Raw genomic sequence first — 68,251 nt, 5'->3', positions numbered from 1 at the left:
GGGCTCTGGTGGGGGTTGAGGGGGAGGGTGGGAGCGCCAGGCTCCGAGTCCCCCGGGAGATGGTGCCCCAGCTAGCGCTCTGCACTTCAGACCTGCCCAGGGTGAGGGGAGCAGGGGCGGGGACTGAGGGGAGTCAGTGTACCTGAGGGGACAGGTGTTCAGTATTCCTGGGTGGAGGGAGGGATGGGTGTGGGGTGGTTCTCATTGGAGAGGGATGGCTTATGGGGGGCTGGGTCTGATTCCAGTTCCTCTCCGGTGAGGGGTGAGTTAAATTTGGGGGGCTGCTACCCCTCCACCACTCCACCCACCATTAACATCACAATGACGTGTCTCCAGCTGGGGGAGTGAGGCCTTCCCGTTGCCTGGACAACAGGAGGGATCCGGCAAGAGATGGTCCTTTCCCACGATGGATTGGACCAATGGAGTGGGGCTCAGGGGGAGGTGGGATGGGTGTGTGCGGAGGGGGCGGTGGCCCCAGGGTCCCGGGACTGGTAGAGATTTGCCTTCCCTCCTCCCTCCCAGCGCCAGCATTGGCATCGGTTTCTATGGCAACAGTGAGACCAGCGATGGAGTGTCTCAACTCAGCTCTGCACTGCTGCACGCCAACCACACGCTCAGCGCCATTGACTACCTGGTGAGGGCGCCTAGAGCTGGCCAGATTGCCCCCCACCCCAACCCCGTGCCCCCCAGACCCTCATCCAGACTGGTTCCCTACACCAGGACTTGGGAACCTGGGACTGAATCCTAGACCCCGCAAGCCCGTATCCCATTCCATCCCTGGACTTCAACCAGAGGCTTGTCTCCAAACCCCAGTCAGGGCCCTTGGTCTTGGTCAACCAGTCTGGGTGTGGTTCTGGGTTGTGAGACAAGACCAAGGACCCTAGACTCAGGGTCAGAGGGACCCTAACCAATGTAACAGGATTGCAAAGCAGAGCAAAGACTGCAGTGTGAGCCGTAGGACCTGAGACCTACATAGATGTTTAAATTCACACTTGCATTTGGGGTTCTATGTTCAACCTCAGATCCAACCCACACATTGAGGGCCTCTGATGTGGGGTCCACAGAACCTCCACTGAGATCTGGAAATTGGGACACAAACCCAACCCCCCAAACTCCTACCCACTTCCAGCCCTGGACTTCAACCTGGGACTCACACCCACACTCAGACTGGATCCCCATATTAAGAGCCAAGGGCCCTACGAAGACCCTGACACAGACGTACCTTTCCTAGAGAGACAGGATTCAAACGAGAAAAGATGTGAGGCTTAGGGCCCCAGACCCAGAAGTTCAAGTTCAGACTTGGTCTGGTGTCCGATCTCTGATCCAACCCACCAGGGCTTCCCATGTGGGGACCCCCCAGAACCTTAACCTACTTCTGCAACTCAAGATACACACCCTAAACTCCTACCCACTTCCAACCCCAAATAGCAATCTGAGACATCCCCTGCCCACCCCACCAAACTTAAGAAGGACTGAAGATCTCAGACCATCTCCTAAGAGCAGGGGTTAGGACCACAGAGCTGGCTGTACCCTGAAAATATAAGCATATGGCCAGCCTTCAGCACCAAGGCCCATGACCTAGATACTAGGGCTCTCGGCTCCAGTCTGCAGACTCAGGACCCTGGGGCCTGATGGGGCGTCCAGGCACCACCTCAAGCCCTAGCTTTCCGATCTATCTCCAGAACCAGTCTTGTGAGCCCAGACTCAAGAGGACAGATGGCTGACTTCAGACCTAGGGGCACCCCAGATTGCCCCCCGCAACCCCCACACTCCTTATGAAAGCCATAAAACCCCATGAGCGTGACCTCAGAACCCTCTCCGCCCTCAATCCTCAGATACCCCACCCCAGACCTCATTCCTCAGGTACCCACTGCAGCTCTCCAGTGCCCCACCCTGGGGTCTCCATAGACAGGCCTCAGGCCCACTGTCCCTCCAGGTGTTTGAGACGGTGGAGAGGCTGGACGAGGCGGTGAGGACAGAACTGACTACCCTGGAGGAAGTGTTCTCACAGCGCACGGAGCTGGTGGCTGCGGCCAGGGGCACCCGACGTCAAGCTGAGACGGTGGCCCAGCAGCTCCAGGGACTGGCCTTCTGGCAGGGGGTACCCCTGAGCCCACTGCAGGTGGCCGAAGATGTGTCCTTTGTGGAGGAATACAGGTGAGTTGAGGAGCCCCGGTGGATGGCCGAGTGGTTTCACGTTGGGCTGCTCATCCCAAGGTCAGCAGTTCAAAACCCCCAGCCACTCCTCCGGCGAACGATGAGGGCCTCTCCTCCCATAATGAGTTACAGGCTCGGAACCCCGCAGGGGTGAGTTCTACCCGGTCCTATCTAGTTGCTATGAGTCGGAATCGAGTGGGTTTTGGTTGGTTGGTTTGGTCGTTGTCCCTGAGTTGGCTAACGGAAAGGTCGGCAGTTCAAACCCACCAGTGGCCTCTTGGGAGAAAAGACTCAGTGACCTGTTCCTTCCTTATTGACACCCATGCAGCCATGGCTCGAACATAAGCAAACAGAATTGTGGAGGAGCCAACACTCTTCCTCTGCCCGGAGTGGACGGAGGGGATCTGGACCCAGAAAACCCCACAGAATCACGCCAATCAAGACGGCCGAAGAATCTCCGGATCCATTTCAAGAACACCCGTGACAACTGCCCAGGCCCTCCAGGCGCTGCGTATCTAGAAAGCCACCAGATATTTGAAAGACGTGCCCCTGCTGAAGCAGTGTGTGTCCTTCCGACATTACAGTGGTGGAGTTCAGAGCTGTGCCCAGGCCAAATGGTGGGGTTGGACTCACAGTTGGTGCCCCATAAAGAGGGTGGACTTTTGCTGCACATGTTTAACAATGCAGAGTGTGATGCTGAACTGGAGGGTTTCGATGTGGCTTCTCTGGTCACTGAGCACACGCGGGGGAACCAAGCCCCCCAAGATGCACCACGTGACTTCTAGAGCTCATGGTGGGCTCGATTCATCCCTGAGCTCCCCCTGCCACACCGAGATGACCCCTACTGAAAACAAACACATCGTTCCTAAACCAGAAGAGGAGGCTGCACAGAAGAAGAAGATCTCCCAGAAGAGACCAAAGAAGCAAAAACCACGTGGCTCGGGAGTAAATTCAGCTTAAAATAAAAAGTGAACAAAGAGAGGCTTGGGTTCAGCACTTGTGCGAGTCTCAGACTGACATTGTCTTCTCTTCTGGTGACTTGGAAACAACCTAATATTAAGATGTGGAGAGAAAATCCACTTAGCTCACATTCTATTTTAATAAAAAGAATATCATTACTTTTTATAAAAAAAGCGAACAAAACTGAATAAGAACCAAAAAATAAATTTTAAAAAAACTAAAAGTTAACTGATAAAAAGAGTTGCGCAATCATCGCCACAATCATTTTTATTTTCTTTTTCTTAATCGTTTTATCGGGAGCTCTTACAGAGAGGTGAACAATCCATCCTTCAGTGGGTTCACGTGTCCTTGTGCGAATGCTGCCGCCTTCGGTTCAACTGTCTTAAATTAAACCAATGACAAGCAAGCCCACTGCCATCAAGTCGATTCCAACTCATTAAAAAAAATCACAGCCATCTAGTGCAGTCCAACTCATAGTGACCCTGCTGGACGGGACAGAACCGCTCCTGTGGGCTTCCGAGACTGTCCGTCTTTACGGAGCAGAAAACCTCATCTTGCCTCATTGTAGCCCTGCCCTAAGGTCGATTCCAACTCAGAATGACCCTATGGGACACAGAAGACTCGCTCCTTGGGGTTTCTGAAGCCATGACGCTTTACGAAGGGCCCCTAGCGGCTGCCCCAGGGCAATGTTGGCTGCACACTGAGAATGCTGGACAGTCTGGTTTGGGGTTTGGGGTAACAACATTTCCAAAGGTATCTACTCTACCCAGTAATGGGGCCCAGAGCGCAGGGGAACAGTGCAAGGAATGATTACAGGGCCAGGGAGCATCAGGCATGAGCAGAGTATGAACACGGGGCTGACCACCCTCTCCAAGGCGGGTCAGGGGCTGGGGAACAGACTTGGGCCCCAAGGGTAGGCAGACCTGAGGCGTGGACTTGGGGGTTTGCCTGCCCCACCTGAGGCTATCGGGAGCATGAACTTGGATTCTGAAGCTGGGTGGAGCTGGGGTGTGATCTGGGGTACTGCCCACTCATTCTCTCTGAGGCTAGGCAGAGCTAGGACGTGGGCATAGGTCCGGGGCTGGGCAGAGCTGGGGGTGGACTCGGGTTCTATGCTGGGTGAGGTTGGGAGTAGACTTGGGTCCTGAGCTGGGCGGGTCTGGAACACAGGCCTGGAGGCTACCCACCCAGTCTTGGAACCGGGGACCCAGACCTCCAGGCTTGCTGCCTCAACCCGCTATGTGTCCGCTCCCAGGTGGCTGGCCTACGTCCTCCTGCTGCTTCTAGAGCTCCTGGTCTGCCTGTTCACCCTCCTGGGCCTGGCGAAGCAGAGCAAGTGGCTGGTGATCGTGTGAGTGCCGCCTGTGTCCCCATCCCTGCTAGCCTCCTTCCTCAGCCATGTATCTTCGCTGGAAGGTGTGGAGGGGGGGGAGAGGGGGGTTCCTGCAGCCCCACAGCTCTCATGGAGGCGAATCATGTCTCTTCTGGACCACAGGGAACCCACCTGCTTGTGGTCCAGAAGGCCCTGGGGGCGCAGACAGGGGGAGGATGCGGTTTGGTGAATGTGCTCAGCTGCCCACCGAAGGGTTGGAGAGGGTAGCTCATCTCCGGAAGAGAGGCATGGAGATCTCATTCCAGAAGACCAGCCATTGAAAACCCCGAGACACACACAGGGAGAGCCCGGCGTCAGCTGCGGCTGCTGTTTCCAGAGAGATCACCACGGCATACACAGCCTGCTCAGGCATTGAGGCCTGATGGCCTAGTGGTTACGCCTCGGGCCGCTCACCAGAGGGTCAGCGCTTTGAAACCACCCGCCACTCTGCGGGCGATAGACTGAGCTTTCTACTCCTACCGAGTAAAGAGTTTTACCTTAAAGAGCTACCATCTCGGCAAACTCGTAGGGGGCAGTTCCACCCTGTCCTGTAGGGGCATCATGAGTCGGCCTGGACTCAATGACTTGGTTTGGTGGGTGGTGGTGTCTTGTGTGCTAGGGGTGGAGTTCAAAGAGAGAACTCAGAGCCCAGGCCAGGTCCTGGGGAGCGGGGACAGGCCAAGAAAAGGCAACAAGGAGCAGACCATGGGGGTTGTAGAAAAATAGTCACCCTGCTTGTGATAATGAGGAGGAGGACCTTGGACATCTATTGAACGATATCCAGGTTCGCTCCTGCAGGTCAGCACATCCACCCCTCCATCGCCCCCCCCCCCAAAGGAGGCTGCTCTCGGGTGCTGCTACACCAGCAGCAGTCCGGCACCTTCCCCACGCATCCAGCACCACATCCATCACCTGTCTTTGAGTTCATCTCCACCTGGAGACTCATCTTCCACCACTGAACCGAGCCAAAGCCACACTCACGGCCCACGAGTCGATTTCCACGTATAGAGATCCTATAGGACAGGCCCTATGGAGTAGTGAGTAGACTGGAGAATTGCCCTGGTGGGTTTCCATAGCAAGGACTCTTTATGGGAGTAGAAAGCCTCCTCCTTCTCCCTCGGGATGGCTGGTGGTTTCGAACTGCCAACCTTGCAGTTAGCAGTCCAGTGTACAGCCACAACGCCACCCAGGCTCCTTCCTCCAGCACTAGAAGGGTCTTAGTATTGGGCTGCGATCCGTAAGGTTTTCACCGACTGGGTTTGGGAAGTCGCTACCCGGGTCTGTCTTCCTGGTTGGTCTTCACCTAGAACCTCTGCTGACATCTGTCCACCATAGACAGCCCTGTTGGTGTGAATACGTCTCCAGCCCCATGGCAACATGCAAGCCACCCCAGTAGGACATGTTGATACATGGGGTGACTTCTAAGAGCACAGACTTAAGTGTTCACAGGCCAAGAGGCTAGTGGGTTTAAATCTAGGATGTTAACAGAGCTCTCTCTCTCTCTCTGAAAAGTCCCGGGAACGCCGGCCCTGGCTTCTTGTACGTATCTCCTCGCTCAGTGTGGGCATCTTCATGGGGCTGGGAATGCTTCGTGATTGGAGACAGGAAAAAAGCAAGACACATGACAGTGGGATTTGAACTTCAATTTGGGGGTGCCCTGAATCCTGTTCTTCCTCCTCGACGACTCCCCTAAAAGACCTAACCAAACCTGCGTGGGGGGCGGGGGTGGTGACGTGGATGCTGCCTGGCGGCACCACTAGGAATATCGGGGTACAACGGTCTCCAAGGGGTTGTCTCAAGAAACCACACTCCCTGCTTTCCAGTTGGAGCACCTCTCAACCCCGAGCCCCCTCTTCCGGCCCTCCAACCCAACCCAAACCCGACTCTCTGCCCCCGAGTCGATTCTGACTCAGAGCGACCCTAACGGGCAGAGTAGAATGGGCTCTGTTGGTATTGTCAGTCTTCAAGGGAACAGAAAGCCTCCTCCTCCCACAGAGCAGCTGGTGGGATTGAACTGCTGACCTTGTAGAGAGCAGTCCACCTTCAACAGCATGTTGCCTGGTCTTTCTCTTGGGTGGACATTGTCCAGGAGAACCTTCCGTGAGCGCCCTCAGGGTCTCTCAGAGATAAAGCCATCTTCCCTTGAGAAAGACGAGACGCCTGAGGAATGTCAACAGGGGAAACTGAGGTCCAGAAATGGGCAGTCACCCTGGCAGAGCCCCATAGCGAGGCAGGGCCAGAGCTGGGCTGTGGTCCAGGCTGCCTTCTTGCCAGCTTGGGGCCCTTCTGGCAGGCTCCTGCTGGCCTCCATCCGGCCGGCCTCTCTGGGCAGGGACCAGATGTTCCTCTGACATCAACATCCCCCCTCCCCTCCACCCATGGGCCTGACCCTCATTCTGATCCTCCAGGCTCCAGAGGTTAGCGGGGAGCTGTGATGGGATTTAGATGGAATTAAGAACCCAGATCCCCCTGTCCCCCTGTCCCCACTGCAGGATGACTGTCATGAGCCTTGTGGTTCTTGTCCTGAGCTGGGGCTCCCTGGGCCTGGAGGCAGCCACTGCTGTGGTGAGTGCTGGGGGCAGCCTCCCCAGTCTGAGGGAGGAAGGGGCTAGGGTCAGGACTCCAGGTCCAAGGGAGGAGCCTGATCTCTGGGTCCCCAGAGACTGGAAGGGGAGCTGGGCCTGACTGCCCATGTCTAGATTCAGATCTGTTTCAGGTTTGAAATCCTTTTTCTCCACCCCAACCCCCAACCCCCACTCCCAATTCCTCAGGGCCTCAGTGACTTCTGCTCCGACCCGGACACCTACATCCTCAACCTGACCCAAGAGGAAACAGGGCTCAGTTCAGGTGATCTGACCCACAGGGTTCCCGAAGGTGTCCTGGTGCCCAGCCTACTCCCAAATGCCACCTCTTCTGGGCATGGGGGGTGGGGTCAGAGGAGGCGCTGGAGCTGGACGTCCAGGACAAGGAGAACTTGGCCAGCAGGACATGCAGGGGGCGTTCAGGCAGGGGAGAGGCAAGGCTGGCTACTGATTTCAAGGAGAGTAGTGACCAGCCTGTGGCTGAGATGTTGTGGGGCAGAGGGGCTGGGACAAGGGGCCATTGGGAAGTGGGGCACGAGGGATTGGAGGCTCAGACAGGAGGGCTGGGGGACATAGGGGACTTGGACAGGAGGAATTAGGACCTGGATCAGAAAGGATGGGGGCTGGGGTTAGGGTGATTGGGGCTGGGGGCACTGGTGCACTTCTGTTGCTAGGCCACCGGGATCACAGAAGGGTTCTAGAGGTGAGGAGTGGCCGAGGCACCGACTGAAGTGGAGTGACAGGACCCCACCCCCTCCAGTCTTCCCCCAAGGGGTCTCAAGGGGTACAGCACCCCATAACCCTCTCTCTCCCCCTTCCCCTCTTCCTGCTGCTGCAGACATCCTGAACTATTATTTCCTCTGCAATCAGGACTCGTCCAACCCCTTCCAACAGGTAGGGCTGGAGGGGAGGGGAGTGGAAGGGAGGAGGGAAGGGCTGGGGGTCTACACCTCCGGGTCCTGGGGGAGAAGAGAGTGGTCCAGAGGCCAGGGTCCTAGCAAGGCGAGAGGACTGGGGGTGCAGACTGCTGGGTTCTCCCGCCTTTGTCCTTCCCCAGAGGCTGATACTGTCCCAGCGAGCTCTGGCCAACATCCACTCCCAGCTGCAGGGCCTGCAGAGAGAAGCGGTCCCTCAGTTTCCATCTGCACAGGTGGGCAGGGCCTTGTATGTGGGCGTGGCCTTCAGGGTGTGTGCAAAGGGGCACTCTGGTGTGGGCCTGTGGGCAGGGTGATCCTGTGGAGTGGGGCAGTCCACTCGACGGAGATGAAGCTTGAAGGGAAAGTTGAGGACTGGGTGGGGCCTGAAGGCTGGGCAGAGCCTTCTGGGTGTGGTCTGAAGAATTGAGTAGGCTGGCCAGATGTGAGTGGAACCGCCGAATTGTGCTGGTTGGACAATTATGGCGAGGTCTTCTGGTGTGGGCGGCAACTTGGGCTGGGCGGGCCATGGAGTGGGCCAGGTCCACTGAGTGTGGACGACACATTGTGGGTGTAATCAACAGATAGGGCAAGTCAGTCAGGTGTAGGCGGAGTCACCAGAATGGGGCTGTTTGTACCTGGGTGTTTGGGGAGAGGGTCACCTGTCAACCTGAGTGTGGGCGAGATTGATATAATGGGTGGGTCTCCCAGATATGTGGGGAGCGAGAACATTTTACCTGTCGTCTAAGTGTGGGTGGAGTCAGAGGCCTGGGGGGGTCTTCAGACCTAGACAGGACTGGAAGACTGGGGTGGCCTGGTCACCTGTTGGGCGGGCCTTTTGAAATATAGGTACAGCCTCGTATGGATTTGGGAGGCTCTTCTGGTGTGGATGGGGCTGGAAGCATGGGCGGAGCCCAGTGGGTGGGTGGGGGCTCCTGTGTTGGGGGCGGGGCCTACAGAGTTAGGTAGTTTCCCAGTCACAGGTGTAATAGCAGCCTCTATCTCTCCCACCGCAGAAACCTCTACTGTCCTTGGAGGAGACCCTCAATGTGACCGAGGGAAACTTCCACCAGCTGGTGGCCTTGCTGCACTGCCGCGGCCTGCACAAGGTGGGCCGGCCCCCAACCCTGCAACGCACCCTCCCACGGAGCCCCTGCCTGAACCAGCCACAGGGCCCGGGAGTCGTGGGCTCCAGTCTCAGGTTGCCCGTTCCAGACTGTGGGACCCCACACAAGTGGCTTGCCCTCTCTGGGCGCTCTCATTTCTGCGTTGCCAACAGCGGGCCAAGGAGTCTGACCCCTGCATTGCAGGGCTGCCCCAAGGGCGAAATGAAGTTTGTTTTATACTCAAGACACACAATTCCCTACTTCTTTGAACCTCTCTCACCGGGGCCTTCAGACCCAAACAAGCCAGCTGCCTTCTCGGCTTACCCAGTCGTGGCGCCCCGTGTGGGTCAGAGCGGAGTTGCACCCTGCACGGTTTTCAACTACTGATGTTTCAGAAACTGATCACCTGGCCTTTCTTCCCAGCCACCTCTGGGTGGACACGAACTTCCAGTTTCCCAGTTTGCAGTCAAGCTGGAAACTGTCACCCGGGGCTCCTCCCTCCGCCTCATTGGCTCTCGAACAGGCTCCACCACGCCCACCACCTTGTTGCCCAAGTCAGAAACCCAGAAATATCCCTTTTAATCCTTATTTTTTCACTTACTGTCGTGAAAAGACACACACCGGACGTCCGCCAACAAGACGGCCTCCACGTTTGCAGCTCAATGACGCCGACGTTGACTTCCAGGCTCTGCCACCATCCTCATGACATGAAAACCTGTCCCCTTTTGCTTGGTTCTTTGCTGGCTGCAAAGATGCCACCCCAGGACCTCCCCATCCTTAGTTCTTATCCTACTGCCATGAGGAACCCCTTCCTGCCCCTTTCTGAGCAAGTCCTCCTGGGATTTCCCCTGGGCACAGAGGAAAGCTCCGAGGCTCCATATCCTAATCCAATGCTCGGATTGTATCTCCAGCCTTAGTCCCTCCCCCAACCTTTCTCAGACTGGCTGTTGTCTTGTTTACAGTAGAGGCCCAGGGCCCAACATGGTGTGATTCCCAGTAGAACTGTGCTGGGTGGAGTTCTCCATAGCAGCCCTGCCAGAAATAACCATTCTTCCAAGGTTGCTCAGGGGGGACTCGAACCCCCACCCTTTTGGCTACAGATGGGAACATGGCACCACCAGACCCACTGCCATCCAGTCTGGTCAGCCTCATAGGGAGCCTGTAGGAGAGTCAAACTGCAACACACACACACACACACACACACACACACAAATTCCTAACCAGTGGTTGAAGAACAAGATTGTTAGTTTGAGAATTAAGTAACCTTTGTGACTGATCTAACTATGATCTTTTCTCTTTCTTTTTGTTAAAAATCATTTTATTGGGGGCTCTGACAGCTCTTTTAACAATCCATACAGCCGTTATATCGAGCACATTTGTACCTAGGTTGCCATCATCCATTTCAAAACCTTTTCTTTCTATTTGAGCCCTTGGTATCCGCTTCCCTTTTTTTCTTCCTCTTCCCCCCTCCTACACTTGTTAAATGACATATTACTATTATTTTCATATCTTACACAAGCCATGATATTTCCAACCGCCTCATACGCATGTGAAAGTTGAACATGGGATAAGGAGGAGCGAAGGAAATCGATGCGTGTGAATTGCGGTGTGCCGAGGACTACTGAAAGTGCCACGGATGCCGAAAGGCCCAACAAGTTTGCCTTAGAAGTACAGCCAGAATGCCGCTTCCAGACAAGGATGGCGAGGCTTCGTCTCCCGTACCTGGGTCGGGTGGTCAGGAGAGACAAGTCCCTGGAGACGGACGTGTATTCAGGCTTGGTGCAGTGGAGGGACATCGAAAAAGAGGAAGGTCGTCAATTAGATGGACGGACACAGTGGCTACAATGATGGACTTGAACAACTGTGAGGATCGGCAGGATCGGTTCAGAACCGACTGGAAGAACAGTTAACAATGATTTTACCAAGCATGACTGCTGTAGGTCCCTGTGGCCATGGGTCGATCTGACTCAAAGGGGCCTTAGCAAAACAGAAGAGCCCCACGGGGTTTCCAAGGCCCCAATTTTTACAGAAGCACATGCCTGTTTTCCTCACCTGAGGCAGCTGGTGAATTCAAACCCCTGATCTTTCCAGTAGCAGCCTCACAAACAAAACCACAGCGACTCTCCAGCACTGGGTAGAACTGCCCCCGTGGGTCTCCACGGGTGTAACACGTTATGGATTAGATAGCCTCGCCGTTCACCTACAGAGCAGCGAGTGGTTTCGAACTGCTGACCTTGAGGCTAGCCTTACTTAACCGCTGCACCCCCAGGCCCCTTCTGTAAGGACGTGAGCCAGGAGAACCCATGGGCACGTCCTATGTGGGATTGACTTCCTAGAGTATTCACGCCTTAGGCGCGGAGAGGTTGGGTATTTGACTCGCGCACAAGCGTGTGTTGGGGTGGGGTGTTGCCTGCTGGCTGTTGACACCCTCCTGTCCATCCCCCCACCCCCAGGACTATGGCGTGGCCCTCCGAGGCCTCTGCGAAGACGCCATGGAGGGGCTGCTCTTCCTGCTGCTGTTCTCCCTGCTGTCCGCGGGCGCCCTGGCCACCGCGCTCTGCAGCCTGCCCCGCGCTTGGGCGCTCTTCCCGCCCAGGTCAGGAGGGGACACCTGGGAGGGGTGGGACCCATGGGACGCTAGGCGGGTGGGGGGCTAGGGTGGTGCAGCCTCCTGATGACTGCCCCTTCCTGTTTCTCTGCCACCGCCCCCCTCGCACCCCAGTGACGACTATGATGACACAGAGGATGATGATCCTTTCAACCCTCAGGTATTAGGCTTGGGGAGGGGGTGGAAGCCGCGAGGCGGGGGGGGGGGGTGGAGGTGGAAGGCGGAGGGAGGGGACACTGGAACCCCAGGTCGGAGGGAGGAGAGGCTGGGGTTCGAAATCACAGGTGCAAGGGAGGAGGTGGTAAGGGAGGGAGGAATTGGAAGTCTGGAGGGGCTGGAGGTCTGGACTCCAGGGTCCGAGGGAGGAAAGACTGGGGTGGGACCCCCAGGGCTGGGAGACAGCAGCGGGGCCGCGCCCCCACCACATCGCAGGGTCTCCCCGCAGCCCCCTGAGCCCCACCCTTCCGCGCGCAGGAATCCAAGCGCTTCGTGCAGTGGCAGTCGTCTATCTGAGCCCCTCCTGCCGGGCCGACTGGAGCCCGCGCCCGCCCTCCGGTGAGCCAGGCCCCGCCCCCAGCCCTGAGCCCCTCCCACCTGGCCGACCCGGCCCCGCCCCGCCCGCTCCGTCCTGAGACCTCAGTCACAGACGTGCCCCATAGCAGACCGCAGACCACAGACCACAGACCGCTGACTGTCTGCGATTTCAAGACCACCTCGCTTCGGTCGCATCCCCCATTGCATTAGGGGGCGGAGTCAGACATGCTGGGTGCCCACCACATACACACACACCTTTGGGACTCATGTCCTCATCTGCTTTCCCTGCAGTTCCTTCCCTGGCGGCAGGAGAAGACCCCACTAACACCCTTGGCCACGGATACCCCAACTGGACGCCTCCCTGCCCTGCCCCCCCCCCCAATTTCTCCTTAGCCCTGGGAGTAGCTAAGTGGGGCAAGCCCAGGACCAGGGCTGGCTAGTAGAGGGAGGCACAGACAGCCCCACACACCCATCCCTGGCTGGCAGCCCTTTCCTCAAAGGGACTGGGCTGTGGGAGGAGGTATGACATCTCTCCTCTCCCCAGGCCCTGGGCTCAGGCCCCCCCCCCCATCAGAACTGGTGACACTAACTTGACATTGGTTGATTTGAAATAAAAGGACACACTTTATTTTACCAGCCACTGTGTGTTTCTTACCTCTTAGCTTGGAATTTGGGGCATGGGGAGTGGGTGAAGCGAGCTGCCCTTGGACGACCTCACTCCACACCTCCTCTTCTATAGTTCTTTTTAGACTCTCATGGTCTTGTTCTTGAAAATAATCATCCTGCTTTTGCCTCTTTCTAAAATCCATGCCGTGACCTGACACAGAAAGAGACAGACATCCCTGGAACAGATTAGAGTCCAGGAATAGATCTAAATGTGCGTATCCATATGTATGTCTGCCTGTGTGTCTGTATATAGCGATTGGGTTAGACTGGGTGGACTAGAGAAACAAACCCAGAGACACTCATATATGTCTAAGAAAGAGCTTTATATCAAAGAGTAATTGTATACTGAGAAAACATCCCAGCCCGGTCCAGGTCAAGTCCATAAATCCGGTATTAGCTCATAAGTCCGATGCTAGTCCATAAATCCCTCTTTAGACTCATGCAGCACATGCAATGTTGCAAAATGCAGGAAGACCACGGGGCGGTGGGTGCAAAGTCTTGTGGATCAAATGGTGGTGGAAACATCTCAGCTCAGCTCTGGTCTCCACGTGGCTCCTCCTGCTCCCTGAGCATGGACGCTTCACCCACAGGAGGGTGAAGCAGCGAGAGGGGCTTTCTCAGGTCTCAGCAAGTCTCCGTGTGTGGCTTGTCAACAGGAAGACAAAGGCAGAGAGAGAGGCCAGCCTCCAGAGAACCATTCATCTCAGCCTTCCAATCAAGCCGCAACTGATGACAGGCTAAACTCCGCCCCCTTCACTCTTAATACCCTTAAGTTGACGTGAGATTAAATAACTACCACAGTGATGTTAAGTCATCGAAGGAAGAATGACCTTTGTCTCTTTGGTTTGGAAGCCACCCACCTTTACCCCCTCCAATCTGGATGGAAGAAGACAGCCTATTACTCCAACCTCAATCGGATTCAGGATGGTGGCAGCCCTGTGGGTTACAGAGTAGAACTTCTCCATAGGGTGTTCTTGGCGGTCTTCCTTGTGGAAGTAGGTTTCCAGGCCTTTCTTCCACAGTGCTGCTGGTGGGTCCAGACTGGAGACTCTCTGGGTGGTTCTTGTCAAATGCCATGGAGTGACCCTGCGTGACACGGAAGGAAACACTGCCCGGCCCAGCACCATCCTCTCTCTTGTTATGTTTGAGCCCACGGTTGTAGCCGCCGTGTCCACCCCTCTCAGAAAGGGCCTGCCTCTCTTTCACTGCCCCTCCGCTTTACCAAGCACAACGTCCTTCTCCAGGGGCTGGTCACTCCTGATAACATACCCAAAGCACGTGATTTGAAGTCTTTCCATCCTGGCCTCTCAGGAGCACTCTGCCTGTACTTCTTCCAAGACAGACCTGTTTGCTCCTTTGGTCGCCCGTCCATGGTACTTTCAGTATTTTTCGCCAGCACCAGAATTCAAACGCACCTTTCCTGCCTTGGTTCTCCTTATTCGAGACCCAAGTTTCACGAGCATGTGAGGCGCTGGAAGACAAGTACCCCCGGGGTTCTGAGACTAAACTTCACGGGAGGAGAAAGCCTCATCTTTCCCCAACAGGGAACCGCAACACCATCAGAGGATCCTCACATGCAAGAAGTGAAAATAGTCTCACCTGTGTTCAAAGTATTCTTTGTCTTATGAGAGGAGAACGCTCTCAATCCAATGCCTGGTGGTGCTGTGAAGCACACAGTGGGCTGCTAGCCACAAGGTCGTCGGTTCAGAGTCAGCAGTCGCTCTGTGGGAGTAAGATGAGGCGATCTGCTCCCATCAAGATGATCGGTAAATTGCTAGAAGCCTTTTTGGAGAAAATAACCTGGTTTCACTCCTTCACTGCCACCGAGTCAAGGCCAGCTCCTGGCAACCCCATAGGACAGGTTAGAACGTCCCCAGGTGAGTTTCCCAGATGGTAACTCTTTACGGGAGTAGAAAGCCCTGTCTGTTTACTGAGGAGCTGCTGGTGGTTTCAAACTGCTGATCTTGCCTCGTAGGTAACTGTTATGCCCCCAGGGCTCCGTGAGCGACCTGGTCATATCCAGAAAAGCTCACATTCTCTTCCCTTTGACCCGACAACCTGCCCAATGGTAGTCAATGGAGTCGATTCCAACTCAGAGTTGCTTGACATATGGGGCCGCCAAGGCGATCCGTCTTTCTGGGAGCCTGCAGCCTCATCATTCTGCTTCTGAGCAGCTGGTGGGCTGGCACTGCTGAGCGTGTGTGGGACCAGCCTCTACAACCGCATGGCTCCTCAGGGGCGGTTGTGTAAGGGAAGGGTAAATTAAAGAACCATCAGTCAAGGCCTGCAAGGGCTCGCCTCTTCCATGGAGACCAGAACCGGAGAGAGTGTGAATGTATTCTCTTAACAGGCTTATATAATCTCTGGGCTGTGAGCCATGTCATACACATATGTGACAGGAGGCTAGGGCATGCACGTAACAGGCAGGTACCGCTGTAACAAGATGGGTGGGTTCAAGAGTCAAGATGGCAGCTTAACCTTGGTCATCCCTGAGCTGGTTTGACCTTAGGTGTCCCTGAGCTCTTCTCCAGAGGAGCGATCTATGATCCTTATGAGCAGGGAGTGGGTCGTATGTAGGGTGGGGTGGTCTCATCGCTCTTGATGGCAGACAAACTTCAGGCAGATCATCTTCAAGCGTAGTAGCAATCATGTGCTTGTAAGGAGCTTCTTAAAATTGGAATTATTCCAGGGGGGACCTTGTGGGGGATAACTTTTCCTTAGGAGAATATGACTGGGATTTATCCCCAACTCATGAGCGTGAAGACGCCCCTCCGCCAGAGTCTGCCTCGCAGACTCTGAATTATGAGTGTAGAGAATTTGTCCGCATACACTCACTTCCTGGTTCTCAGTTTCCCACACTTGAGGTGAGCAGCCCAACAGCTTAACCCACAGTGCCACCAGGACACTTTATAGGGACTCTACACCCCAAAACCAAACACACTATAGTCAAGCCAATTCCGAGCAGTCCCAGAAGACTGACGTCCCCGTGAGTTTCTGAGCCTGTAACACTCTAGGGAAACAGCCAGCCTTATCTTTCACCCGTGGAGCTGCTGGTGGATTTAAACCACCCAACCTGGGGTTAGCATCCAGTGCTTACCCAACGGCGCCCTCAAGACACCTTTTGGGGAATCTGTGGACCTAAATAATAACCCATTGGGTCAGTGCGGACTCATAATGACCCCTATAGGACAGAGTAGAACTTTCCCTGTGAGTTTCCGAGACTGTCAAGTTGTAGGAAAGTAGAAAGCCCTGTCTGTCTTCCTTGGAGCATCTGGTGGTCTCCAACTTCTGACCTTGCAGTTAGCAGCCCAATGCATAACCACTGTGCCACCAGGACTCCTTGTATACTTAAATACTCCCTGCCATGGAGTTCTTTCTAATTGATAATGGCACTACAGCACAGAGTAGAACTTCCCCTGTGGGTTTCCATGTCTGTAAATCTTTATGGAGCTAGGTAGCCTCATTTTTTCTCACCTGGAGTGGCTGGTGGGTTTGAACCTCTGACCTTGTGGTCCACTTTAGAGATGGCATTACCCTTTTATTGGAGCGCATCATAAACCATCCCCATGGGGTGTATGATAATTCTATTGAGACTGTCATTAAGTTTAAGTTCCTATCTTGACCACGTTGCTTACTCCCTTGACTGACACAGGCAAGTCACTTAACCTGCTGGGCCTCAATGACCCATCTACCCAATGGGTGTCATGAAACATTTCCCCAAGCCCTTCCCCTGCAATTCCAACACCCAAAGAGCCCTGCAATACCAAGTGTTTTTCTCTCTCGTGGAGTAGTAAGATTTGACCCAGCTCAACAGGAAGTTCTGTCAGGTTTCTGGAGTGGGTCAGACCTCGGCTCTTGGCTTCGCATGATGAAAGAATTCACGCCATAGCCCATTTTGTAATCCAAGTGGGTTTTTATGAAGGACAGTAAGTTTCAGGCTTTACAGTCTCAAAGGGGTTCCCAACTGGGCTCGAGCAACCACGTGGAAAAGAGCACCCCCTGGGAGAACCTTGGGGGGTGGGGGGTGGAAATCCCAGGATCCCAGAGGTCCAAGACCCCTTGAGGCTGAGGGCACGTGGGCCAAGAGGCTGTGGGCCCCAAGTAGGCCCATGGAGTGGGCACATTTGTGCCCTCGAGGAAAGGAGACCCTCCCCCTCTACCTGCCGCTGACCAGGAACAGGGTAAGAGAGCATCCAAGCGTGCTCCCTGCCTTGATTCTACCCACCCCCTGGCTGGGAGAAGGTGTGGTTGGTGGTATTGGTTGACTCCATTGGCTGAGTTAGGCCCACTTGGGTGATGCCATGCCTGGGCCTACTTTTCCCGACCCCCACCCCACCCCACCCCACCCCAGGTGTACCTCCCACCTGGTTTGGTGGGGCTTGAGTAGGAGCATGCTTGGCTTGGGGTTTTCATAGGTGTCTAATGGTTGCCTGAGTTCTTTCCAACCTCCTCTATGGGGGCCTTTGCAGGCATGGAATGGACAGCCCCTGTCCCTAAGCTAGCTATCTTACAGCTCCTTGAGTCAGCTCTGGCTCATGCTGGCCTCATGCCCAACAGACACAGCACGGTTTGGTTCTGTGCTGCCACCATCATCGTCTTCATCATCATCCGTACATCTGAGACCATGGCTCTGACCACTGTGCCATCCCATCCTAAGTGGTGATGGCGGTGGTATGTGTGTGGGTGTGTGGGCAGTCCCTTGCCTTGATGGCCCTCTGCTTTCCCCACCACTGTGTCCTTCACCCGTGAAAAGTTCCTCCTGATGAGCTGTCCAAAGTCCGATGTGGAAGCCAACCCACAATCCAACGGGTCCTAAGGAGCAGTTGTGCAATTGAAGGGGGAAATTAATGAGACTGCAGACAAGGCCTGCAAGGGCTCACCTCTTCCATGGAGTCAGGAACCAGAGCGAGAGAGAGCAACCGTATTCTTTCTCAGGTATATAGCGTCCATCGCATGTAACAAGGTGGGCAGTGTCTTAGCCTTGCTATCCCTGAGCTTATTGGGGGAGAAACTTAATCCTAGTACTGGGGGCAGGCAGGAGGGAGTTGATGGTCCCCTGAGTGAGAAGAACAATAGCAGCATGCCTGCTTCTATGGCTAGTAAGAGGTATCGTTAAAGCAGCATGATCATGGGAGGATATTGTGGGGATGATGTTTAATTAGGAGGATGTGACTGGGACTCATCTCCAACTCAAAAGTAAAGGCAGGCCTCCCTCCACTCAGAATCCTGGCCTCCCAGGCCTCTTTAATCACCAGCACAGAGAATGTGTCTGCCTACACGCTCTTCCTGGTCCTCTGTTTCCCAAGTCCAAAAGTCTAGGTCGCAGACCATAATCTGTGATTCATATCTGTGATGGTTAGGGATCGTGTCAAAACGCGACGCTCCTAGGTAAAGGTCTGGCAGAGCTCAACCTATCAATTGTGTCCCAATCTGATGACGCCTCCTTGGTGTCATAAGCCTTTTTGAATGAGAGAGACAGACAAACAGAGACTGAGGAAAGTCACGCTTTTGGGCCCCTCATCTTTTGTTGGAGCTCGATCTTGCGTCTGGTTCCTCAGTTGCATGCTGCATCGCCTGCTAATCCCACGAGACACCAGCAAACTACAGATGGAGGATTCATTTGGCCGGCTTTGAACCTCTGCATCCACCAGCCTGTGCCCCTGCTGTCTCTGCGTTATCATCCTGCTTCCTGTTCATCCCTTGCCTTGAGTCTGGAGAAGCCTAACTTGAATGGTACTGGACTTAGGCATTTCTACAACAGTGTGAGCCATTTCTTGATATCAATCTCTTTTTATAGATACAGAATCTCTTTTTATAGATACAGACAAGTGTCACTAGTTTCATTTCTCTAGAGAACCCAAACTCACAAAATATCCATCTTGGCAGATGTCTGTCTGGAAGCTCCACTGAAACCTGTCCCCCATGGTGGGGGACCACGCCAGTGTAGAAAATACCGGTGCTCCAGCATCGAGCCAGCAACAGCAGCACCACACGCTGACAAAGGCCGGATGGAGGATTATTTATAGAACTTATTTATTTATAGGCTGTATTTACCCAGCAGGGTGTGAACGTTCACGTATGTCTCTGCAGAAATGCTGATAAGTTTGCTTCCCAGTGCTGTGCTAGACAGCTGTGAGGATAGTGCGTGTCGTGTGGAGGATTCACCTTCCTGCCGTTCTGCTTTCTCACAGACGGTCCTTCCAGCTCTGGGGCTCACATCTACGTTCGTTTTTGTACACGGGGTGAAGGTCTGGGGCCTGCTTCACGCTTCCGCAGATGGAGATGCAATTTTGCCAGCGCCATTCCCATCGAATGTTGTATTGGCCCTTTGTCGATGGTCCATTGTCTGAAGATAGATGAATTTATTTCTAACCCACTGAGCTACATGTTGGTGATTCAGCGCGATGCACTGGGAGGCAGGAAGATCCTGGGCTGGTGGGTGCAGAGTCCTGTGGATCCACAGGGCAATGACCTCTCTCAGGGTCAGCAGCAGAGGGAAGGCGGGAATGAAGAAAAAGAGTGGTCCTTCTGTTTGCCTTGCTCTTAAACCAGAGGCTTGACATGAAGGAGGTGTCATCAGGCTGTGACTTGATTGAGAGGTTTGACTCGACCGCTCTAACAACCACACTATGCTTGTGTGGGCACCAGGCTGTTTTGACTACCGTGGTTGTGTGTGTGTAATAGGTTGAGGTGGGGTAAGTGAAATGGCCTGTTTGTTCTTTTCTTTTTTTACATTTTATTAGGGGCTCATACAACTCTTATCACAATCCATACATATACATACATCAATTGTATAAAGCACATCCGCACATTCCCTGCCCCAATCACTCTCAAAGCATTTGCTCTCCACTTAAGCCCTTTGCATCAGGTCCTCTTTTTTCCCCCCTCCCTCCCCGCTCCCCCCTCCCTCATGTGCCCTTGGTAATTTATACATCGTTATTTTGTCATATCTTGCCCTATCCGGAGTCTCCCTTCCCCCTCTTCTCTGCCGTCCATCTCCCAGGGGGGAGGTCACATGTAGATCCTTGTAATCGGTTCTCCCTTTCCAACCCACTCACCCTCCACTCTCCCAGCATCGCCCCTCACACCCCTGGTCCTGAAGGTATCATCCACCCTGGATTCCCTGTGCCTCCAGCCCTCATATGTACCAGTGTACAACCTCTGCCCTATCCAGTCCTGCAAGGTAGAATTCGGATCATGGTAGTTGTGGGGAGGAAGCATCCAGGGTCTGGGGGAAAGCTGTGCTCTTCGTCGGTACTACCTCGCACCCTGACTGACCCGTTTGTTCTTTTCTTTCTTTCTTTTCCATATTGAAACTTTATTACAAAATTACAAAGCAGAGCTCTGTAAAGGAAAAACAAAAAACAAACAAAAAAATCCATAGTTGGGTTTGTCATAACACCCAAGTTTTCAATCAGAGAATCCCAAATAAGCCACTTGAAGTAACGCATTCCCATCTAAAAAACAGCCATAAATTTATACAACACGCTGAGCACCAATTCCAGTAGAGCTTATTCCTATTCTTGTTCTTGAGAAGCTCTTTGCTTATTCTGGGTCTACTTCCCTCTCCACTGAAAGCTTCCTAATTAGCTTTCCCTAATTAGCTTTAAAGAATAGAGTTGGGCTCTTGTGTTAGGCTGGGTTGACTAGAAAAACAAATCCATACACATTCATATGTGTGTAAGAGAAGCTTTCTATTAAAGAGCAATTGAGTATTGAGAAAATATACCCAGTCCAGATCAAGTCCATAAGTTTGATAATAGCCCATCTGCCCAATACTAGTTCATAAATTCCTCTTCAGACATACGCAGCACATGCAATGATGCCGAATGCAGGAAGATCACAGGCTGGTGGGTGGAAAGTCATGTGGATCCAGGGGTGGTAGAAGCATCTCAGCACTGGCGTGGGTCTCCGCATGGCCTCACCAGCTCTCCAAGTGTCCCAACAGCGGGAAAATGAAGCAGAGAACGGGTGGCCCACCTCCGGAGAGAAAGAGAGGAAGTTCCCAGAATCCCCATGAGAAGGCCACGCCTACAAGGAGGCATCATCAGGTTGGAACCTGATTAGCAGGCTAGACTCCACCCCTCGACCTATGTATCAAGTTGGCATGAGATTATGCTCTTACAAACCCTAACTCATCGCTAGTCTCAAGCCTACGTGGCCCCCAAGACTTCACAGGGCCAGACTTCCGGCCAGCATGCAGGATGTCAGCTGGTATACTGCGTGGCCCCTTGCTTGCTATTCATTTCTACTTTGTATACAGCATGGAAGGCGCCTGGGCTGGTTTGCGACTGGTTGCCGGTCCGGAAGTTGTCAGTTTGAGCCTGGCCTGGGGCCTCGCATCAAAGGATGAGGGACCTGTTTCTGTAAATTGTACAGTCAAGGGAACCTTGTGGAGTAGTTCTTTAGCTGGACTCCGCTGCAATTAATAACAATTGTAGGGGGTCGACCAGGAGGATAGTATGGCTTCCAGAATGCCCCCCTTCCCCACCTGCACCCCCAATAACGCCACTGTCAAAGTGAGTGGATACCTTTTTTTGTTTTTGGTCATCTAGCACCTTAAAAAATCATTTTATTGGCATCTAATTCAATAGACCAATCCTATTGAGAAAATTGTGACATCATCACCACAATCAATTTTAGCACAATCTCTTCTTTCTCATACTCGGTGTTGTTAGCTATCCATTTCAGCAATCTCCCCTGCCGCACCATAAAATAAAAACGCACAAAAAAACTCACCACCATTGAGTTAAGGCAGACTCACGGCGGCCCTAACAGACAGGGTAGAACTGCCCCGTGAGTTTCTGTCACTGTAACTCTAGGAAGCCTCCTCTTTCTCCCAAGGAGTGGTGGGTGGTTTTGAACCAGCTCAAAGGCAGTGGGGTTAAATGTTTATGGAAGTAGGTCACCAGGCCTTTCTCCCCAAGAAGGAGCCTAGAGCCCCCACTTGGGGTGGGTTTGAATCTAATGTTGAGCCACTGGGGGTCTTTCAGGGACCATCCATCGATTCCTGTGTTTCGCCCAGTGTGGGGGTGGCCAGCCCCCCACAACTAAACAGGGGTTCAGTAAGCGCAAGTGTACGGTTAAGATATATAAAGATTATAACAAAATCATAGAGAAATAGGAGAGATGGGAGAGAGAGAGTAAAACAGAGAGTCAGACACATTTCAGGGTAGCATGCTCACCTCCTGGATGGCCATGATCTCAACCGCCAGTCTTTGCACAGCGCGGGCAGAGAGGGCAGGAGAGTCTCTCTTCTTTATTTGTGGTCAAGGCCCATATCTACTTATGGGGCATGATTACAGGTAACCACACAGGTAACAGGAAGGGGCTGTACAATAGGTATACACATACAGGAAGCGGATGAGCTAGGGGTGTGCACATGATAGGAAGGGGAAGGGCGAACCCTAGATTCATGATGGCGGCCTAACCCTGGTCACCCTTGAGTGGGCTTGACCTCCTGGGGCTCTCATTCAGGGAAACATGCTACTGCCATCCTTATCAGAAGGGAGTGGGCCCTGCTTAGGGTGGGACAGACTATACAGTCTGATTGCTCTAGATGGCTGATAACCCTCTGACCTACTTTCGATGACCTCTAGGTGTATAGTCATTTACCATGTGTAGCAAGCGGCTAAGTTTGGCATATTTGGGGAAAGCAACTCGGGAGAAATCTGTTTCCCACAGCCCAGTTCTTCTGTAAGGTCGGACAGGAACAAAGGCCCAGACGCTGTGAGAGTCGGGCCTGGGAAACCAAACAGCAAGCTCACCGCAGCCCGTCGATTCCTGCTCACAGTGCGTCTAACAAGACAGGGGGCAACAAACCGCCCCTGTGGTTTCCCGAGACTGCAAATCTTCAAGGGCAGCAGAAAAGCCTCATCTTTCTGCCGAGGAGCCTCTGGGGGATGAAGGACAGCTACGGACCCTGCGCTTAACCCGCGGTGCCACCAGGGCTCGTGTCTCCTACAGCTCTTGCCTCTGAGTCCATTCCAACTCACAGCGACCCTAACACGCGTTCCCTAGGGGAACGGGCAGCCTCAACTTTCCTCCCTCGGAGCAGCTGGTGGGTTTGAACCGAGGACCTTGCTGTTGGCAGCCCCCCTCGTGCTTAACCCGTGGCACCACCGGGGATCCTCAGGAGCGCCATAACCCAAGGCCCTGGAGCAGATGGGCCACCTCTGCGGATTCACCCATCCTGGATCTCCTGTTCAGAAGATCCTACCAAACACAGGCGGCAGCAGCAACCAGGGTGGAAGCAAGGACATTGATGGCAGCTCATTGAGGAGGGACAGGGATGGAAAGGGGGTGGGGGGTCCCAAGTACCACGCCCATCCCCCACGCCCTACCCATCCGCAGTGTCTCCCCTGGGCTCCAGGCTCGCGGCCCTGTGGTCAAGCACTGCCCTCCAGTGGCCCAGAACTCGCTCCCAGGCACTGGGACGCCAGCGGTGCCAGAGGGGTTGGGATTTCTGATTCCGGATCTGAGATCCACGCGGAGCTTTGAGGAGCAGAAGCACGTGGGCACCTGGCCTGCGGACCCTCCGGGGCCGAGTTCTCTTTCGGCCTCTGGGATTTCCTGCTCCTCTTGGGGTCTTCCACCCGTGTGGCTTTAACAAGCTTCCCTGAATTGGCCATTGTCAGTCCAGAACGTTCCCTCGGCCGCTCCAGATGGCCTTGCCCGCATTCCAGGGATTCCTGAGCCTGTGACACCTGAAACATCCGTCCCTCATAAAAGTAACTTGAATTATAAAAGTGCTTCTGCCGCATGGATCTTGGGGCCGGGTAGCAAAGGACCGCAAATAGGGTGGCTTGCTAAGGGCAGAAATGTGGGCCCCCCAGACCTGGAGGCCGCAGTCCTCTGCTACCGGCTGCCCGCTGACCTGCAGGTTTCTCTCATAGACTGGATACATACATGAACACGAGATCAGGTCTGCCGGGTAAACCAAAACACAAACTCGCTGCCAGCCCGTGAACCCTGACTCAGCGTGACCCCTATAGGCCGGAATACCACCGCCTCCGTGGGCTTCAAAGACTAGCTCCATAGGGGGGCAGACAGCCTCATCTTGCTCCTGCGGAGCGGCTGGGGGATTTGAACTGCTGACCTTGTAGCTTAACCACTATGCCTGCTGGGAGACTTTTTATTTATTTAGTCATTTTATGGGGAGGCTCTCACAAAACGTATAAAAATCCATCACTCGAGTGTAGTAAGCACACTTGTACGTATGTTGCCATCAACATTTTCAAAACAGGATCTTTCTATTTGAGTGCTTGGTACCCAGCTTTTTCCCCCTCCCTCCCTGGTGAATCCTTGATCAATTATATATTATTGTTGTTATTTTGTATCTTACATTGTTGTCTCCCTTCACCCACATTTCTGTTATTTGTCCCCCTTGGGGGGTGTTGTATATCCAATCTTATGATGGGTTCCCCCTCCCCCACATCCCCCACCCTCATGATATCTCTACTCCCACTACTGGTCCTGAGGGTTTTATCTGTCCTGAATTCCATGTGTCGAAAGCTCTTCTCTGTACCAATGTGTGTACTCTGGTCTAGCTGGATTTGTAAGGTAGAACTGGGTCATGGTAGTGGGAAGTAAGGGAGGGTGGAGGGATGGGGACCATGCAGGAACTAGAGGCATGTTATGTTTCATCAGTGCTAAACTGCACCCTGGCTGAATCGTCCCTTCCTTGTAACCCTTCTGTGGGGGGGTGTCCAATTGTCGACAGATGGGTTTTGGGTCTCCACTCCAATCCCCCCTCATTTGTATTGATATAGCTGTTTATTCGGGATCTTTTGACACCTGATACCTGATCCCACCAACACCTGATAATCACACAGGTTGGTGTGCTTCTTCCATGTGGGCATATTTGCTTCCCTGCTAGATGGCTGCTTGTTTAACTTCAAGCTTTTAAGACTGGGGGATATTTTAAAGCAGCGGTTCCCAATCTGTGGATCGCGACCCCTTTGGGGGGGTGGGTGTCAAATGACCCTTTCACAGGGGTAGCTCGATTCCTAACAGTAGCAAAATGATAGTGATGAGGTAGCAACGTAAATAGGTTTATGGTTGGGGGGGTCACCACCACATGCACTGTATGAAAGGATAGCGGGCTTAGGAAGGTTGAGAAACACTGCTTTAAAGGCATGAGGTTAATTTAATTTTATGTTTAACAGAGGGAAATACTCTAGTGAAATCCCTATTCCTGTATATGAATGAGGAGTATATCTACTCCTATAAAGAGTTATAGTCCCTTCCCCACCCCCCCACTATCATGCTCCCAATTCTACCTTGCAAATCTGGCTAGACCAGAGGATGTTCATAGGTACAGATAGCAACTGGAAACACAGGGAATCCAGGACAGATGACTCCTGCAGGACCAGTGGTGAGAGTGGCGATGCCTGGAGGGTGGAGAAATGTGGGGTAGAAAGAGGGAACTGATTATAAGAATCTACATATAGCCTCCTCCCTGGGGGATGGACAGCAGAGAAGAATGTGGGGGGAGACGTCAGACAGTGTAATCTATGACAAAATAATAATAATCTATGAATGATGAAGGCTTCATGAGGTAGAGGGGAGTGGGGAGGGAGGGGGAAATGAGCAGCAGATATTAAGGACTCAAGTAGAAGGCAAATGTTTTGAGAATGGTGATGGCAACAAATGAACATATTGCTTGACACAATGGATGTATGTATGGACTGTGATAAGAATTCTATGAAGCCCCAATAAAATTATTTTTTTAAAAAAAGAGTTTTAGTTTCCAGGATTGATGAGCCTATAGCGACAGCATGTAGAATAAGGGTTTCTGGGGGGCACTGTGATGGCGTTGGAGGCGGGGATGGGGGGGCGGCACAGCTAAAAAGGAGCTGATGTCAAGGAGTTCAGGAAGGAAGAGAAAGTTTTCAAACTGATCGTGGTTGCAATTGTACAACACTGCTTGATGTGATTGATCTATGGAATGATATGATATGAATCTGTACTAGCTCCCAATAAAGTGGTTTTGGAAAAAGAAAGGAAAGAAAATCAGTCTGAGAAACCCACAGGGGCAGTTCTATCCTGTCCTATGAGTCAGCATTGACAGTGAGAGTGAGTGGGTCTGTGAATGTGAAGGAGCCTTGATGGCTTAGAGCAGGGGTCCTCACACTTTTTAAACAAGGGGCCAGTGCACTGTCCCTCAGACCTGTTGGAGGGCCGGACTATAGTTTTAAAAAAAAAAAACCAACTATGAACAAATTCCTACACACTGCACAGATCTTGTCTTGAAGTAAAAAACAAAACAGGGCAAAAACACCTAGCGGGACGGATAAATGTCCTGGGTGGGGCCGCATGTGGCCCACGGGCCGTAGTTTGAGGACCCCTGGCTTAGCAGGTTACCTTTGGGCTGGTAACCACAACACAAAGTCAGCAGTTCGAAACCACCAAGCTCTCTGAGCAAGAACAAGGAGGCCTCCTGGAAGGATTCATAGTCTCTGCAAACCCACGGCAGCAGGGTGGTGGTGATAGTGTTGAGATATAGGAATGATGAGGGGGAAATTCATCAGTTCAATGTTCCTGGCCTTTTCCTCACCAGTGCAGTGTTCCATTCCCTTTAACACTTCTAAGTAAGCCCCTGTGATCATCCTGGTGACTTAGTGATTACCCTCTGGACTGCTAACCTCAAGGTCAGCCGTTCGAAACCACCAGCCGCTCGTCAGGAGGATGAGGCTTTCTGCTCCCGGAAAGAGTTACAGTCTTGGACACCCATGGGGACAGCCCTACCCTGTCCTGTAGGATCGCTGTGAATTGCCTCCCTGGCAGTGAGTCTGGCTTGTTTTCGTATCACGGACAGGTTATCCGGGCACGCACGCTGCAGGGTCTTATGTCGGCTGTGGGCAATCATCAAAAGGAGAGAAAAGATAACAAAGACCCGTTTTTCGAGTTGAATCTGACTCACAGTGACCTTAACAATGTATCCCTCCAGGAAACCCTGCTCTGGTGGCCTCGTTGGGGAGGCACTACTGACCGCAAGGTCGGCGGTTCAAGCCCACCCACTGATCCAGGGGAGAGAGGTGAGGCTGTCCGCTCCTATAAAGATGTACGGCCTTGGAAACCCACGGGGGCCACTCTACTCTGTCCCACAAGGTGGCTGTGAGTTGGAATTGACTCGTTGGCATTGGGTTTTGAGCTGGATGAGGGAAGGAGCTCTGGTGGTGCCATGGGTGAAGCGTTGGGCTATTAGCGGTGAAGTTGGTGGTTCAGAGCCGCCCCCCGCCCCAACTGCTCTGTGGGAGGAAGATGAAGTTGTCTGCTGCTGTAAACAGTTTTTGTCTCAGAGACCCCCAGGGACAGCTCGACCCTGCCCTATAGGGTCACTCTGAGTGGGAATTGAGGCTGAGTAGCAGAAGAAACGCGACTTTTGTCATCTGCTAGGTGACTTGCCCGTTCCTCCCTCCTGTCTCAGAAAGCTGACTGCTAGTTGACCTGCTCGTCATGGGAAAGTCTCTGTTGGCGATTAATTTTCAAACGTTCCCCGCCTGTTCCCAGGTTCAGGACACGGCAATGAGTTCAGACTATTCTTCAAACTATCGTTCTGATTATTTTTCAGGATTGTTCCCTTTGATGTTGCCATCTGAAGGGTGTAGTTCATCTTGTCATGATCACCAGGATGCTATCATCAATCTTAATATAGTGTAGTTCCTTTTATGATCATCTTGTAACCAGGGTGCTATCATCAGTTTGGGTATAGTTTCTTTTATGAAAAGGGATGTATCTTGTAACGTATGCTCACTCTTCTTGAACTTACAATGAATCCATTAATTTTGCCTTCTGCTTCCGTTCATGCTTGCTGGAGCCCTAGAAAGGTGATACATGGTTTTTTGGCCTTAAAGATGGACTGAGAAGTCCACTCAGGGCTGCTATGAAGGGAAACGTCTTTAGTTTCTCAGTAGCCCAGCTAGCTGAGTACTCTTCTAAACTTCAAGACATGACAGTGGCTGTCATGTATTTGAACCCGCAATAGGAATCCCCTCCTTGGAAGGACTGCAGCCCCCAGGACTGGGGGACCACACATTGCTGCCCTAAGAAAGCCACCCTGTCTGCCATCCGTGGCTCCAGGGGCCCAAAGACATGATTACAACCACCTCCTGAACCGGACCTTGGAATTGTATCAGACTCCTGCGTGGGAATAGACGGTGAGCCCCACAGGTTTACTTGTGGGCCCTTTAAAGGAAGCACTGTTTCCTGGACCAGGTGGGCAGGGGTAAGGGGACCAATGAGGGAAGCTGAGCCTGTCCCTGCCCCCTCCTCCCCCATGGGAGGCCACTTCCATCCTGAGACTCCAGGGCAGGGGGCCAAGAAGGTTGCTGTCAGAAGCCCAGAATCAGGGGAAGGCGGCTGCAGCCTGGCAGAGAGAGCCGGGCCCTCAGGGAGAACACAGGGCAGAGAACCCAGGGGAGTGTTCATTGATGCTCTCTTTCCCCATCCTCCCTCACCACCCACCATTGGGTCAGGACCAAACAGACACAGAGGCCACATGCTGGGGCACAGAGAAGGGCTTCGAGGGGCCAGAGAGCAAATCTGAGAGTGGTGGTGGTGGTTAAGAGGCCCTTGAGTCTGTTCTGACCCATAGCAACTCCAGGCTGGTCCCGGGTCATCCTCACGATTGTGCTTGTCTGAGCCCACTGCTGCCGCCACTGTGTCCACCCATCATGTTGAGGGCCTTCCTCTTTTTTCCCTGCCCATCCACTCTACCGAGCCTGATGCCCTTCTCCAGGGACTGGCACCTTCTGATAACATGTTCAAAATCTGAGACAAAGACCCGCCGGCCTTGCCTCTAAGGAGCATTCTGGCTGTACTTCTGCCAAGACAGATCTCTTTCTTCTTCTGGCAGTCCAGGAGTGGGAGTTACATAATTTCGTGTCAACGTGACGGTTTTAAGAGGAAAGGGGTAGAGTGTAACCTGTCAATCAGGTCACAAGCCTGATGATGCCTCACTGTGGGCCTGGCCTTTGCATGAGGATTCTGGGAACTTCCCTTCTTTCTCTGCCTTCATCTTCCTGTTGACAAGCCACGCAGAGACTTGCTCAGACTTGTAAATGCCCCGGAGATGCTTCCACTCATCCTGCCTCCTGGATCCACAAGCCTTTGCACCCACCAGCGTGATTTTCCTACAGTCTGCATCATTGCATGTGCTGCGTGAGTCTGAAGAGGAATATATGGACTAGAATCAGACTTATGAGTTAATATCGGATTTATAGACTTGATCTGGACTGGCCTATTTTAATGTATAATTTACTCTTTTATATGTAAAGCTCATTCTTATACATCTATGAGTGTCCCTGGACTTGTTTCTCTAGTCAACCTGGTCTAACACACCAGGGTACCTTTCAAAAACATTCACCAGTGAAGCAATTCAAATGGGACCATTCTTCTTCTTTGGTCTTTTTTCACTCAGTGTGCGGTTTTCAGATGCATGTAAGGCAAGTGGAAATACCCTGGCCTGGGTCAGGGACACCTTAGTCCTCACAGTAACATTCTCATTTTTCAACACTCTCAAGAGGTCGCATGCAGGAAAATGTACCCAATGCAATGTGTCGCTGGATTCCTTGACTGCTGCTTCCATAGGCGTTGATTGTGGAACCAAGCAAGCTGAAATCCTTGACAGCTCAGTCTCTCTCTGTGTATCATGATGTTAACTACTTTGTTAGGTCAGGTTGACTTGAGAAACAAATTCGGTGACATAGATGTGCAAGAGAGAGCTTTATTAAGGAATATACTGTGCATCAGTAAAACATCTAAGCCCAGTCCAGATCAAGTCTGTAAGTCTGAGACTAGTCCACAAATCCCTTTGCAGACTCACGAAGCCACGTGCAATGATGCAGAAAGATCACAGGCCGGTGGGTGCAAAGTCTTGTGGGACCATTGGTGATGGACGCATCTCCAGGGCTCTCGCGGGCCTCTGCGTGGCTCTGGCAGCTTGCTGTCTGAGTGACTCAACATAAGAAAGGTGAAGGCAGAGAGAAGGGGGAGGTTCCCAAGACCCTTCTTATGAAGGCCACGCCCACAAGGAGGTACCCTCAGGCTGTGACGTGATTGACAGCTAGACTCCACTCCTCCACTCTACACATCGAGTTGACATGAGATGATGTTAACTATCACGCCCACTGATCCAGTTGTGTGGGTGTTGGTCTTCCTGACGTTCAGTTGTCATCCATACAGGCGGTCCTGGATCTTCCTCAGCTAGTCCTCCTTTTCAAAAACATCCTGCATCTGGCGGAGCAGGTAAAAAGGAAAAGAAAGAAGGCAAGGACAACGGGAGGACAAAGCGTCAGGGTGGGGGAAACATGCTCCAGCATGGGGGTTGGGAAGGGGCCCTTGGTGGTGCAGTGGTTAAAGAGCTTAGCTGCTGTGGTCCTTACATCACTTCATGTCCACTTGATAAATAAGTGTAGGGGTGGAGTCTAGCCTGTCAATCAGGTCACAGCCTGATGATGCGGTCCTTGTGGGCATGGCCTGATCATGAGGATTCTGGGAACTTCCTCTCCTTCTCCTGGGAGGAGGGCTACACTCTCTCTCTCTGCTTCACCTTCCTGTTGAAGAGTCACACTTGGAAAGCCACGTAGAGACCCGAGGCAGTGGTGAGATGTTTCCACCCTCTTGTTGACAAGACACATTGATCCACGTGGACTTGCTGAGACCTGTCCACCTGCCTGTGATCTTCTTGCATTTTGCATCACTGTGTGTGGCTGAAGAGGAATTTATGGACTAGTGTCAGACTTATGGGCTAATAGTTATGGACTTGATCTGAACTGGGCTGTTTTCTTAATATACAATTACTCTTTGGTATAAAACTCTTCCTTATACACACACGAGTGTCTCTGGTCTATCACAGCTGCTCATTCGAGGGGAGGGTTCCCTGAGAGGAAGAGGAAGCTGGCTGGGAGGATTTATAGGTGTAGAACCCCTCGGGGGCCAGTTCCACTCTGCCCTGTGGGCTCGGGTGCAGGGGGGGGGGGCAAGGAGGATCAACGTCTTGGTCACAGGGTGAGGCTGAGTCTTACGAGGGAGGGAGGTGGGACTCCTGCGGGCTTTCACCCTCAAAAGGTCTTACCAGTCCATCCCCTCGTACTACCGTCTCTCCACAGCACTCTCATGTATTTGCTGGGTTCGAGGATATATTCTAACTGCTGCCCAGAACTGCCCAGATGGAGCTCCCTGTGATGGGGGCTTGCTGGGGGCGTGTTACCATAGGGAAGCAGAAATGACTGGATATCGCTCCTGGGCCAGGCAGGCCTCTCTCTGACCCATGGCCCTGCGTAGGCCAAGTGTTACAGAGCCCTTTCCGCTCTACCAGCGGGGGCTGGAAGGCACCATGCTCCACCAGCAAGCCTCCTGCCCTCATGGATGTGCTGCTTTCTCCTGCTTCTGTTTCTCAGGGCTCCTGACTCACAGCCCTCTGTCTCCTGGACGGAGACCAGGAGGCTCCTCGCAGGGACCCCAGGCCTGATGGAAGTGCTCCACTTCCTTTTTGATGGTAGTCAGATCCGCTCCCCTCCACTAGCTGACTCTTCTGGAACTAGTTCACCAGACCTTGCTTCTGAGGTGTTGCTGGGTAGACAAGCTTTGTTAGGCCGGGTCGATGAGAGAAACAAATCCACAGACACTCATGCATGTGTAATGAAGAGCTTCACATTGCTGCAGGTTCGAGTAAATGAAGACCAGTACAATGTCCAGTTTAAATTATGAGAAATCTTTATTTTTCCCATCAGGCTAGCCCGGACTGCAGAGAGGATGTTCAAAGGATATATCTGTGACACTACAGTGCCCATCTTTCCTGACCAAGCCTCCTTTATACTATTCAGAGGGTGGAATACACAAAGCAGAAGAAAAAGCAAGTTGAAATTTATCACTAAGTAAGCAATATTGACAGAAGTTAAATATATATATATATTTAGGTAAAGTTTTACGATCTTGAGAAAGACTTACAGGGCTTCTCTTGAAAAAGAGAGACGTAGTTTAAACAAGAATTGCCCAAAGGGCACTTACAAACCTGTAGTGCATTGTGATATTAAAACGATTATGAGGGTTGGGGGTGGGGGGTCAGGGGTGGTCAGAGGTGGGGGAGGATGCCTTCAGGAGCGAAGTGCTTTTCCATGTGGTGACATGAGCTTGTCTATTTCAACATTAAGGAGTGACTGTGCATCAATATGGCATTCCAGCACGGCTGGGATCCCAGCCCATAAGTCCCATACTGGTCCATAAATCCCTGTTTGGACGCATGCAGCCACATGCAATGATGCAGAATGTCAGAACATCATGGGCTGGTGGGTGCAACGTCCCATGGATCCAATGGCAGTGGAACTCTAAGTGACTCCATTGCGGGAAGGTGAAGAGAGTGGGGGTGGGCTCCAGAGAGCTTCCAAAGGAGGTCATTAAGCTGTGACCTGCAGGACAGGCGCTAAATTCCACCCCTACACTTTATCAACTGCACATGGTATTATGTTAACTACCATAAAGGGTTAACCGCCACTCAGGCATTCCTTATCAGTAATCAGCCAGAACCAGGACCCAAACCAACTGGCTGCCATTGAGTTGATTCCAACTTACCGCAACCTGAAGGGCAGGATAGACCTGGCCCTGTGGGTTTCTGAGACTAAATCATTAAGGGAGCAGCTAAGCCTTGCCTTTCTCCCCTGGGGTGGCTGGTGGGTTTGAACGACTGCTTTTTTGGTTAGTAGACTCATGCTTAGCCCACAGAGCCTCCAGGGCTCCGCTGGTGAGATCTGGTTCTTCTAGCCACAGTCTTTGTGAATTCCATCAGACGACTTTTCCGCAGAGCCAGAAGGTGGGGGAGTTTTATGATAGGATTATATGACTCTGCTCTGATGGCTCACAGTGACCCTACAGGACAGGGCAGAACTGCCCCTGTAAGTTTCCGAGGTGGTCCCTTTATGGGAGTAGGAAGCCTCCTCCATCGTTCTTCTGCGGAGCGGCTGGTGGGCTCGAACTGCTGACCTTGTGGTTAGCAGCTCCGTGTGTTACCCACTGTGCGCTGCATGGATATTTTAAAAGGCCGACAAGCGGGTTTCTCCACCCACAGCTGTCAATGCCGACCCACCTAGGGGAGGGTCGAACTTACTCCATAGGAATCCCTAGTCTGCCAATCTCCCGCAAAGCGTGGCTGCTGGCTTCGAACCCCATCCCAGCGGTTAGAAGCCCAGCGCCTACTCCACTGCGCCACCACGCCCCCTCAATCAGCCACGGTAAACAAGAGAGGGAAGTGGGCGCACGGCGACCCAGGGCAGGCTCTCAGAGGGTCTCCAGGCGCAGAGCTGCCCACCTCTGAAGCAAGCCCCTCATTTCCTCTCGGGATCTGACGGACACCCCGCCGACTGGCCGCCATAGTCCAGACCTGCCCCGTCCCTCCCCAACCCCAGCCACACTCGCTCCCTGCCCGCCCCTTCTTGCTGGAGCACATCTTTCCTCGGCCGGGTGCGCCCGCGCGAGTTTATTTTATTCCCTAGGGACACTCTCCCACGCCTCTAAGCTAGCCTTCCCCTCCCCTGGGCGCTACTCCCCGTCTCCTTCACTGGGACCAATCATGGCTACCACGACAACGCCTACCGCGGAAGGCCGCTTGTCCCGTCGGGGCCACCGTCCCCACCCACGCTTCCTGTTTGCCGGAAACCGCCCTGCGCAGGGCTTACGTAGGCGGGAGGCGGGCTTAATCCCCGTTTGCGGCGCTTTATTGGCTGCGCGGGGGACGCGGAAGACGGGGCGAGGCCTCAACGTGACGTCAGAACGCTGCAGTCGGGAGGACGAAACCCAAGGAAGATCCGAGGTAGCCGGCTGCCGGGGCCGGCCGTCCTCAGTGTGGACGTCGTCTCGGGCCACTAGCTAGCTGCGATAACGAACGGCTGAGGCAGGTGCGGGGAAGGGCGTGCGGGCGGCAGGGCTGCGCACCCCCTCGCGTTTTACTTTCCGCGGGCGCCGAGGCCTGCTCGGGTATCGTACCAACGGACGCCGCGCGCGAGCGACGCCGAGGTGGGGCGGCCCGCACGCATGCGCGGCGGGACGGGGGGGGGGGAGAGGTCGCCGCGGCGCTTTCCCGTGCGCATGCGCGTCGGCCCCGCGCCGCACCTTCGGGTCTATTGGAACTCCCCGCGCCCGGAACGGTCTCCGCCCTCCATTGACCGGGCCGTTCCACCGGGAGAGGGGCGCCGCCCCGGGTGACCGCCGGCCCGTACGCGGACCTGCTCCTCGGAGACGTGGTGCGCATGCGCAGCGGGCCGGGGCGGTGGCGGTGGCGACGGGGACTCGGGGCTCCTCAGGGGCTTCGTCCTCCGCCTTCCCGGGGCCGGCGGGGTGGCCAGGTGCACCTCGATTGTCCAGGAGCTTCGTCCCCACCCCCTCCGTCCCCACCCCCCCACCCCCCGATCGCCCTCCTCGCCTGCCTCCCGCCCCAGGTTTCCCCCGGGCTCTGCTTCCGCCTTCGGACCTTTGCTTCTTCGGGGGCTCTCTCAGGCCCAGACTCCCGTCCTCTCCACGTTTTGGAGTTTTCGGGCTCTCAAAGGCGCCCTGGTGACGCCGCGGCTGAAATGTGGTTGGAAGGCAACCCCAAGCCGCTCGGGGGAGAAAGATGAGGCGCTGTTTCCCTGGAGGCTCACGGCTAGGAAAACCCCGTGGCGGCAGCTCTTCCCTGCCCTGTAGGGCCGCTGTGAGTCGGAATAGGGCCAGATGGCCACCTGTAATCCCTTGACCCAGGAGGGCTGCTGGTGCAGCGGCTAAAGCGCCGAGCTGCCCCATTCCCCAGGTCTCCGAAGGAGCATGACGAAGGCTGGCTGCTTCTGTCAAGAATTACAGGCCGTAAAGTCCCACGGGGGCGGCTCTACTCTGCCTTGTAGGGCCTCCAGGAGTCAGTCAGCTTCAGTGCTGTGATTAGGCGTTGGTTTTGGACCTAAGTCCAGCAGCCCTGCTGGTGCGGGTGTGGAGAGGTCCGAGGTCCAAGCCCAACCCCGAAGATGAGGTGGTCTGCTTTGGGGAAGAGTGACAGCCCCGGAAACCCCCGGGCTGTGCTACAGGGTTGCACTTGGTCGCGATGCCCTCTGTGCAGTGGATTTCTTTTTTGTGGGGTGGGGAGATAGATTTGGGGTGTGTGTATTGGACTTATCAAAGGGACTCTCTTTTGAGCTCCGCTCCCCACTTCCTATTTGTCCTCTTCAGGAACCTTCGGTCCCTCAGCCCTTGGCTCCCAAACACCCCTTTACTCTCTGCCATCCCTTCCCAGCCTTGCTAAGTATCTAAACCTGCGCGTGCGCGCCTTTCTTTATTGTTGTTGTGTTGGTTGCCATGGAGCCGGCCTCCGTGTGCCCCACAGAAGTGTTCCCGCAGAGTTTGAAGCGTTTGGCTTTGGGGAAGTAGGTTTCTGGGCCCTGGTGGCAGTGAGCCACGCAGTTGGTTGGAATCCATGTGACCAGCGGCGATGTGGGCTTGGTGGGTGGGTTTGCACTGCCAACCTTTAGGCTGTTAAAAACATAAACAGAAAACAATTCCTGATGCCATCAACGCAGTGACAGCTCGGATCCATGCCATCCAGCCTGCACAGGGTTTCCAAGGCTGTAGACCTGCAGGAGCTGATAGCCACGCCCTTAACTCTTGAATGCGGACTCTGAGCCACCCTTACTAAAAAGCCCTACCCCCTGCCACTGGGTAGACTCAGCAGCCTGCAGCCCCACAGGGGTTCTGTGGCACCAGCTTTACCTAAGCTGACTGCTGGGGGCTTTGAACCACTGACCTTTCATTTAGCAGCTCAGTGCTTTAACCTCAAGCATCCCCAGAGCCCCTAAATCCCCATCTAGTAGCACTTTTGTCTGTCTTGAGTTCATACCTACTCTAGAAAGAACACTCCTGTTCATGCATGTATACCCTCGAGTAAGTGCGCTCGCTCGCGCGTTCTCTCTCTCTCTCTCTCTCTCTCTCTCTCTCTCTCTCTCTCTCTCTCTCTCTCTCTCACACACACACACACACACACTCCCTCGTTTTAGGGAACCTTTTTGAATTTTGACTGCCTATAAGAGCTTTCTAAGTTTATTACTTTACTTGGGGGTTCTCTTCATGAACCTGACATCTCCCTTCCCTTGGGGGTAATCTCCAGAAAATTGCTTTTCCTCCCAGATCTGTCCTCCACCCACCATTGCTCTCCCTGCCTCTCCCCCCTCCCCCCAATCTGTGCTCAAAGACCTAACCCGAAGCTCCTCCCCCATCTCCTAGCCGGGCCCCCTGATTGCAGGCCATCTCTCTCCTGTTACCTCTCAGGGCCTGCCTTTTTCTCTGGTTTAGTGTTGGCCCCTTGTCCTGACTGAGCACTTGGCTGCCAACCTTGGGAGAGATGAGGCTGTCTGCTCCCCTAAATGTACACCACTGGAAACCCACAAGGGCAGGTCTCCTCTGTCCTCGGCTTGCTGTGAGTCGGAATTGACTCGACCGACGGCACTGGGGGAGCTCTTGATGAAGGTGGCTTACTGGTGCAGTGACTATAGCTAGTAGTCACACAGTCAGTGGTTCGAACCCACCAGCTGCTCTGGGAGAGTGAGGAGGTGTCTACTTCTGTAAAGAGGTAGTCTGGCCGACCCTATGGGACAGTTTTACGCTCTCCTTCCTGGATGGCTGCTCAGTTGGAGCCAGCTCAGCAGGCAGTGTGTTTGGTTTATTCGGAGTTTTACCCCTTGACTGAGGTCCAGTCATGTTCGTCCGTGTCCATGTCCATGCAGCTTCTTGCTCGAGGCTCTGCTCTGCCCCGGGGCACTACCGTGGAGTCGGTGCAGACTCCAGTGAGTTTCTGAGAGGGTAACTCTACAGGAGCGGCAAGCCTCATCTTTCTCTGTGGAGCAGCTGATGGTTTTGAACAGCCAACCTGCAGCTAGAAGCCCAACGAGCAACCACTACGATTTGAGCAGCACCCTCAGCATCTTTTTCCAATTCTTTCCTCTTCCCCCAGATCAGTACAGGGAGCGGAGGGTGTCCCCATGCTGTGGTGCTGTGCCCCCCCTCATTCCTCCTCAAACACCCCTTCCTCCAGTACCCCCCCTCCCTTTTCTGGGTCATCCATCCTAACAGGTGCTCTCTCTCAGACAGTGGGAAAGCAGTCTGGCTCCCGAAGTCCACCCCTTGCACCCCAAGGTCCAGATGGCGGCCAACGTGGGTGATCAGCGCAGTGCAGATTGGTTAGTGGAGCTGGTGGGGCCGGAGGACCTGGTGATTTCTAGGGGAGTGGTGGGGGGTGTGTGTGTGTTTCCTCATCTGACCAGAAGGCACCTGAGGGTGGGCAGGCCTCTGTGAGCTCCCCTTTCTCCCCATGGGGTCCCCTGGGCCCAGCTGCAGGGCTCAGCCAGCAGCTTTCCTCTTGGCCTGGGTGCCCCTAACAGCTCAGTAGGAGCGGATTCGGCTCCTGAGACAGGAAGGCCAGTTGAAGGCAGAGGCCCCTGGGAGAAAGGCTGGCACCTGCAGGGTGGTGTCAGGCCCAAGTTGGGTTCCCTGGGTGCTGGCTGCCCTTGCTTGGTTTTGGTCGTCACAGCGGCTATGTGGGTGGGAGCTCAGCACTCAGCAGTCGTGTGTGTCCCTTGGCAGAAACAAGGCTTATTTGGAGCTCAGCAGACTGGGGTAATGCTGGGAGGCGCTGGTTGACAGGGCGGTGGTCCTCTGCAGGTCTTCACAGTACAGCATGGTGGCCGGGGCCAGCAGAGAGAATGGAATGGAGGCGCCCATGCACGAGAACCCGGAGTGGGAGAAGGCCCGGCAGGCCTTGGCCAGCATCAGCAAGGCGGGTGCCGCGGGCAGCTCTGCCAAGGCCAGCACCAATGGCCCAGCAGCCAGTGCTCAGGTGGGAGGGGCCCTGGGCCAGGGGGAGCGGGAGGGGGCACCCAAAGCCTGTGTCCCTGAGGTGGATTTCACCAGCGCCAGGCATTCAGCCTGCTGGGGCGGGACAAGATTGGGCCTGCTGGGGAGACTTGGTTGCCATTGCCGGCCAGTCAGCTGGCCTCCCTCCCGGGGATGGGGTGTGTTGCTGACCCGTCCCTGACTGTCCATCTTTCCCCCCAGTACGTGTCGCAGGCCGAGGCCCTGCAGCAGCAGCAGTACTACCAGTGGTACCAGCAGTACAACTATGCCTACCCCTACAGCTACTACTACCCCGTGGTGAGGGCTCGGGCGGGGCGGGGTGGGGCGGGGCGAAGAGGGGCCGGACCCTGCGTGCTGACTGTGCATTGAGCGGTGCTCTCCTGCATCCCCAGCAGAGCATGTACCAGGGCTACAGCTCAGCCTCCCAGTACGGCATGACCAGCTCCTACAGCTCAGCCGCCCCACAGCAGCCGGCCGCCCCGCAGCACCAGGGTGCACTCAGCCAGGTAAAGAACTCGGCCCGCAACCCCCGTCTGACAGTGAGGGTGCAGAGCATAGCACGGGAGACCAGTTCGGGCCCAGGGGGTGGGGCTGTCCGGTCTCCTTCCCCCAGCACTCAGGTAATGGCACGCAGTAGTGCACGCTTGTGTGCTCCCTCCCTCACTGTCACCTCACTGGGAGCCTCGGGGAAGGTCAGACATGGACTCGTGTTCGGCACTGCTGACTAACAGCTGGCGCTCGGCCTTCCTGCACCTGCGCTTCAACTGAGCGGGAGGGTGGCACATGGGGTCCAGAGAGTGTAGTAGCGAGGGGAGGAAGGGTGGGTATGGGGGGACAGGGAAGGAGCCACACCCTGCCTGTGGTCCCCACCCTCAGTGCTGGCTTCCTCGTAGCCCCCTGTTCCCAGCATGGATGAGGGCATGTCCTACCAGGCACCCCCCCAGCAGTTACCAGCCCAGCCCCCTCAGCCGTCTAACACCCAGCATGGGGCCCACCTGAGCAGTGGCCCCCAGCCAGGGACAGTGCCAGCCACGCAGCACAGCCAGGCGGGGGCGCCATCAGGCCAGGCCTATGGACAGCACAACTACCCGGAGCCCGCCAAGCCCAAGAAGGGCCAGCAGTTGTGGGGCCGCATGAAGCGTAAGTCAGGGGCTTGGTTCAGCACGCCTGTGCTCTGATGGGGGAAAGACCAGGGGTGGGGGGGGCTCCTAGTCCTCTAGTTCCCCAGAGCTCCGAGAGAGACCACTCCAGGCCTTGGAACCCAGCCTTTGGTGGGAGTGAAGCCTCTGCCCTCCCTCACCCTCACCACAGCTGTGCTGCCCCCACAGCTGCCCCCGGGACCGGCGGTCTCAAGTTCAACATTCAGAAGCGGCCCTTTGCTGTTACCAACCAGAACTTCAATGCCAGCTCAGAGGGGCAGCATGGCAACTTCGGCCCCCAGCCCAGTGCCGAAAAGGCCCCGAGTCACAGGTGACCTGCCCAAGGGGAAACGCCCACCCCCACCCAAAGCCAGGCTTAACAGCGACCTAGCTGATGGTTTGGGGGGACAGACCCATGGTCCGGCAAGTGAGATACAGTTCTGGGGACACTTTGGGTGTCAGAAGTGGGATGTTTGTGGCCTCTCCAGCTGCCGTGAGCAGAGCATGTGGTGCCATGTGTGGCAGACTTGCTGGCACACTGAGCCCCCGCTTCCCCCATCTGCAGCGGGACTGCTCCCCGGGGAAGCCTGTCGGGGAAGCCGGACGACTGGCCGCAGGACATGAAGGAGTACGTGGAGCGCTGCTTCACAGCCTGCGAGTCGGAGGAGGACAAGGACCGCACCGAGAAGCTGCTGAAGGAGGTGCTGCAGGCGCGCCTGCAGGACGGCTCGGCCTACACCATCGACTGGAGCCGTGAGCCGCTGCCAGGGTGCGGAGGGAAGTGGGGGCCATGGGACGGGCGCCCTGCCAGCTGGGGGGTGGGCAGGCTTGCTGACGTCATCCATTTCTGCTGCTTTCCAGGCTGAACCGGGAGCCCGTGGCAGAGAGCCCCAAGAAGAAGCGGTGGGAGGCCCCTGGCGGCCTTCACCCTCCCCGGGGGGCAGGCTCAGCAAGCAGGGGTGGGGGTGCCCAGGCGCAGCGGGGGACACCCGGGGCGGGGAGCGCCAGCCGAGCCCGCGGCAGCTTCGCCAAGTTCGGCAACCGCAACGTGTTCATGAAAGACAACCACAGCTCCTCTTCTAGCACTGGGTCCCGTTCCCGCTCCTCCTCCCGCTCCCCCACGCACCACTTCCGCCGGAGGTATGGCTGCCTGCAGCCTGCCCCACCGGGGCTCACAACCCCACCAGAGGGCCCAGGCCTGGAGGGGGGTGGGAAGGCACTGCCCGCCTCTGACCTCCTCCCTCCCACACAGCGACTCCCACTCGGACTCAGACAGCTCCTACTCAGGGAATGAAGGCCACCCTGTGGGCCGGAGGAACCAGCCCAAGGGCCGTGGCGGCCGGGGCGCCCATATGGATCGGGGCCGGGGTCGGGCGCCGCGGGGGAAGAGGTAAGCACTCTAGGTGTGAGGGAGGTGGGGGGCTGGGACCCATGTCCTGGGGAGGAGGGAGCTGAGCCTTCAGGCTGCTGATGCTCACGGCCCCCTCGTTGCCCCCAGGCACGACCTTGCTAATACCAAGCGGGGCCGCAAGAAGATGGCGGCCCTGGAGTGTGAGGACCCGGAGCGCGAGCTGAAGAAGCAGAAGAGGGCGGCCCGTTTCCAGCACGGCCACGCCCGTCGCTTGCGCCTAGAGCCGCTCGTGCTGCAGATGAGCAATCTGGAGAGTGGCGGGGCCGACCCCGACTGGCAGGAGCTGCAAATCGTAGGCACCTGCCCCGAGATCACCAAGCACTACCTGCGGCTCACCTGCGCGCCTGACCCCTCCACCGTGCGCCCAGTGGCCGTGAGTCACCCCGGGCAGACCCACAGTGAGGGCTTTGGGGAGCATGTGGGCTCAGGGTGTCTGGGGGTAGGGGTGGCTTCAGGGTGGGTTTCACAGTCGTGGCTTGGTGGCGGGGGGAGGCCAGCACCCCCAAGTCCCCCCTGAACCTCAGCCTGACTGGGCAGGTATTGAAGAAGTCGCTGGCCATGGTCAAGTCGCATTGGAAGGAGAAGCAGGACTATGCATTCGCTTGTGAGCAGATGAAGTCCATCCGCCAGGACCTGACGGTGAGGCAACCGGGCTGGGGGGGACTGCACCTTGTCTTTCCACCGGCCACCCCACCCCAAGACCTGACCCTCCCTCCCTCCCTCCCTCCCTCTCTCCAGGTCCAGGGCGTGCGAACAGAATTCACGGTGGAGGTGTATGAGACACATGCCCGCATCGCCCTGGAGAAGGTTAGCAGACTGCCCTTCCTGGCCCTGGCCCTGGCTGTCTCCCTGGAGAGCCTCTCCCATCTCCCAGCACGGTGCCTGTTTCCTCCCTGCAGGGGGACCATGAGGAGTTCAACCAGTGCCAGACACAGCTCAAGTCTCTGTACGCCGAGAACCTGCCGGGGAACGTGGGCGAGTTCACTGCCTACCGGATCCTCTACTACATCTTCACCAAGAACTCGGGTGGTGAGCGGCCAGCCTGGGCGCCTGAAGGGTCGGGGCATCCTCCCACCGCAGCTGCCCTCACTCCCACCCTCCTACACCCGCAGACATAACCACGGAGCTGGCGTACCTGACTCGGGAGCTGAAGGCTGACCCGTGTGTGTCCCACGCCTTGGCGCTGCGGGCGGCTTGGGCTCTGGGCAACTACCACCGCTTCTTTCGGCTCTATTGCCGTGCACCCTGCATGTCCGGCTACCTGGTGGACAAGTTCGCAGACCGGGAGCGCAAGGCGGCCCTCAAGGCCATGATCAAAACGTATGTGAGGCCGCGTGCGCCCCCGCCGCCCCTCCTCGTCTCCTTCCACTCCACTCTCAGGCCTGTGGGCGGGCGGGCTGTCTCTGGCCCACCAGCCTCTCCCCCACGCCCTCGGGGCTGCTCTCCAAGCTCCCCTGCCAGCCCCACTCTGTTTGTCTGCCCCTCTGCCCACCAGCCTCCCTGGTCCTGGGCTCCCCTTGCCTTCCTGCTCCTGAGACCTCCGCCAGGACTTGGTGTCTTCCTCCTTCTTGGGGCTCTTGGTCTCCTCTGAGCTCCCACTGTCCCCACCTTTCCTGCCTCTGTTGTTTGCCTCCACACACACGCAGGCATGCACGGAACGGCGCTCCCTGCTCTCGGCTGCGCTGGCCCGAAGGAGCAGACCCCCTCCTCTGACTTAGCCATGTGTACTCTGAGAATTGGGGTGTGGGCAGGGAGGCGTTCACGGGTTGTGTGTCTGTCAGTCAGGGGGCCAGGTAGCTTGCAAGATCGCTGGGTTTGGCTGGAACCCTTTGGGTGGTTAGAGCCAAGAGGGTGCTTGTGGCAGCCCAGACAGTGCCCTTGCCCATGGTCGGGCCTCAGCGCCCGTTGGCTGAGGCTGAGGGACTTTGACTTTGTGGCTGGCAAGTCCAGGGATCCTTGAGCGCTAGCCTGGCACCTTTGGCCTTTCCGGGGGCAGGGCTGGGGTGGAGCTGGCCAGGTGGGCCCAGGGAGAGGCTGGGAGGCACAGTGGGCGCCTTGATGAAGATGATGACAGTGCCATCTGCCCTGGGAGTGAGGAGTGGCAGAAGCTACCACTTACACATGTTTCAGAGGCTGCCCTCTCCCTGTGAAGACAGTGTACTGTCAGCTGGCAGGGGGGGAGGGGGCACTGGGGACTTGGTGCTGGCTAGACCTTCCTGCCGAGGGGATCTTTGCATGGGGCAGGCTTGCTCCCTCGGAGCCCCTAGCATGTGGGCAGCAAGACCCCAAGGGAGCACTGGGTGTTGTAGTTAGTAGTCTGGTGCAGTGCCGGTGGGTCCCCAGGGTAGCCCTCAGCTGTGCCGGCTCCCAGGCCGTTGTGCCCTGTCCCCTGCACAGGTAAGTGGGGATGAGGGGGGGCACAGCTGGGGATTGGGGCCATCAGGCCCTCCCCAGGCCCCCCCAAGTCCCTGAGGGGGGAGGCTGGCAGAGGTGGGGGGGCAGTCTTATTAAATGTTGCCTTGGAGGCCCTCTGGGTGCCTGACCGAGGGGGTGGGGTGCCCACCCTGCCGTGGTGCCCTCCCCACCCACCTCGCCACCTGCCTCATCACTCTCTCCTCTTGTCTCCGTAGCTTCCGCCCAGTGCTGCCCGTCTCCTACCTGCAGGCCGAGCTGGCCTTTGAGGGCGAGGCCGCCTGCCGGGCCTTCCTCGAGTCCCTGGGCCTGGCCTACACAGGCGCGGACAACGCCAGCGTCGACTGTCGCCTCAGCCTGGCGCAGCTGCCAGCCTTCTGAGCTCGAGCGAGGATGGGGTGGGGGGTGGGCTGCGGCGGCCGATTGTTGCTGAGCCATGGACTTGGGGTGTAAATTAACTGGGGGGCTGTGTGGGCTCCTGGCTGAGCCACCACCTCCGCCCCGTTTTTCCCACCAGGGATTCTGTACAGAGATTTTTTTCTACATTTTTATTTTTGCCTCAGGGGATGGGGGTGGGGGGGAGGTGGGGCGGCGGGGGCTGTGGGGTCATCCGTGTCCACTTTTCGCCTCCACTAATGCCGTCTCAGTGTTTTTTCTCTCTCTCTCTCGAGCTCCGACTCCGGTTCCTGAGCTGGCCCGACCCACGCCAGGGGGGTCAGCAGAAGGAAGACAGGCCATCGGTCTGCCGTGCCCGCCCACTGGCGGCGGGTCGTCCTGCCCGCCCCGAAGCCTCGCCTGCCTTTCATCACAGACTCTTGTTGTCCAGCCCTTTGGGGCTTTCAGTGTGGGGGTTGGGGAGCCGCCTAGAGACTATGCCCTCGGCCCCCACCCCAGAAATGCCGTCGCCACTGCCACCGTCACCAGCTGCACCCGCCGCCGCACGGCACCGAAGACTCCGGAGGCCTCGTGGGAGCTCGCCGGCCGGACCGGCCTCGTCTCAAGTTGTATTAAGTTGTCTTGTGTCCCTCCTCCCTCTGCCCCAATGTTTCTTCTGGCCCCCCCTTCCTCCCCTCTCCCCTGGTTCAGCACAGGTAAAGCCGTTCCCCCCCTCCCCCTCCATGGATCACCAGCTCACTCAGCCATCTTCCTTCTCGTTTCTTTTTCTGTGTGTTTATTTAAGTTCTTTTTTCTCCCCTTTTTCTTTCCTCCCTCTCCTCTGCCATGTAACTGGATGATGTGCAAGGAGTTCAAACAGCTGGACTGTCAGACTGCTTTTCCAGATGTTCCTCCTCTTCTGCCTCCCCTCCCCCTCTTCCCTCCCCCATCCTTCCTTCGTTCCTTCCTCGGAGCACTGAACGCCCTGTGGAAGCTTGAGAGACACCAAATTAAAAGGAGAGAGCGCGCGTGCACCAACAGAGTCGTTCCTGCGGGCTGTCGGCTAGGCTGGTTTAGCCCCGACGCCCTGCTCTGGCTGCCGTGGGGTGGGTGTGGGTCTGGGCAGTCACCTCAGGGGGACCTCTGTTAGGGCCCTGTAGGCCTCACCCGCCCTGCCCATACGGCACAGCCAGAGTTTGTCCACGGCCTGACTGGCTTGCTCCGGCTGCAAGCTGAAGCTCGGTGTCGGTAGGCTGGCCAGGGAGCCGTGGGGCACCTTGGCCAAGGTGAGGTGGGGGCGCAGCCCACCTGGTGGCCGAAGCACTCGCAGTCCGTCGGCCTCTAGTCTCTGGCTCAGCATCTCAGCTGTGTTCTCCAGTGTTGGGGATGGGGGTGCACAGAGCACATGGGGACCCAGAAGGACCAAGTCCCTAAACCTCAGTTCTGGGGGTGTGCAGAGCCCCGGGTGGGAGAGGGCCTTACTCAGAGCCTGGGCAGCTGCCGCCTCCTCTCCAGGGCCAGCCAGGCGCAGCAGGGCCAGCGTTAGGTGCAGGGCTTGCGCAGGCACCAGGAAGGAAGCGCAGTCCGGTGCCGCCTCTTCCAGGCGCGCCTGGGCCTGTGCCACCTCGGCCAGCAGCCCAGGCTCGGTCACTAGGAGGGCCACAAAGTGCGTGGGCCTGGGCTGGCGAGGGCCTGCTGCGCTCCAGGCCCCGGGCCCCCACCCCACCTCCAGGCCTGCTGGGACTCCAGCCTCACTGCTGTCCTTCTGTGCCGTGGCCTTTGTTAGCGTCAGTGCCCCTCCCATCACCCCGGTGTCTCCACACCCAATTAGGTCGGGTTGTGGAACAGCTAGGGCCTCTGCCGCCCTACACTGGTTGTCCGGCCTCCCGCTGGCGCCCAGGTCTCTCGCTCGCTCTGCAGGTGCTCTGCACCTAGTCTCCGCACTATCAGCATCCAGCACTCCGGGCTCTCTCTGGTCCAGCACTTCCCCGACAGGGGCATTCCAATATGGGCCTTCAAAGTCCAGCGCGCCCGCATCGGGGTCTCCCGGGCCGGGTGATCCCCCATCCAGCGCCTCCAGGATAGTAGGCCCGCGGCCGTCGGCCAGCCCGGAACCGAAAACGTGGTCCGTGCGCGAGGCGCGGTCCCAGACCAGGCGGCCGCGGAAGCGGAAGTAGCGCACGCGGTGCTGCGGGATGGCCAAGACTCCCGGGCCGAGCGCGGCGAGTGGCGCGTCCCAGCAGAAGGCGCTGAAGGGCTCTTCGCGCACGCCCAGGAAGCGGTCGGCGTAGCCCACCGAGAAGTCGGCCGGGTCGAGGCGCGGATCCCAGCGGATGCGCTGGATGACGGCGGCGGCCGTGCGCAGCGGCGGCTTCTTGTCCCCGAGTCCCGCCTGGGCCTGAGCTCGGCTCGCGGCGCCACAGGGCTGCTCGGGCGCCTGCGCCCCCGGGTGCGAATGACGGCAGCGCGAACCGAAGCGGCAGCGGCCCTCCAGGAAGAAGCGGCAGGCCAGTGCCGCTGCCGGGTCCTCCGGGCACTGCTCCGACTCCGGCTCGCCCGAGGCCGCCATAGCGTCCCGACTGGCCTAGCCAGCTCCAGGAAACCGGCAGTGAGGTTCCGAGTCAGAGCGCAGCTGCGGGCCCAGCCCCAAAAAGCCACGCCCCTGGTAGCTACACGTCCAGTGTATCCCAGGGCCGCTCAACCTGCTAGGGCTCCGCCTGGCGCTCCACCTCTGGAACCCCGCCTCCTGGAAGCCGCGCCCCAGGACTCTGCCCTGCCTCCAGTTTGTCACCAGGGCTCTGTCCTGCCTTCCCCCCCCCCCCCCTCGGAGAAGCCACGCTCCGTGTAAACTTTCTCAGGCGACCCGCAGAACTAGGCACACCTCCAGGAACCTTGTCCCCTGAAAGTCAGGTCCCAGCGTGGCCTACGACTGCCCTGGCCCCATCGGGAGAAATGAGCCCCAGCGCGTCCTAGATTCTACTCCGCACTTGGAAGCGGCACCCCTGGGGAGCAGCACCCATAGGAAACTAGCCCTCGTGGGAATGTCCCCCAGGACTCCTCCTCGCCATGGGGTTAGCACCGTACCCCACTTCCCCCTACTCTCCCCGCCCCGAATGCACCAAAGAACTCGGCTCTGGCTCTCTCCGGGCAGCAGATGCCTCCTAGGAAGTGGATTCCGTCCCTCTGTCCAACTCTGCTCTTCCGTCACCCCTCTGCCCGTTCCCCCAGCCACGTGTGGAAACCAAACACCGCCCTTGGAGACCACCCTCACTTGCTCTAGTCTGGCCCCACCCACCCACAAAGTCCCCATTTGCCACCAAGTCCCGTCCGACTCGGCGATATACAAGGTGTAGGAGACAAAACAGCAGATAGCCGTGGAGTAAGCTGCTAGGTTGAAACACTTGATCCTGATGATAGCAGCCCAGCGCCTAACCCGCTGTGCCAGCGGAGCTCCTTGAGCACGTTTAGTACCTGGCCCGCCTACAGTCAATAGCATTTCCGTGGCCACGCTTCTCCCCCCGTGAAGAGGCGTTACTCTGCTCCTTTGGGAACCTGGCCCCGCCCCAGCACTCACAGCCAAGGAAAACCAAGGGAAACTCACTGCCATGGCGTCAATGCTAACTCACGTGGGTTTCCGAGACTAACGACTTACGGGAAGAGAAGGCCCAGTCTTCCTCCGGAGGAGCGTCTGGTGATGGTTCTGAACTGCGGGCCACGCAGATCGCAGCCCAGCGTGTACACGCCCAGGGCCCGCTGCCATAAAGTTGGTTGTAACTCATAGCAACCCTACTGGACTGAAGTAGAGACCTGCCCCTGTGGCTTTCCAAAGCTGTCAATCTTTACGGCAACTGACAGCCATATAGAGGCTGGTGGGCTGGAATTGCTGGCCTGGGCTAACAAAGCAAAACCCAATCTACAACCAGGGCCTGCCCCAGTCCACGCTACTTACATGTTTCTCCCCACCCCAAACTGCTTTATTTACACGCGCGGCTCCACCGTAAGACCTGCATTATCTACATATTGCCCTAACTCTTATACATTATTTACATGTATTGCTTCACCCTTCAAAAATAAAACAAAAACCCAAGCCCCCCAAACCTCACTGCTATGGAGGCAGTTCTGACTCACAGCACCCTGTAGGACAGACAAAACTGCCCTGTGAGTTTCTGAGACTGTAACTCCGGGGGAACAGAAAGCCTCATCTTTCTCCTGCAGAGTTCCTAGTGGTTTTGAACTGCTGACCTTGAGGTGAGCAGCTCAAAGCATAACCCATATGCCCGCGGGGCTCCCTACATTATTTACACGTGCAGCCCCAGCGCTGCTTGGGCTCAGGTTTCTGAGGTTTACTGGTATAAACCTTTAGGCCAGCAGATAGCCTATCTTTCTCCAGACCCCGCCCCAGGCTACATTGTTTACATGTGACCCTGCCCCTAGGCTGCCTTATTTACATACGTGGCCACACCCCTGGCTATATTATTTACAGGTGTGGCTTCACCCCAAGTCCAGTGACTTACTTGTAGGGTCCCACCCCTAAACCACGTGATTTACATGCTCAGTCCTGCTTCTGTTAGGTACTATCCGGTTGGTTCCTATGCATGGCGACCCTATGCACAACAGAACAAAATACGCACAGTCCTGCACCGTCCTCCCCATGATTCCTCTGTCCAAGCCCATTGCGATAGCCACTGTGTCAGTCCAACTCGCTGAGAGCCTTCCTCTCTTCCGCTGCCCCTTTACTTTACCAAGCATGAACAATCCTTTCCCGGACCCGGGTCTCCCGACAAGCCCAAAGTATGTGAGATGAAGTCTCGCCATTCTTGCCTCTGAGGAACGGTCTGGCCGTTCTTCTCCCCAGACAGGTTTGTTTGTCCTTCTCGTAATTCAGGGCACTTTGAATATTGTCCACCAGCCCTGAACACATCGATTCTTCTGCAGTCTTCCTTATTCAATATCCCACTTTTACATGCACAGGTAACTGAAAATAGCATGGGTTGGGTCAGGCAAACCTTACTCCTTAAAGTAACACCCCTGGCTTTTCCGACTCTGAAAAGGTCTCGTGGCCATCCTTGGTTCTCTTGACTTGACTGCTTCTTTCACGAGCACCCATTGAGCAAGTTCAATCTCTTTTGTTTTGTTTTTTTGCGTCTTTCCTGGTGTTCCTTGGGGGTGCTGTTGTGAGGATTTTTGATCTCATTGATATGGAGTTTTCTGTCATCCATACTGAATGAAGGCTGAAATCCTTGCTCTTCCTCAGGCCCCGCCCAGCATACTTAATTTGCATATGAGGCTCCGCCCCGGAGGAGCGAACCTGGCTGCGCTCTCCACTGGTGCCTGCGACAACCGGCCCCTGAGCCGCTCTGGAGTATAGGGCGCTCCTTTGTGTCGGGTGCACTTGAAATGTGTGGCCCGGGCCAGCCATGTCCCCCACGAGCTTCCGCGGGCCTCCCTTGGCAAATATTTGAGGCATGAGGCTGTTTGCTCAGTCAGGACCTGGCCCCGGCCTCCATGGCGACCACAATCCCGTGACACACCTGGCTCCAACTATCTGAGGTTCTTATGGACCTGCTACCTCACCCCCAGGACCCCTATATCTCATCATCCCTCCCCTAGGGCCCTATCACCCGACTCCCTGTATCTCATCCCCCAACCCTCTTCTCCATCACACCTTCCTCTGAGAGATTGCCACCCTTCCCCCCCTCGTGTCACCTCCCCCTTCCCCCTGCGTCTCCCACCACTCTTCTTTTATCTGCATCACCCTCTCTGGGGCCACCGAGAACCACCCCCCCCCCCCCCGCCATGCCCCTCATCCTTCCCAGCCTCCAGCACACCTTCTCCGAGCAGGTCATGCCACGCGTGGGGAGGCCCTAGCTTTCCATCGGGCCTCCCCTTGGGCCCCTCTCCCCACGAGCTCGCTTGGCAGACAGAGCTGGTACCCGGCAGGGTGTTTATGTGTAGAGGTAGGTGGCAGCGGGACCGGGAAGGGGCTACAGGCCGATGACATCGTCGTCCACCTCCAGGTCAGCGCGGGCGCTGCAGCCGGCTCTGGGATGCTGGGCCCCGGAGCTGGGGTCCAGGCCGGGCTTCGGCTTTGGGGCAGCCGCCCCGGGTCGACCCGCGTCCATGACTCCCAGCACGGCGTCCAGCATGGAGGGGCCCAGATCCAGGTGGAAGGTCAGCAGAGGGTCGGCGGGCGCACGGAGCGGGGGCGCGGGGGGCTGCGGGGCGGCAGGTGACGGACTGCTGCGCGGGGGCCCGGCGATCGGCAGGCGGGGCTCTGGGGGCGGCCCGCCACCGTGGCGGCTCAGAAACGAGGTGTCCCCGAAGGCGTCGCCTCCGCGCCCCACATGCAGAGTGTGTCTGAAGTCGCCGAGCGGAGCAGAGATGGACAGCGCGCCGCGCTCTGGCCGCTTCTTGGGCTGCGGGGCCCCCAGCTGCTTCAGGACCGGCATCTGTGGGGGACAGGCAGGGGTCAGCACAGCCCGGGTGCTGCATCTCCGATATCCTGTGTCCCAACCCAGCGCCACCTCCAAAACCCAAAACCAAACTGACGGGCAGGGTAGAACTGCCCCTGTGGATTTTGGAGATGGTAAGACTTTACAGGGGAGAATACGGAAAGAAGCAGGCGCTGCTAAAAGGACAAACGGATCTGTCTTGGAAGTATAGCCAGAGCGCTCCTTAGAGGCAAGCATGGCGAGCCTTGGTCCTACGTTATTTGGACACGTTGTCAGGAGAGAGCCGTCCTTGGAGAAGGACATCCTGCTTAGTGAAGGGGAGGGGCGGTGAAAAAGAGGCAGGCACTCAAGGAGCTGGATGGATACTGGCTGCAACCATGGGCTCAGGCATGGGATCCATTGTGAGAATGGAGCAGGATCCTGCAGTGTTTCTGTTGTGCATGGGGTTGCTATGGGTCGGAGCCACCTCCATAGCACCCCAAAACAATACAACCACCCTTTCACAGGGGGCAGACAGCTTCCTCGGTTCCCCTGGAAGTGGCTGGTGGGTTTGAACCGCTGACTTAATGGTGAGCAGCCCCACGCTTGCCCCTGAGCGCAGCAAGGTTAGCAGCCGAGGCCAAACTATTCACACCACCTGTGATGACATCCCGTTCTCTAGTGAGCTTTATCTGCTTTGGCAGGACCGGGTGCTGAACCACAGGACATTTTACTTTTTTGGTTGTTGTTGTAGTAAAAGAAAAAAAATAAGGGGAAGGAATAGAAATAATTCAAATGCTCCTATGCTTGAACAAACAAACCCGGAGCCCATGGCATCGACGGGAAGGGGCTAGCCTAGCCTGCGGATTGTAAACTGTGACCACCTGGCTGCCCCGGATAAGCAGAAGAGGAAGGCGAATGCCCACCTGCCTCTGCTCAGATCCCAGATTGTGGGCCCTTGATATAGGACATCTGGGAGGGGTTTGGAGGGCCATCACCTTTTGTTTTTACAGACTCTGTTCGGGATCAAAACCTTTGTACCCGTACCCAGCTCCACCCAGGGACAGCTGCATGGCCTCAGATAAATGACCCTCTCTCTCTCTCTGTTTGCCAATCTGTGAAACAGATAAAATAGCACTACCTTCCTGGAAAAGGGTGGGGCCCTGGTGACATCATGGGTGACAAGTTGCCCTGCTAACCGCTAGGTCCGCAGTTCGAACCCACCAGCCATTCCTGAGGGAGAAAGATGCAGCTTTCTACTCCCACAAAGAGTTACAGTCTTGGAAAACCACAAGGAGTTGTGTAATTGAAGGAAAGAAATGAGACATGCAGGCCCCCATAATTACAGGTAACCACATATGTAGCAATGTGGGGAGTATATCAACCCTAGAGGCCCCCGAGCTCACTGGAGGAATAACCTAAGGGCGAGTAAGAGAATTTGCCCACATACATTCTCCTCCTAGTCCTCAGTTTTCCACAAGGGCCGAACCACCTGTGGGGTCTTCTAGCAGCTGCCTGCCGTCTGGATGGAGACAGAGCTCTACGTGGGTTTGACACCCCCCCCCCCCCCCCCACTGGTAACCATCTGAGCACTTAACCTTTGCAACACCCGCCTCCTTTGATCTGCAGGAAGAAAGTCCGTACTGATTCACAGCTTCCATGCAGGGCAGAATCGAACCCCCAAGTTGTCCATCTTTACAGAAGCAGCCGGCCACAGATTTCTCCCAAGGAGCAGCTTGTGGGTTCCAATCGACAACCTTTCTGTTAGCCGCCCAGCGCTTTCACCATTGAGCCAATGGGGATCTTAGGTTAATCCAACCAAGCCCAGTGCCGTCGAGTCAAATCCAACCCATCATGACCCTCTAGGGCAGAGCAGAACTTCCCCACAGGGCTTCTGAGCCTGTAAATGTTGAGAGGGGCTGATGGCTGCATCTTTTTTCCCACAGAGGTGATACTGGAGGACACTGGGTTCCAACTCGTAATACTGCAGGCTCCTGCTTAGGTTCAGGGTTGAGTGTAAGGCATCGGCATTACCCAGAGAGGCCATCCCAAGGCAGGTGTCTCTGTTGTTAGGTGCTGACTCAGACTACAGAAGGCTCAACTCAGTCTCTCGCTACCATTGAGTCATTTCCAACTCATGGGGCCTTCTAGGACAGAGTGAGTTGACCCTGTGAGCTTCTGAGACTGTCACTTACTTTTAAAAATCATTTTATTGGGGACTCATACAACTCCTTTCACCATCCATCCATCCATCCATCCATCCATCCAGTGTGTCAAGCACATTTGTACATTTGTTGCTCAGGGGACAGCTACTCCCCCTTAGGTTACACCTCCAATGAGCTTGGGGACCTTTAGGGTTAAGATACTCCCCACATTGTTATGTATGTGGTTACCTGTAATTATGGGGGCTTGCATGTCCCAAGACTATATAAGTTGGTGAAAAAAAATATTCTCTCTCTCTCTTTCCCGCTCAGACCTGGCTTCCTAGAAGAGGCAAGCACCTACATCTTTTGTCTGTCCGTTCGTTTCTTCCCTTCAATTACACAATGGTCCCTTAGGACTCATCCGGACTCACGGGATCCGAGTCAAGCATTGACTCACTGGCACCAACAGTGCAAGCAGCCTTCCTTAGGATTCTGGGCCTGAGTCACCCTTCAGGCCTGGAGCAGAACTCAGTCCCGGGCTCAATTTTTAGTCAAACAAGAAACCAAGAAACCCTCCCTACTATCCAAGTGACCCTGACTCACAGCGACCCTACAGGACAGGGAACAACGGCCTCTTTGGGTCCCTGAGGCTGTGACTCTTTATGAGAATAGAAAGCCTCATCTTTCTTCCAAGGACTGGTTGGAGGTTTAGAACCACCGACCTAGATGTTAGTTATCAGCCCCGTAAGTAACCCATGCTGTCAAGAAAAGACCAAAATCACTGCCACTGAGTAGGTTTTGAGTCACAGGGATCCCAGGGTGGGGTTTCCAATGCCCCCCCCCATCTTTCTCCCATGGAGCCGCTGGTGGTTTTGAACAGCTGACTCTGAGGTTAGCATCCCAATGCGTGATTACTCTATCAGCTTCTCAGAGGTCTCATTGGGCATGAGTTGTGAAGGAGAGGACAGCCCTTCTGATCTTATTTTGCAAACGAGACTAAGGAGGTTGGGGGCAGAGAGAGTGTTGCAAGCCGAGGAGGGTGGTGGTGAGGTCCACAATGACTCCATCCCTCTGTCCCCGTCTCTGCAGTGTTTCTCCAACTTTTCTGTTATTCTGGCTGTCCCCATCCAGATGAATGTATTGTTAATGTGACCACACAACCCCTTCTCACACGTCCTCCATCCCCCACCCCCAAACATCGGCCCACACCCAAATCTGTCACCCCCGTGATGGTTCCTACAGATGGTGACTGTTGTGGATTAAAACGCAGTTGTAAACCCAACCCCTATATTCATGGTCACAGTCCCATGTGGGGGGTGGGCTTCCTTTAAGGAGACAGAGTCAGTGTTGGGGGTGTTTTGAATCAATACAAAATAGAAAAGCAAAAAAAAAAAAAAAAACCCGAAAAAAAAGCCCTCTAAACTCACTGCCGAGTCGGTTCTGACTCACTGTAACTCCTTGTAGCAGGAGTGCGGCATGTCCCGCACTTGGGCCATGTAAGGCCTGTGAAATCAGTGCCAGCTAATGCACACGCCTCACCCAGGTGAAGCAGTTCCAACCATGACATTCTCACTGTCATCTAGTTGATTCTCTTTTGGCTGCTCACCGTGAGGTCGGCAGTCCGAAACCACCAGCTGCTCCACGGGAGAAAGACCGGTTCCCTACTCCTGTAACAGGTTTCAGTCTTGGAAACCCAGGGGGCAGTTCTACCCTGTCCTGTATGGTCTCTATGAGTCAGTGACACCGTAGCAGTGAGAGAGGATGTAAGCAGTCCTGGCAGTTCCACGTTGGGTTCTCAGCTGCTAACTCAAAAGTTAGTGGTTCAATTCTACCCAGCAGCTGCACGAGAGAATTTTTCACAACCCCCGCTTCACCCCCCCCCAAAAATCCAAACTCACTGCCATCAAGTCAATCCAACTCATAGCAACCCTGTAGGGCAGGGGAGAAGTGGCCCTGTGGATATCTGAGATTGAAACTCTTTGTGGGAAATTGCAACTCTGGTGGTTTCGAACTGCTGACCTTACGGTTCAAAGGGGCCGTGCTAATGGATCACATAGGGTTATGATGAGTGGGAATGAAGGCCCTGGCAGCTAACAACAGCAAGCACTACTGCAGGAATTGTTGGCAAGTGGTGGTGCCACAGAAGAGCCCTGACATCATAGTGGTTACACACCAAGGTCAACAGTTTGAAACCACCAGCTCCTTTGTGGCGAACAAAGAGGAGGCCTTCTACTTCCGGAAGAGGTACGGTTTGGGAAAGCCACAGGGACAGTGCTACTCTGTCTTGTAGGGTCCTTGTGAGTTAGCTTGACTTGACGGCGGTAACCTGGGTTGGGTGTAGGTGCTGGTGTAACTGAACCGGTAAACAACATCATGAGACAGAGAAGCGATGGAAGTCGGCAAGGATTTCATTTCACTTGGATGCACAGTCAGCACTCACGGCAGCTGCAGGCCAGCAATCAAAAGAGGGAGACAGGAGGGAGCATGAGAACTATGGCAGTTACATGATTCCCTGTCAACTTGCGAAGGGGTAGAGTTAGCCTGTCAATCAGGTCGCAGTTTGATGACCTCATTTGGAGGTGCGACCGAGATGGATAGCTCACTGGAGGCCAGATACACACTTTCTACTTCCTCTTCCTGCTGACAAGCCCATGGAGCTACGCTAGAGCCCTGGAGCTGGAGGAGTCATGTGGAGACCCACGCCAGCTCTGAGATGCTTCCACCACCAGTGGATCCACAAGACTTTCCACCCACTGATCTGTGATCTTCCTACATTCGGTGTCATTGCATGTTTTATGTGAGTCTGAAGAGGAATTTATAGATTGGTATCAGACATGAGGACTAATATCGGACTTATGGATTTGATCTGGACTGGGCTGGGCTGTTTTCTCAATATACAATTTCTCTTTATAGAAAGCTCTTTCATATATATGAGTGTCTCTGGATTTATTTCTCTAGTCTACCCGGACTAAGACAGAACTGATTGGGGGGAGGTGGGGAGTAAAAGGGAGCCGACGTCAAGAAGTCCAGGAAGGAAATGAATGTTTGGAAACTGACTGTGGTGGCAGTTGTACAGTCCTGCTGGATGTGACTGACCTGTGGAATGATATGGTATATGTATTAACTCCCAATTAAAACAAAACAAAAAAAGAACTGATTGTGATGATATATATAATTATTTTTAAAAGGGATTTAATAATGGAAGTGTGTGTATATATGTGAATGTTATATCAAGAAAACTACTACAGAAAGAAAGAAGCCAAACTTGACCTATGGTTACCATGGGTGCTAACGGTGGTGAAATAATCTGGGAAAGGACAGATCAGTAGCGATTGAACAACGTGAAGAGTGGACACTGAATTGTACCGGTAGAAAGTATTTCATTGGAGAATGTTTTGTTGTCTATATTTTTGCCACAATTAAAAACAATGTGAACCATATGATAAAAACCCAAAGACGTGTTGCATCCGGTGAATGTGCTGCACAAGACCATTTCCACGTGCTTGAAGATAAGTCAATAAAGTATGTCAAGCGCTAAGATGTCACTTAAGGACTAAGGTGGGCCTGACCGAAGCCACGGTATTTTCAACCGCCCGGTGTGCTTGTGAAAGTTGACACTAAATGAGAAAAAAGGGGGAAGAGATGATGCATTTGAATGACAGTGCTGGTGGAGAATACTGACAGTACCATGGACTGCCAAGAGAACAAAGGAATCTGTCCTGCATGGAAAAAAAACCCACCATAATTTATCAATGATCAAGGGTTCATGAGGGAGGGTGGGGGAAAGGGGCGAAATGAGCTGATGCCAAGACTCAAGCAGAAAGAAAATGTTTGAAAATTGAAGATGGCAACCTGTGTACAAATGTGCTTGACACCACGGATGGATGGATGGTGATAAAAGCTGTAAGAGTCTCCAATAAAGTGATTAAAAAAAAAAATGAACCTGTCTTGGAAGTACAACTCGAATGCTCCTCAGAGGCAAGGATGGCAAGCCGTATTTTCAGGAGAGAAAAGACGTCATCCTGCTTGGTCAAGTGGGAGGGGCGGTGAAAAAGGGAAAGGCCCTCGACAAGATGGATCAATACCACGGCTGCAAACAAGCACTGAAACACGTGAGGCCAGCGCGGGACTGGGCCGTGTTCCTTCCTGCTGCCCATCAGGGCTGTAAGCGTGGAACCCATTCAGAGACATCCAGCACATCATCAAGTGGTGCAAATCATGCACATAGTCGGCTGCTAACTGAAAGGGTGGAGGGCGGAGTCTATCCAGAGGTGCCTCGGAAGAAAGAGCTGGCAGTCTGTGTCCAAAGATCTCAGCCTCGGAAAATCCTGCACTTGGGATTGCCAGGACTGGGATCATAATGGATACGCCCAATTGCTTAACCACTGCCTGGTCCTGGCCTACTCGCTCTGCATGGGTGAAGGAAGTCACTTAAAAACCAGAAACCCAACAAACAAACAACATAATTAAAATAAAAACAAAACCAGAAACCCACTGCCAGGGAGTCAATTCCGACTCACTCTGAGTCTGTCAGTCTTCCCTGGAGCAGAAAGATTCATCTTTCTCCCCAGAGCGGCTGGTGGTTTCGAACTACTGACCTCATGGTTAGCAGCCCATTATGTGGCCAATTACCAGGCATCTTTTGTAGGTGGGATCAAACCAAATCAAACTCACTGCCACGGAGTCTTGTGATGCACAGTGACCCTGTAGGGCAGGGCACGACTGCCCTTGTAGGTGTCTGAGACGGTAACTCTTTATATAAGAGTAGAGAACTTCGGCTTTCTCCCAAGAACAGCTGGTGGTTTTGAACTGCTGGCACAGGACTCCGCAGTGCTTGGTTCTACACATAAGGGTACCATGAATTGGGGTCCACTTGATGGCCACTTAACCATTCAAGAAGCCTAGGTGGCCCTGTAGAGTAAGGAGTCATTGCATTACTAACCGAAAGGTGGTGGGTTCAAAACCACTAGCCACTCTAAGAGAGAAAGATGAGGCTGTCTGCTCCCACAAAGATTTACAGTCCCAGAAACCCTAGACAGAGTTGCCACGAGGTGGCATCAGAAGCCCTGGGGACTTAGTGGGTTGCTGATTGGACTGCAAGGTCAGCAGTTCAAAACTACCAGCCACTTGGAGGGAGCAAAACAAGGCTCGTAACTCCTATAAGGAGGTACAGTCTCAGAAACCCACAGTGGGCAGTCCACGGCCCTCCTATAGGGCCGTTACTAGTCCGCATTGACTCTATGGCAGTGAGTTTGATAAAACGGAATTGTGATCTCAAGGACCTCAGCCACAGGGTAGGGTATAACCCAGGGGGAGGGGAAATATTCTGATAGGATCCCAAGGATTTCTTTAGACATTTGACTATCCTAACCCCGCTCCCAGGCACCCCGTCCCCCATTCCCTAGGAGAACAATTAGGAGCCCTAGTGGCCTCCACTCACTGCCATCAAGTGGATTCTGACTCATAGCGACCCTATAGGACAGGCTAGAATGGCCCATGCGAGTTTCTGAGACTGGAACTCTTTACAGGAGGAGAAAGCTGACCTCTTTACAGGAGTAGAAAGCCTCATTTTTCTCTTGGGGAGCAGCTGGTGGTGTTCAACTAGAGATCTTGTGGTTAGCAGCCCACTAACCACCAGGACTTCAACCGGGGGCCTAAAGGGCCACTTAGAGGGCTAAACCATAAGGTCCATGGTTCAAACCCACTGGCTGGACCCTGGGAGAAAGACAGGGCTTTCTCAGAGTTATAGTCTCAGAAACCTACCAGGGCGGTTCTACCCTGTCCTATGAATCAAATCAGACTCGATGGCCGGAGTTTGGTTTTTACTCGGGTAGTTCTAAGACCTGAGCAAGCCCCTCCGCTTGCTTCCAAAGCCTCCTCCTTGGGGCTGGGTGGGGGATAGGTTCTAGCCTCTCTGGGTGGAGCTAACAAGTTTGGTGGAAATCACCTGGAGGGAACGGATTAGAAAGGTCTGGGGTATGGGCTCGGAAGAGGTCACAGCCTGGAAAGCCCACCCAGCCCACGGGGCGGTGGGGGGGACTCCATGTGCCTGGAGTGGGTTCTGATGAATCAGCGTGGGCAGTCTCTCCCTCAAGGGGGGGGGGCTGTCGCGTTGGATAGTGAGATCACCCTTGGGCAAAGCCCGTCCATTCCGAAAGAGGACAGAGAGGCTGTTGTCCGGCACAGACTGGTGGCAGGCCGACAGCGAGAGTTTCTGGGTTCTACTTGATGCCCCCCACCAGCCCCCCTTCCTGTCCAGGCCCCAGCTGTTGGGGTGTGGGGCGCAACTGGTTCTAGCTTACCCCTGCTCTCACAGACCCCAACACGGATATAGCAAATCCTAATCCTGCCAGACTGGTTCTCGGACTGGAGGGTGGGGGTGGAGGGCAGGCGGGACCGCAGGACCCCAGGACCCCACAGCCTCTGCGGGCCACAGTGGGGAAGCTTCCAGAGGCCACGTGGCTGCAGCCGGAACTTGGGCGGTGGCCCCTCTGGGGACGCGACAGTGGGACACCCCCCCCCCCCACTCCGCGCCCCAACGCCGCCCCTCACCTTGCAGCCGTCAGGAGGCAGGGCGGTCGCAACCCCGGCTCTGCAGGGAGCTCCGGGTCCTTGCTCCTGGGTACCGGGATCGCGCCTCTGTCTTCCTTCTTCCTCCGGGCGGAGCTACCTGGCAAAGGGAGAGCCGTGGGGACCCGGGCGTCCAGGGGCTGCGGAAGCCCAAGGACTCAGCTTCCCTGGCCCCAGCTTCCGCCACCTCCTCCCTCAGACCCAGGGCTATGGGCTCCCAGTCCGTACTGCCTCTGACCCAGGGGTCCAGGACCCCAGCCCCTCCTCCCTCAGCGCCCCCAGGGTGGGGGGTTCGGCCCACAGCCCCTCCTCCCTCAGACCCAGGGGTCAGGGACCTCCCAACGTCCTCCTTCAGACCCGGGACCAGGTCCCCAGCCACTCTTCCCTCTGGCCAGGGGGTCCAGGCCCCCAGCCCCTCCTCCCTTAGATCTGGGGGTCCGGGGCCCATCCCTGGCAGTCCAGGTAAGAAGTCCTTTCTCTACCTGCACGGGGAGCTGCAGTGTCAGCCCCTCCCGGGGGCCATGGTGGGAGCCCACGCCTTGCGGATCACTGCTCAGTCCAGTCCGGGGCAGGAAGGGTTAAGGATCCGGCCCCTCCCAACCTTCGCTGATCTCCCCCCCCCTCCCCGCCCCCTCCCCACCGCCTTACTCCTCCACCAAAGTTTGCGTCCAGGATTGGAAAAGAGTACTCGTGGACACGCTGGTACCCCTCCGGGCGGGGCAGGGCGAGCCAGAGTGCAGGAGGGATGGAGGGGAGGGAGGACCCCGCGCGGGGGTGGGGGCCACAGGACGCGCCCCCAGCTCGGCCCCTCCCCTGCCCGGCCTGGAATTTCCTGAAACCGGCTGTTGGAGAGAGTAATTTCTTCCAGATTGCTGCTGGGGGCGGTGGCGGTGGCGGTGGTGTTGGTGGGAGGGGGGCGGGAGGGGACTGGGAGAGAAAATATGGAAAAGCCAGCCAGCGAGTGAGCAGGAGGGACAGAGGGAGGGAGAGAGGGAGGGAGGGAGGGAGGGAGGGAGGGAGAGAGAGAGAGAGAGAGAGAGAGAGAGAGAGAGAGAGAGAGAGAGAGAGAGAGAGAGAGAGAGAGAGAGAGAGAGAGAGAGAGAGAGAGAGAGAGAGAGAAGGGGACCACCGGGAGGCTGGAGGTGGGCTGGGAGGAGCAGCCAGGCGCTGTTTGAGGGGGGCGGGGTGTCTCTTGTGTTAGTTCCTGCCTGAATCCACCCTGGGTGTCTGTCTTGAGCAGAGAAGAGCCAGTTTGCTCGTGATAGGAAGGTCCTGCAGAGGCCAACTGCAGGCCAGGAAGGTGGAGGCCCTTGGAGAAGTAGGGGGGGGGGGTATGGGGAAAGGGAGGGCCAGGGGGGAGGGGTATGGGGTGGGGATGGAGGGAAGGGGAGAGGGAGGCAGGGTCCTGGAAGGAAGCCCCCTGGTGCAGTGGTTTTGGACATGGATATGAGAGTCCGTTTGAGGGGCCACCAGGAAAGGCGACTTGGAGCTGGTTCTGGAAGGGCAGGCTGGTGAGTGCCTGGTCAAGGCAGGTCAAGACCCGGCTTGAAGACCTTGGAGGGGCAGGGGGAAGAGGGGGTGGAGGCAGGTTAAACTGGAGCTGGACGAGAAGGGGGGGGGGAGTGAGGGGCCTTGGCAACAGGGCTGATACTAGCAGCCAGGGCCACAGTCAAGAGTAGGCACAGCAGGTACTGGGTGGCCACCCAGTGGACCCTGTAGGCCACAGTAGCCCCGCCTCCTAGGGCTTCCAAGCCCACAAACCTTTGCCATATGCTGGCCATCTTTCTCCTGAGGGACAGTGGGGGAGTTTGAACTGCGGGCCTTTCCATCTGTTTAACCTTTGTGCCACCAAGACACCTTAAAAAATGGCATTACAGCTATTTATTAGATTTTTGAAAAATTGAGGTGAAATCCATGCAACAAACCGAACTTAAAGAAAATCATTTTCTTGGGGGGCTCTTACAGCTCTTATAACCATCCATCTATTGCATGGAGCACATTTGTACATATGCTGCCACCATCCAATTCTAAACAAGTCCAAACATTTATTTCCTACTTGAGCCCTTGGTATCAGCTCCTCTTCCCCCCCCCACCCTCCCCACCCTCCTAATCTCTCGACCCCTAGATAAATGATTATTATTTTCATATCTGACACTGTCCGCTGCCGCCCTTCACTCATGTTTCTAGGTGGGGGTGGGGTTATGCATCGATAATGATCGGTAAACTGAACGATTTCCAAGCAAACAACTCAGTGGCATTTAGAACATTCACAAGGCTGGGAACCACCCCCTCTGGTCCCATAACATTTCCTCCCCAACCCCCACCCCTCTCAGAAGACACTGGGTCCAGGAAGTTGTCAGTCACCCCTCTCCCATTAAGATAGGAAAAACCAGATGGGCTGGATCTAACCAGAAAAACCAAACCAAGCTAGTTGTCAACCACTTCATCTCGCAGCAATTCCAAGGACATCTGAGTAGAAGGGTCACCATGGACTTTGAGTGATCTTCAACCACCAGGCCTTGCTCCCCAACCTTCCAGCTTAGCTGTCGTTTTTTTTCAGTGCCTTTTAGACAGATCCGACTCCCAGCGACCCCGTGCACAACAGAAGGAAACTGTCTGGTCCTGCGTCACCCTCACAATTGTTCTTAGGTCTGAGCCCATGGACGCACCTCATGGTGTCCATCGGCCTCATCAAAGGTCTTCCTCCTCTTTGGAAAGGACTCTTGGTGGCGGAGTGGTTATGCATTGGGCTGCTGGCCACAAGTTCACTGGTTCAAAACCACCACCAGCTGCACCTCAGGAGAAAGATGAGGTTTATTTACTCTCCTAAAGCGTTAAAGTCATTGAAACTTCCAAGGCAGCTCTGCAACTACAAGGTTGGTGGCGAGGAATCAGCATCAATTGGATTGGCGGTGAGTTTTTGTTTGTCGCCAGCTTGAATTCCTAATCGCTTTCTTGGAACGAGGGCGCCCCCGCCGTTCATTCTGCACTATTTCCACAAATTTACACAGCTGGCTTCTCTCAATGTGTGAATGCTCTCATGATTTCTCTTCTGGTGGTTCCATGTCCTTCATCTAGTTTCCCTGGTCCCTTGTCTACTCATCTTTGTTTTAAAGTCACCGTGGACTATGTAGGTGATTTTTTTTTTAAAGGAGCGCTGTACCCGCGGCTAGTATTCATTTTGAGAGCCATCTGTTTTCTAGCTGAAAGGTGACCTCCAAGGGCTAGTTTGGGGTCAAGGTTTTCAAAGAGCATTTCAGAGTAATAGAATCAAGTAGTCCTCCAGTCTCAACTGGTCCAGCAAACCCTCATTTTAAACAATGTCTTTGAAATGAATGAGAGGCTCCACATCTTCCTCCCATTGGATCAGAGCCCACCCATTGGGTCCCTGATCAGAGTGGTGGGTGGTGGTAGTGGGTACCCTGTAGGTCTTCTTGTCTCCCAGTAGATGAGGCTGTGGTTCCTGTAGACTAGAAGTCCTGTGGACAACTTCCTTTTTTTAAGTCTTTCTCGTCTCCTAGATGTCCAGTAGCAGTCAGTCTTCAGTCCCATTTTGACAACCAACAAAATCAACAGATGTTGACAAGGGTCCTTTTGGGACAGGGGAATCACCTCTGGTCGAAACCCATTGGTTCTGATGGTGACCCCAAGAGACACACAGGACATCTTACCGGATGGTTTGGGGCTACCACGTTCATTTTCCAAGCTTTGAAGACGTCTCACCAAGTCAGGAGGTAGGACTTACGATGTGGGACTGCATCATTCTTGTGGCGGGCCATTGTGTGCATCAGAGGATGCTGAGTAGTGTGACTAGATGTTAAGCCAATTTCATGGTGCCTTTGTGGAGGTAGGGGTGGAGGCCAACCTGTCAATCAGGTGGTAGCTGGGTGATGCTTCTGTGGGGGTGTGGACTTTTAATAAGAGAAACAATAAGAACTAACCTCTCTCCCTTGGCCCTCCCGCTTGCTTGAATTCTGAGCCTGCCCCCAGAGGTGGCCCCATGGGAGCCACGATGCCTTACTATGTTCCTACCAACATTGGACCCACGTGACTTGGCATCCGCCAGCCCATGCCCTCCCCGCTTCCTGCTTCACCTTTCTGCATCATGCGAGTCTGAAGAGGGTTCTGGCTAGCATTGGACCCGCGGGCTTGAGTTGGGCTGGGCTGGACTGCCTTCTGGATAGACAATTATTTAATTAATCTATTTGATATGAAATGGATATCAAGTTCTTTTCATTAATTTATATATTTAAAATTCAAACGAGTCACCCTCCTTCCGGGTGGTACAAAATCCCGGGCCTAACAAAGACCAAAGGGCAGCAGCTCTGGCAGCATTCTGGACTGGGTTCCCTCTGCCCTCACAGCTAAGAAGGCTGAGCGAGGAGAACGAAAGAGATGGACCATCGCTGTGTGACATCTTCTTTTTCTGTCTTACAGAAGGTTTGTTCGTAAGTGTACAGCAGGCGCCAAGACGACACTGAAGTCCAACAGTCGGTGGATGGTAAAGCAGGGAAACCAGATGTTCACACAGGAAGGGAATCCTGGGTCTTCAGTGCCACAGTCCCCAAGGGCAGCTGACTTTTGGCCAGATTTCTTCATTCCACCAAGGGTCACTATGAGTCAGCATGGACTCAATGGTCATGCGTCTCGTTTAGAGTAGGTGGTTGTAAAGATGAACTGAGATCATGCGTAGCCTAGAACGGGAGCTAGCTTCTGTCCAGTGCAGAACTGTGAGACAATAGCATTCTTTCTGTCTTGAGAGGAACTTAGCAGTCATTGAAGATTCCAGATCCATTTCAGTTTTCTTGAAAGACGATCCAGTTCTGTTGCTTTCAGCCACCCTGTTGTGGTACTTTGCTAGAGCACAAATGCATGTAGACGTCAACAGGGAGAGAGAGAGACATGCTTCGGAGACCCAGAGCGAAAGATGAAAAGAGCACCATGCTCACAGAGGCTGGGTGAGAATGCACACAAGGAAGTACACACAGTAACTGCAGGGTACCAGCCCCCACAGTCGAATGGGCCCAAGAGGTGGTAGTGCAATTGAGAGGTAAGATTAAAGAGACATCAGCAAGATAGGGCACGCAAGGGCTCACCTTTGAGGGCATGCCTTCAGGAGCCAGTCCACGCAGAGACAGAACATATTTCCAACCAAGGTTTATACACACTTTATGACAGGGGTTCTCAACCTTCCTAATGCCATGACCCTTTCATACAGTTCCTCATGTTGCGGCGACCCCCAACCATAAAATTATTTCCATGGGGGACAGACAACAGAAAAGGGGGTGAAGGGAGATGCTGGATAGGGAAAGATATGACAAAATAATAATTTATAAATTATCAAGGGCTCATGAGGGAGAGGGGAGCAGGGAGGGAGGGGAAAAAAGAGGACTTGATGCAAAAGGCTTCAGTGGAGAGCAAATGCTTTGAAAGTGATGAGGGCAAAGAATGTACGGATGTGCTTTATACAATTGATGTATATATATGTATGGATTGTGATAAGAGTTGTATGAGTCCCTAATAAAATGTTAAAAAATAAAAAATAAAATAAATTATTTCCGTTGCTACTTCATAACTGTCATTTTGCTACTGTGATGAATTTGTAATGTAAATATCTGATATGCAGGATGAATTTTCATTGTTACAAATTGAGCATCATGAAAGCATAATGATGAGTCACAAAAACAATATGTCATTCTATATTGTGAAATATTAATTTCTAATTACAAATAAATGAAATTTTGTCTTGAAGCATGGTGTAACATGGTGTGACAGTCTTGAAGCCTGGTGTAACAGTCTTAATAAAACAACAGTAAACTACATTGCTACATTTTGGGACAGTATGCATAAAAAGCCAAGGTCGGTGCGAAGGTTGAGATAGCTTCTTTCTCATGAGAAATTCTCGGGGCAGTCTTTGCAGGAGCACAGCGAAGATCATCTTCCACAACAAGTCTACTTCTGTAATTAGACTTGATAACCAACAAGCTAGAAAATCCTGTTTCACAAAGATACGTTGTTGGAAATGGAAGAAGAAGGCACAACACAGTCTCAGACAGAACAGGATATGACTGCTACCACTTGAGCCAGAATTTTGTAACTGGCATTGTAGAGAAATCAGTTCTCACTGCATCGCTGTTAATAAGTTCAATGAACTACTCTTTTGCTGTCTCAGGGACGTCTTCAACTTTGACTGTGAGTGGGCTTCTGGCAAGTGCAGATGGGGTGTCAGGTAGATTTGGAAAGTATGATGAAATTTCTTCTGCAAGCATGTGCAAGCGTTCTTTCACAGAAATTATCATCGTAATCGTTTTGTCTGGTTCAATGTCAGCTTCCTCAAAGAAAGCAGATAAGGTAGCCAGCATGTAAATTTTATTTCCATCCAATTTTTTTTTCTGCCAAAGCTGGAGTTTCAGTTGGAATATTTGGATCTTTTCAGATAAATCAAGGCATATTATCTTTGGTCCTTGAAGTGATAAATTTAACTCATTCAAGATGGTAAAGATGGCAACCAAGTAATCTATATTCTGCAGTTCACCTTTATCACTGAAAAGTGCTTCAAACTGCGGTCTTGCTTTCTTATTAAAAAAACATTTTGAGTTCATCACGAAGCTCAAAAACACATTTTAAAATGTTTCTTCTTGATAACCATCTCACTTCAGTGTGAAATAGCAGAACATTATTGGGCGCATCCAACTTGTTGCACAGGTGCGAAACCAGTCGACTGTTTAAAGTGCTCACTTTGACAACATTGACAGAACTGAAGACACTTTTCATTACTTCTTGTCACTCTTGTGGCAGCGTCTTCATTGCTAATATTTGCTGACGAACCATACAGTGAGTTCCGATGACTTTTGGTGACTCATTCAGTAGCAAACGTTGAAATCCAGATCGACATCCTAGCATAGCTGGAGCACCATCTGTGCAAACACCACACACCTTTCCCCAAGAGATCTTAGTCTCTTTCAGAAATGAACCAATGGTGTCAAATACATGATGTGCAGTAGTTGACCTTTCAAGAGGTTTGCAAAAAAAGAAACTCAGCTTTAAAGTCGCCATCATTAATATACCTCATGAAAAGCAGTAACTGTGAAGAGTTTGCAACATCTGTCAATTCATCAAGCTGGGTGCTAAATATTGGAAGTGGAGCAGATTTAATTTCCTGGATTGCCTGATCATGAATATCAGCAGACATGTCATCTAGTCTTCTGAGAGTAGTGTTGTTAGATAAGGAAATCACATTCAATTTTGTAACAAATTAGCCTCTAATCATAACCCGAACAATGTCTTTGGTTGCTGGCAACAGTAAGTCGTCAGCAATGGTGTGAGGTTTCATAGCTCTGGCGATTCTGAGTGGCACCAAATATGAAGCTTCAACGGATGCTACAGTTTGTTTGTGATACTTGCCACCAGTGTCAAGTCTGGCTTTCTTGAGCCCATCAGCTTTGCTTCTAAAATAGTTGGTATCCTTTCCGGAAAAACTCGGAAGCTTGCTAACAAAATAGCATTTTAGTTTGTTCAGCTTCATAGATTCAACTGATAGAACTTCACAGCAAACAACACATTGCAGTTTCTCAATGCCTGCTGTAATTATTGAGGTAAACACCATACTGTGAAATATTTTTACACTATAGTTTCTTAACATTCATCTCTACACGATCCATTGGCATGGGGTGGTGTGCTAATGAAAATAAGATACCACAATAGCTTTACTAATACAAAAGATGAGACATGGCATAGTGCAGGCAATACAGTTCATTAAAGTTTCCTATGATTTACCATGCTGTTGTTTTTTTTACATACCTGTTATTATCACAAGGGGGCAGTATTCACATCAACCACAGCTGAATATAAAAGGACTGATCAGCATCCAGATTAAGTTCCCATGGTACAGACATTTATTTTTTGCAGTAGTTGATGATTTTACATTTATACAGTAATTATAATTAATGAAGTGCCATTTTACCTCCAATACATTTTACCTCCAATACATTTTACCTCCAACACAATAGCTGCTCTCTACACAGTAGCTGCTCTCTACACATGTGTGACTGGTCCACATAAGTACATTATGGTGCCAACCCTGTCACATACACCTGTACTTGTACAGGATGTATGTGACGGGGTTGGTGCGATGATGTCATCATGCTGGGTACTCATAGGTGGGCGTATCTGCATGTGGGTGGATCTACCTGGAGACAGATTGAGGTGCAGTGTCTCGGTTCCTAACACCATTGGAAATATGTGCTTTCTGATGGTCTTAGGCAACTCCTGTGAAAGGGTATTCAACCCCCAAAGGGGTCATGATCCACAGGCTGAAAACCGCTGCTCTAGCGGCATGCTAGCCCCCTAATTACAGGTAACCACATATGTAACAAACTGGGCTGTATCCTAACCCTAGAGGTCCCTGAGTATACTGGAGGAGTAACCTAATACCAGTGCACAGGGCAGGTAAGGAGGAGTGGCTGTCTTCAGTCTAGAGAGCAATAGCACATGTCTGCTCCTATAGATTAAGCTGCTGGCTACACAGCAATCAGCCAGGTGATTGTAAGAGGTGACCTTAAGGTAGCAGTATTATTGGAAGATATAGCAGGGAACAATATTAGTTATGAGATTGTGATTGCGGCTGACCTCCAACTCACAAGGGTGAAGGTATCACTCCACCCCAGAAACCCAACCTTTGAGGCTTCTTAATACACGAGAATAAAGAATTCATCCATATATGCTCTCTTCTTGTTCTGTTTCCCACAAGTTCCCAACACATAAAAGCAGAAGGAGCAGCAAAGGCTGCGTGGAAGCTGGAGATGGAGGCCCAGACCCATGATGATGATGAGCGGGACAGAGACTCAGAGACAGAGGTGGGAAGGACACAGGAGTATAACTCCAGACAAAGGATGGAGCCCCAATAAACGCACAAGGAGAGAGACAGGTGGAGGAGAGACCCAGGAGAAAGACAGAGACACAGCAATATAGAGTTCAGACGGGGAGGGAAGAGACAGAGCTCAAGACAGAATTCAAAAGAAAGGAGAGAGAGAGAGAGAGAGAGAGAGAGAAAGAGAGAGAGAGAGAGAGAGAGAGAGAGAGAGAGAGAGAGAGAGAATGGCAGTTATATAATCTGTCAATTTGAGCGAAGGGGTGGAGTCTGGCCTGTCAATCAGGTCATAGCCAATGAGGTCTCTGTGGGCATGGCCTTCTCCTGAGGATTCTAGGAATTCCTGTCTTCCTCCCTGGAGGCAGGACACACACTCTCTCTGCTACACATTCCTGTTGACAGGACACATGGAGACACACTGATGGCAGCCAAAGCCCTGGAGCTGAAGGAGCCATGTGGAGACCCCTGCCAGTGCTGAGATGCTTCCACCACCCCTGGAGTCACTAGACTTTCCACACTGGCCTGTGATCTTCCTGCATTTGGCGTCATTGTATGTGTTGCATGAGTCTGAAGAAGAATTTATGGACTGTGGATGATACCTTCAGGACCAGGGGTGTGAGGGGCGATACTGGGAGAGTAGAGGGTGAGTGGGTTGGAAAGGGGCAACTGATTACAAGGATCCACATGTGACCTCCTCCCTGGAAGACGGACGGCAGAGAAGGGAGACTCCGGATAGGGCAAGATATAACAAAATAACAATCTATAAATTATCAAGGGCTCATGAGGGAGGGGGGAGTGGGGAGGGAGAGAAAAAAAAAGAGGACCTGATGCAAAGGGCTTAAGTGGAGAGCAAATGCTTTGAAAATGATGAGGGCAAAGAATGTACGGATGTGCTTTATACAATTGATGCATGTATATGTATGGATTGTGATGAGTTGCATGAGCCCCTAATAAAATGTTAAAAAAAAGAATTTATAATATAGACTGATATCAGACATATGGACTAATATCAGATGTATGGACTTGATCTGGGTTGGGATGTTTTCTCAATATTCAATTGCTCTTATATACACATATGAATCTCCCTGGATTTGTTTTTCTAGTCAACCTGGACTAACACAGAGAGACAGACAGAGA

At 54.2% G+C, this 68,251-nt stretch overlaps 4 protein-coding genes and 1 long non-coding RNA gene across 16 annotated transcripts in view; 3 read left to right on the top strand and 2 right to left on the bottom strand.

Annotated features, from left to right (window-relative positions):
• Positions 1-12,558, top strand: part of TTYH1 (tweety family member 1) — an 18,455-nt gene extending 5,897 nt beyond the window's left edge. The window contains exons 3-13 of one of the 2 annotated variants that reach the window (XM_075537469.1): positions 523-634; positions 1,937-2,157; positions 4,373-4,468; positions 6,982-7,054; positions 7,261-7,336; positions 7,910-7,965; positions 8,129-8,221; positions 9,002-9,094; positions 11,545-11,687; positions 12,174-12,254; positions 12,525-12,558. In XM_075537469.1, the coding sequence (XP_075393584.1) occupies positions 523-634; positions 1,937-2,157; positions 4,373-4,468; positions 6,982-7,054; positions 7,261-7,336; positions 7,910-7,965; positions 8,129-8,221; positions 9,002-9,094; positions 11,545-11,687; positions 12,174-12,254; positions 12,525-12,558 (1,078 nt within the window). Of the gene's footprint in view, positions 1-522; positions 635-1,936; positions 2,158-4,372; positions 4,469-6,981; positions 7,055-7,260; positions 7,337-7,909; positions 7,966-8,128; positions 8,222-9,001; positions 9,095-11,544; positions 11,688-11,813; positions 11,860-12,173; positions 12,255-12,524 lie in introns of those variants that run through there. The other variant, XM_075537470.1, reaches the window with a different exon arrangement.
• A 21,096-nt stretch (positions 12,559-33,654) lies between these two features.
• Positions 33,655-44,134, top strand: LENG8 (leukocyte receptor cluster member 8). 9 transcript variants are annotated; one of them, XM_075537466.1, is made up of 16 exons: positions 33,655-33,793; positions 37,002-37,090; positions 37,572-37,746; positions 37,965-38,060; positions 38,159-38,269; positions 38,657-38,903; positions 39,092-39,233; positions 39,468-39,671; positions 39,764-40,042; positions 40,155-40,292; positions 40,401-40,686; positions 40,851-40,952; positions 41,052-41,120; positions 41,213-41,342; positions 41,426-41,633; positions 42,944-44,134. In XM_075537466.1, the coding sequence occupies exons 2-16, from the start codon at positions 37,053-37,055 to the stop codon at positions 43,104-43,106; spliced, it is 2,388 nt and encodes a 795-aa protein (XP_075393581.1). In that variant the 5' UTR covers positions 33,655-33,793; positions 37,002-37,052; the 3' UTR covers positions 43,107-44,134. The 9 variants fall into 9 exon arrangements, with proteins under 9 accessions (XP_075393581.1, XP_075393580.1, XP_075393576.1 ...); XM_075537465.1 differs by having other exon boundaries at positions 38,156-38,269; XM_075537461.1 differs by having other exon boundaries at positions 33,655-33,789; positions 38,156-38,269; positions 41,426-43,084.
• On the bottom strand, positions 43,880-46,359 carry LENG9 (leukocyte receptor cluster member 9). Its single transcript, XM_075537467.1, has one exon. It carries the CDS (start codon positions 45,667-45,669, stop codon positions 44,227-44,229), a length of 1,443 nt encoding a protein of 480 aa, XP_075393582.1. The 5' UTR covers positions 45,670-46,359; the 3' UTR covers positions 43,880-44,226.
• Positions 46,360-49,030: 2,671 nt separating this feature from the next.
• On the bottom strand, positions 49,031-59,170 carry CDC42EP5 (CDC42 effector protein 5). Of its 2 annotated transcripts, none has more exons than XM_075537471.1 (3): positions 58,728-59,170; positions 58,228-58,345; positions 49,031-49,549 (listed from the first exon to the last, which is right to left on the bottom strand). In XM_075537471.1, exon 3 carries the CDS (start codon positions 49,547-49,549, stop codon positions 49,085-49,087), a length of 465 nt encoding a protein of 154 aa, XP_075393586.1. In that variant the 5' UTR covers positions 58,228-58,345; positions 58,728-59,170; the 3' UTR covers positions 49,031-49,084. The 2 variants fall into 2 exon arrangements, with proteins under 2 accessions (XP_075393586.1, XP_075393587.1); XM_075537472.1 differs by having other exon boundaries at positions 58,228-58,341.
• A 488-nt stretch (positions 59,171-59,658) lies between these two features.
• Positions 59,659-63,603, top strand: LOC142432333 (uncharacterized). 2 transcript variants are annotated; one of them, XR_012780881.1, is made up of 4 exons: positions 59,659-59,756; positions 60,700-61,157; positions 61,767-61,979; positions 62,683-63,603. It is a non-coding gene; the product is annotated as an uncharacterized LOC142432333 (long non-coding RNA). The 2 variants fall into 2 exon arrangements; XR_012780880.1 differs by lacking the exon at positions 59,659-59,756 and having other exon boundaries at positions 59,881-61,157.
• The last annotated feature ends 4,648 nt before the right edge of the window (positions 63,604-68,251 follow it).

The sequence above is a fragment of the Tenrec ecaudatus genome, chromosome 18, assembly GCF_050624435.1.
Source record: "Tenrec ecaudatus isolate mTenEca1 chromosome 18, mTenEca1.hap1, whole genome shotgun sequence".
Lineage (NCBI taxonomy): Eukaryota > Metazoa > Chordata > Mammalia > Afrosoricida > Tenrecidae > Tenrec > Tenrec ecaudatus.
This window is presented reverse-complemented; position numbering and strand designations above follow the sequence as displayed.

What these genes read in the sequence shown, in the direction of transcription:
- CDC42EP5 (XM_075537471.1), bottom strand. Translation starts at nt 49,549, where the DNA reads ATGCCGGTCCTGAAGCAGCTGGGGGCCCCGCAGCCCAAGAAGCGGCCA.
- LENG8 (XM_075537461.1), top strand. Translation starts at nt 37,053, where the DNA reads ATGGCGGCCAACGTGGGTGATCAGCGCAGTGCAGATTG. An exon ending in GATCAGCGCAGTGCAGATTG is followed by an intron (nt 37,091 to 37,571) that starts GTTAGTGGAGCT and finishes GGTCCTCTGCAG; the next exon opens with GTCTTCACAGTACAGCATGG. An exon ending in ACCAGGGTGCACTCAGCCAG is followed by an intron (nt 38,270 to 38,656) that starts GTAAAGAACTCG and finishes GCTTCCTCGTAG; the next exon opens with CCCCCTGTTCCCAGCATGGA.
- LENG9 (XM_075537467.1), bottom strand. Translation starts at nt 45,669, where the DNA reads ATGGCGGCCTCGGGCGAGCCGGAGTCGGAGCAGTGCCCGGAGGACCCG.